This window comes from Chlamydotis macqueenii, chromosome 2, assembly GCF_036417535.1.
Source record: "Chlamydotis macqueenii isolate bChlMac1 chromosome 2, bChlMac1.mat, whole genome shotgun sequence".
Taxonomy (NCBI): domain Eukaryota; kingdom Metazoa; phylum Chordata; class Aves; order Otidiformes; family Otididae; genus Chlamydotis; species Chlamydotis macqueenii.
Window position 1 is genome coordinate 13,365,449 of NC_141557.1, and position 72,089 is coordinate 13,437,537.

The following is a 72,089-nucleotide window of genomic DNA, read 5'->3' on the forward strand; positions in this document are numbered from 1 at the left end:
GATGTCTGCTATTAAGATAAACCACTCAGTGGAGGTTTCTTGTGTTTGGTGAACTGAGAAGCTATTCCCCACGCCACCAGCTACGGATTATCTCACTGAAAAATCATAGAATAGCAACAAACTATTAATTATCTTTCCTTACTATAAACTACTGAAATCGCTCTGTAAATGTTTTTCTTTTATAAAGAGAAACATTTCTGTCACATAGTTTGTATAATTAATCATTTTTCAGTTTAAGGGACCATCTCATTTTCACTGGGAAACAGTTTATAAAAATACTTGAGAGTGAAAGATTGCTAATAAAGTTTTCAAAGTACACTCTATGTTTTTAGGTTAAACAGTCACTCAGTATTTGTGGGATGTTTGCACTGACATTCAGACTATGTCAAATTATGCAGCTAAGCTGTTTCCACAAAGGAACTGGGGGAAAAAAAACATAGACTTGTGAGTTGTCCAGTGATTCCCAATTTAGCTTCTGCAAAAGAAACTTAAATTTATATTGAAAGGTTGCTGGAAGTAGCTTCATGGCATGAAAAGTGGGAAAAAGTTGATTAAGATGCCCTGGTTATGTTCATTCCCCAAACAAATGATATTATTTTTAAACAATATAACATGAGAAACCAAGTATTCTTTCTTTCTTCATATTTCTCCTATTCACATCACAAAAGGCAAGAGTATATGGTAAACAAATTTATCATTTACACCCAGCTTCCTTAGCGGCTCTGTGACTACACTCCCGTGAGCATTCTATATTTTTTGAGAAACAGCACTCCTCATGTCTTTTCTACTATGAATCTGCAAAAAAACCAATCTCTTCCTTCAGTATAATGATGGGATTTTTTTTTAAGATCCTTGACTGAACAGGGTTCCTTTTACCTCAAAACCATCTTTCATATTGCTAACAATATCTAGTCAATTATCTTGTGACATTGAAGGACTTCACTGAAATGAGAAATTCATTTGAAAAGAATTTTTTTTTATTTGTATTTCTATTATTCTTATGCTATGTTTTCAAAACTATCTAGAATGACACTTTTGTAAGACAGGTTGTGTTTGGCTTGTAATGAAGCTGTAATTGGCATTCTTTATGCACCTGCATATTGTTGCAAGCAATCTAAACTTTCAAACTCAAGTATTAGGATTCTTTTAAAATATTTCTTACAGAAGATGATATTTTTCCAGAACATATCCTTAAATATGAAAAAATAGGATTTTTTTTTTTTTCCTTTTTGGAAAATGTTTATAAGTAAGCAAAGTTAAGCAAACTTGGCTCTCATAATAAGTATAAATCAGCTGTTCCAAGATCTCTTCTGTACAGGTTTCCTGTTACTCTTCTTTTCCCATAATGGTCTCATGGTCTCAAATTTCCTACATGTTGGATTCATAGAATTTCAAGAAAGTTATCTATCATAGGAACTTGACTCTACTTGTGGAGGTAAAACAGAATCATGCAGCAATGAAACTATATTTCCATAATACTGTAACAGTTCTGAAGGACACAGATTAATATTAAACTGAGGCAAAGCAAAAGCTTTTGCTTGCTGAATATCAGCACATAATAATTTAGTATTTTATACTAAAATCAAAGTTGAATGTCCTGGCATTCCCAAATTCTTACCATTTACTTTCAGTGAAGCATTTTGATATTTAATTTCCCATCTTAGCAGGAAACAGAAAGATTTCTCAACATTTGTAGGCATTTTAGTAGAAATGCAGATACTTGTTTGACATACAACACAATACTTATCAGTTGCCATCCACATTGGAATTCTTGTTACTGGATTTACACAATATATTCAGTCTTTTTTCTTAGTTACATTTCACACACTGCCTCATATTGGCTCAGTTCCACATAATACAAGTGCAAAGACCATTTTATGGGGAGATATGCCCAGAACAATTTAAACTTGCATATATAAATTGTGAGTGGCACTCATTGTGCCACTACAAATGTCGTCAGCAGAATTAGCACACACCCCTCGAAACCACAACCAAAATGTAACTGATCAAATCACATTTAATCTGGTGGATGTTGTGAAAACTTACACCTCGCTATTTTTTCGTCCTGTTATACTGAGAGCAAGAAGAATGTATACAGAGGCAAGAGACTTGCTTCCACTGAGTGTGACAGTGTAGTGCACAATTTTAACGGGTAATCACCTTCACTCCTTGACGACTGTTGTTTTACTACACATGGTCTTGTATAATTTCTTGCATACCATAGAGAGACTGCCAGGAATAAAAAGAAGGGAAAAAAATCCACATTAAATAATATCAAGCCTTTAAATAATGACAGTATTGTGTTTCATGTGAGATTTAACCATGATGTGATGTTACTAAGTTCCAGTCAGACAGTCAAGGCTTATGCTCTGAGAGCAATGTGTCAAAAAACACAGTAATGGAATTATTTGAAAATCTGAATTTATCCTTTTTTGTTGTGCGACTTTTACTTCACAGATTTTTACATGGGATCAAAACTTCTCACTTATTTGATTTATAACTAGCTCATACATGCTCCAACACTTTGTAAAGCAAACTGTGGCTATAATGAAGAAACACTCAGAGTGCTGGTCTATTCATTGTAAGTATACATGGGTAAAGCATAATAATAGTGAGGCTATGCTTGTTCTCAACTCACAATGGTGAGCGTTCAAGGATTGCCAGGTGAAGTATTCTTAATCATTTCGCCCCTCTCGCCCCCATATAAATGAGAATACTGAAAAGCTACAGAATTAGATAGAGGCCATGCTGGAAACTGTCAGTTCTAGCTTCTCAAAGCTTTCATTACCCATGTCATGTGTGATGACATAAGAAAAAATTCTTTGATCTTCCAAGAAGAAAAAAAAAACCCTAAATTGAATGTGAATTGTAGTATGGGAGACCTCACACGGCTTTTTAAAAAGCCAAAGTGTTCCTGAGATCACCCATTTTATCCATTGTCAAGAAAGGCCCACCTCTATCTTGGAAGCCACCTTTTCTGGCATAAATGGTGAGATATCATCTCAGACAAACCGGGTAGGTTTTCAAAGGGATGTGCAGGAGGTTCACTAACAATTGCCTGTATTTGTCAATGGGTAGTTAATAAACACACTGCTTTGAAAATTTACCTCTGCATGTCCACTCTTCTTTCAGTTGTACAATGGCAGCAGCCAGCTTTCTAAAGAAGCTCCACCCAGTCGGCCTTTCCAGCTGGGAGGGCAGGAGGACATCTGTCTCCAGAGCCAGTGTCAATCATATTCTAACAATCAGTGTTTCTCCTCAGCTGAATTTATTATTTGCACTAAGTGATCTGTTTCTCTCAGCTAGTCTTCTAAACTCCCTTTTCCAAGGTTACCGCATATGAGATACAAAAGTCTGTCTCTTGCATGACTCTTTTTGGCCTAAAAGGTTTTTTGTCATTGAGAAACATTCTTCATATATCTTTCCTGATGGCTCTTCAGTGCTTTTACCCCAGAATATCTCTGCCTGATTTGTCTCTCGCTTTAATGCTGATCTCAGCTTAATTGTTTTTTCTCTTTTCTTTTGCAATAAGACTCCTTTTCAAGAGAGGAGTCTGATGTTTATTGCATACTCTTCCAAGCAGAGAACTCATCATCCTATGTGTTTGTGAAATGCCACATCCATATGTACCGAGCATAGTAAAATAAGAAATAATTAAACCTAAAATTATATGCTAAGTAAAAGTGATAAATTGAAACATGCATTGAAAAGAAATATGATTTCTAGCTTTCAGAGTAACCTAAAAAGAAATCCAGTTGTCATGTGCTTATCTATATTAGTGAGTTGCTATACTTACTTAATTCATTCTTCTAATATGTTTATTAAAGGTATTTTGATACTATCATGTGCAGCCAAAAACATCTTAGATTCATATTTTGAATATAATTTTTCATATGATGTCTCTCTGCATCCCAATGTGAAATCATCAGAAGGACTTAAGAACAGAAGGTATGAATGCTTCAGGGGTGCTTAAGACAGAGAGCGGATTTTTACCTGTGCAGAGAGGCTAACTTGGAATTTGATGTGTAAGTTAGCAAAGAAGCTGATGACAGCTTCCAAATTAGATTCTTTGCAAAGATAAGGCACTAATTTCCATTTTAGGTATTCCAAACTTATCCCCATATGTTGACTTTTAAAAAACCCACAGCTGCTTTTGCTTGGCTCCATCTCACAAGGACTCCTAACAAGCAAGATACTGAGTGCAAGCAGGTAAAATTGCATGTAATATATGCCTTCTTGAACAGCAGCAGCTCATGTTTGCATTTACTGATGTTTGAAGAATGATTCATAATTATATTCGCACCATGCTAAAGGCCAGGAGCCTTGTTTCATTATATTTATACTTATTACTACATTGTAGTAGTGTGCAGCCTCAATCTTTAGGTTGCCTTCACGCCAATGTTCACTCTAAAGTTTGTGTACAGGTCTGTCTGAGGCTCCAGCCATCTATGTGGAAAAGGCTGATAATACACATCTAAGTAATCTGCCTAACTGGACTGCCTGTAAGCATGAAAAACTTTGCAGGACATTAGTGATCCAGAAGCAAGTGGTGATTAAGCCTCCTGGTAGAAATAAATGCGTACACTTATATTTGACTTATAATTTTTCACATATAGAGTTATCTGACTATGCCTTCTCCCTTCTGTACCTTTGCTTAGCAATTGCAACAAAATACTGGACAGTAAATATAGCAGCTAAAATCAAATACGTTGTAGTCCCTTGACCTTAATCTAATATCCATTATAAAAATAGCAAAATCAAACACTTGCATGGATCTTATGGCCAGGAAGTTGCTACCAGTATTTTGTTCCATACATCCTTTTCTTAATTTTTTCCTATTCACTCCTTCTACAACCTCTCTTACTATGTTAAATATTTCCTCTCCATTTTGAATTTTCCCAGGATTTTACAGAGTTACTATGTCTTTCATTGTTCATCATTTAGACCAGCAACAGATATTTCAGCTCATTCTATACATTATTCCTCCTCTGTGTATCATTTTCTTTTAATTCTCATTTTCCAACACAACAAGAATTGCTTTAGATGCAGATAAAATTCAGATATTGGATAAAAATCTCAAATATATTTATATCTTTGTATTCTTGTTATAAAGGGATCTATTCAAATGCTGTTATTTTCATTTCAAAAGTGCCATGTTACTTATCAGTTGGTAAGTGAGCAGATACAAGCTCAGGATATGCTCAGGAAATCGCATACGTCCTCAGCAGTCCCAGATAAGGCAGTGTTTATACTAGCAGTGCACTGCTTTTAGCATTTGAAAAATATAGTCACGGATATTTCAAGACAGTTTGAAAACAGTCTCTTCTAGAAAAGATTTAGGGTAAGATGAGGCCATGCTGAAGACCGAAGGAGTTAAAATTGTTATTTAGATGACCTAGAGAACAGCTTTTTACCCCGACCCTTTTTCTCTGAGCAAGGCTAAATAATAAGTCAAATAAATTCTGCAGATGTGTACAAAGGGTGAAGTATTGTTAGGAAGAGCCTCAATCCTTAGTGGACACTTACTAGATATCTCATAGATTGGTCCTAAGGGATAAATGAAAACAGGAATGAAATAGGCCACTATTAGGCCAAATTTAGAGACATCACATAAAATTATCTTAAGAGCTGGATTTAGGAGTGGAGCATGTGAGGGAGTAACCTGGCTGGAAAAGCAATGGCAAGAGACTGCCATTAGTACTGCTGCTTTATATTTATCTCTGCACTGCAAGCACCCTTGCAAATATTTTTTTTTAATAACAATGCATCACCTTAACTTCATCCTTCTAATACAATCACTATAGGTACTATCAATTTGAGCAAATGCATACTACAGCTTAGCACCTGGACATTCTTTATACAATCAGCTAGCAAAACTCTAGGTTGTGTGAAAGACACCAGTACAATGCTGTTCCATCCCACCTTCCCCACTGTGCTATACCTCTCCCATATTCTGAAGCAGCACCTATCCCCCTCCACCCAAGCATGCTGGATTCCTGAAAAAAACTCACATTTGCTTTTGTTTTGAATAGAAATGTGCTCAAAATTACTTTTGTAGCTTTCTCAAATGGAATCTCACCGAGTTTTAACAGTTTCCTGTTTATTTTCTCATCTCCCTTGCAATGGCTTATTCATTTAAACCATCAGCATTAATTCATCAACGTTAATGCTCAGCAGCATTAGTTTTCTGCCTTAAAACAAGAGTATTATTAATTCAATTTTTACCTGGGCCCATTGCAGAAACCATATGCTAATAGTGATTTTGAGCATAACTTCATATTAAGAGAAACATTTATTTGTAAGGCAGCTACAAGATTAGGCCTTCAGAGACTCACCGGTGTGTGAGAGTGCCAATACTAGTCTGATGCAAGTGAACATGTCACCAATCATCCAGTTAATTGTGTTTGGGTGTTGATCCTTTGTTCTGTTACAGTCCTTCACATCTAGATCACAATCCAAGACAGGAATGTCGGAGTTAACCAGCTATGTAAATTCATTCTTAATTACATCAACCATTTTTCCTCTTTCTGAACTAGTTGAAACAAATGGGGAGCAGAGACTTTATTAAGCTGTTAGCTATGCCGAGAGTACAGACTGCACCTCTGGGAATATGGATGCAACACAGAATGCCTGGTGTTCTCATGTTCATATTAATACACTGGGTCCTGTTCCAGCTCACTTATTTTGATACTGGAATTTGAGCTTTGGGAATAGACCTAATTTGTAGAGTTTTAGATTCAAACAGGAACAAACTTTGTATAACTGCATTTCTTGCACAACTGTCCATATCTCCAGAAAGTAGCTGAATTATCACTATTTCACTACTTAGGGGTAGAAACAAGCTATGAAGAAAGTATTCAAGAGTACTATATAATTCCTTTGGAACTGGGTAGTTCAAGTTTCCATTCTATCTCTCAGTCACAAGGGGATAGAAATGGGACACAGATTTGGCATCTGAGTAAGGAAACTGTATATGAGCACAGACTGAACCTCCTGCATAGAGAGTATAGCTGGTCACCGCTCTTAGTTTAAGGATTTATAAAATTATGTCTCAGCATCTGTTCTGCATCACAGCTTCTGTCATGGAGGAGGAATCTCCCACAGTGATTTAAGCAAAGGCAACACTCCATTCATAGATAGTATAGCAGACAAAATTTTGGCTCTGAAAACAAAATATTTGGTTAATTGGTTGGCTGGTTGGATTTTCTGAAAATATTCAGATTTCCTGCTTTAAATTTCTATATATCTATTAGACATTAATAGCTAAATAATAATCTCATTATCATCTGTACATACTCTGCCAAAATAAAACAATTTGCATTTTAAATGATGAAAAGAAAGTAAAATAAAATTTTCTCTTCATCTCTGCCCAAGTTTGACCTTGTTCTTTATCATAGGCCTGATAAACAGCTTTGCTTATGGTTAGAGTCTGCAGTGTATGATGTCCAACAGAGAGAAACTTATTTCAGACTGGAGAATTTTCTTTTGAAGAAGACTTATGGAGAGGTGACACTTAAAAATCAGCTTTTGTCTTTACTTTTCATGACATTTTCCTCTTTCTTTCTAAACAAAAGTAATCACTTTCATTGATTGACCAAGTGTTCACAAGTGTTGAATCATGTGTCCAATGTTTGGTTTCCCAGTCACATCGTATCAACAATCACCAGCCTTTTCCACTGACTTATTTTCTTCTATTCTTGTCTTTTCAAAATAAAATATTTATATTTTTGTGTTGTTATTGCTTAGATACTGTCGTTCCCTCCAGCTTCTTTCATGGCCCTTATCATTGTCAGATCTGAGCACCTAAATTGCTGGAAGTTGAAAAGATTAAACCAGGCAGTCTGTTAAGTCAAAAGTTCTTCTGTGGAAATGGTGACAGAAAGGAGGTTTCACTACCTTTACTCAACTTCTTTCTCCTGAGAACAAGAAAAAAGTGAATACTAAAACAGAGTAATTTTATGGGAGCAGAGAGAAACACTAATAGAATAACAGATGATACTCAGAAAGAGGCCTGAGAGGAAACCTGTGCTGAAATAAGAACCAAAATGTAAACTTTTATAGTGCAGAGTAAAACTCTGAGGAGTAACACCTCACCAAAGGACATGCTAGGACACAAAAGTGTAATGAACATCTCGCTTACAAAGTGCAATCTGACCCACTACAAGTTGGGTTATTAAAGCCAGAGTTCAATCAGACTACCATAAATGCTTCAAATGTCACTTTCTGTGATGAGCCAATTTGACACTTGCTTGAAGGCATAATCTGGAATCTGACATACTGTACCGTTTGTTAGAATTTGGGAGGAATGGGATATCAAGCAGCTTTCAAAGGAATACAAACAAATTGATTCTCGATTGATTGGGCCATATATTGCACGTTATAAGGCAATAAAAGCAGAGATGCTGTGTACAAGAATAAATTTAATATCTCAGAGGACAAAAATATATCACAAGAAAATAGCTGACTGTCAGGTAGTGGCTTTGAAATTGCCTATTTCAAGGATGATGAAGATATTAATGAATGCATAGAAGGGTTTGAGTTTAATGGAAGAAAACACCATTTCTGGGGTGATTAATGAGATATCTATCCCTGCTGAAGCACTACCCTACATTTACTTTGTCTTTTTTTATGAAATTGGCAATGAGAATTATGGAAAAATAACTCAAGAACTGCTGAGCACTCTTGTCGTAGTTCAGCCCCGATCGGACCAGACTACGCAGTCTCTCTCTCACTCCCCCCACCTTCCGAGAGAACAGGGAGAGAAAATATAAGGAAAAACGGCTCAAGGTTTGAGATAAGGACAGGGAGAAATCCTTAAAGTTACCGTCACGGGCAAAACAGACTAAACTTGGGGAAAACTATTCATTTATTACTACAAACAGCAGGATAATGAGACAGAGAACAAGATAACCTCCCTCCACCCCTCCCTCTTCCCAAGCTTAACATTATCTCTACCTTTCCCCCCGCAAGCGGCACAGGGGGGGAAGAGGAAATGGGGGTTGCAGTCAGTTCATCATATGTTGTTTTACGCCGCTGCTTCATGGTCGGGGGAAGAACTCCTCACATTCCTCCCCTGCTTTGTTGTGGGGTCCCTCCCACGGGCCACAGTCCTTCGTGGAACTGCTCCGGCGTGGGTCATCTCTTCCACGGGTGCAGTCTCTCCAGAACAGCTGTCCCAGCGGGCCCTCCACGGGCCACAGCTGCCTTCAGGCATCCACCTCCCCCGGTACGGGGTCCTTCACGGGCTCCAAGTGGATCTCTGCTCCTCCGTGGACCTCCATGGGCTGCAGGGGGACAACCTGCTCCACCATGGTCGTCACCACAGGCTGCAGGGGAATCTTGGCCAGGAGCCGCATTACTCCTCCCCCTCCTTCTGAACTGACCTTGGCGTCTGCAGCCGTTCCTCACAACAGGCTGGTAGATGTCTCTCAGGATCCTTTTTACATCTCATTCACTTCTCATCTCCTCTCCACTTCTTGCAGCCGGGCCGGACCGAGTTGGGCCCAGTCGGCCGCCTGGCGAGAGGCCAGAGGGTGAGGCCTGCAAGGCCCATGAGGCCTGCGCCTCCCCCTCTGCGCCTCTGCCCCCGCTCAGCTTCTTCACATCTTCTCTTCTCTTTTTTTTCTGTTTTCCCATTCTTAAATACGTTATCGCAGAGACGTTATCACGAGACATTCTGCTACCAATCGGCTCGGCCTTGGCCAGCAGTGGGTCCGCCCTAGGCCTGGCCAAGTCCCCTGAACAAAGGGGAGCGACTTCTAGCAGTTTCCTACAGAAGCTACCACCTTAGGCCCCCCCTTACTAACAAAACCACGACAACTCTTAACCCCCTCTTGCAGTCAGAATGAATGAGGGTACTAAAAAGCAGCACCCTAAGAAAAGACGTAAAATTATTCCACTGCAGAGTTGTATAAAGACTCCTTCTGAGTGCGAGTAATTTATATGCCCAGCTTAAATTTTTCCAGGACATTTAACAGCAAATGGAAGTTACTGCACCGTCTGGTAATGTGTGTCCACTTTGTATTTAATTAAGTTCCTTTCCTTTCTGATAGCTTTTCTCATTGAGAAAATGTCCTGTATGTAGCAGTACAAATGTTGAAAAGCTCAAATGTTTCAAATCTTGTATGGTGTCCTGAAAATACTGTTCTGTTTTGCAAAGAGATCTAAGTGCCAAGCACTCACTGTTCATTGTTTGCTCTGGTTGTGTCTCTGCCCCAGCTGATTTCTTCACAAAAAGAGTATTTGAGAATTACCATAAAGTGTCTGTTATGTGATCTATTCTTTAATAATGAATTCCTAAAAAAAAATAAGGAACATTCACTCTCTCTTTTCTAAGTCTAAATTCTGAACATGCTTGATGTGAAGTCTGCTGCTACTGAACTCATTTAAAGTGCTTAGGAGGAAGAGCTAGTATACGTGGGTAATAATCCTCAAAAGAAAAAAATAATGTAGAAATAGAGAGGGTTATGCTGCACTAAGTAGCTGAGCTGCCAGCACTTTTCTGTTCACACCTAGACATCCTGCCTTTTGGGGTATGTTGTTAAGGTCTTAAAGGTTTTCAGTATCACATTATGAATGGGAACATTAACAACTAAAAAGCTTTCAAGATACGCACTTCAATCCACAGTGCAGTGTCTTTTTGAGCCCCTTGGAAAATTGTAAATTGGAAGTAACCATTGGAAACGTCCAATGTAAATATTTAAGTTGATTATTCTTATCTTACTTGTGCATTAGTGAAAAAGCCCAAGAGGTTGCCAAGCACACAGTCCTGAGGAGTTCTTACTGAAGAACAAGACTTTCCAGTTACTGCAGTGAAAATACAAACAGGGTTTCTCCTAACAATTAACCTTAAGAATAGAAACAATGTGAGCATTCCATTAGATACAAAACAGTACGGCATGGGAAGTACTTGTCTTTTGAAAAACAAATCTTCTTCTGAAAAACTATTGATTCCATTTAAATATTTGCTATATAAAGTAGTGAAAGATTGAATTTTCATTACCAGTGACAGATATACTTTTAACTCCCCTCAAAATGAATCTGTCTTAGGTAAGTGGTGTGGTTTTAATAGTTTTTGTAATTTTTTTACCCTAACACTTTGACAAAATACCTGCTTATTAAAATTTTTATTATATGCAATATGAGATCATGCTGTGGATCCCTCATTCATGCAGGCAGAGTGCTTATTAATGTAGATAGTTCAATTTGGGACAGCACATGGGAGGAAAATTATCCAGTTTTCCCACATCACTGCTAAAAGTAGGCACCATTACCTATGATGCAGTGTCAGCAGAAGTTTGGTTGTGTCACTCACAGCATTCATGTGACAGGATTGTCTAGAAGGCTAATGCTAATGCTACAGAAGGACAATCTATGCCATGTATGGTGGTCTGCACAGAAGTCCACCATGAACCACGGCCATGGAACAAATCCCTTTACATCTAGTGGTAATATGACTCCAAGGAACACTAAAGTAGCTCACGCAGTGCCACTGCCTCACATGAAATATGGAATTTAATTCATCTAGTGTTCCACCTCTGCTATCTATAAGCCCGGTAGGGTTCCCAAATCCAGCTTCATGTCAGCATGATGGTTTTCATCACAAAATAATACTTGTGTGACTTAGTCAAAAGCCCTATCAGCCTACTACATATGCCCACTGATGACACAGATTACAGACTTGACGATGAGAAGTTGTCTCAGACTCTGGTACTCTAGATAATATTTTCTTAATTTATTTCAATGTTTTCATTACCATTACTGAAAAGCTACCTTCTTCAGCATAAAAAAAAAAACCTTCTAGCTCAAATAGAACCAAACTATTTCAAAAAACAATAAAATAGAAAAAAATCCTGATAATATTTCTGTATTTTTTCACCAAAGCTGTATTTCTGTGGCTTATTTAGCCACTCCTGGAGAATGGAAAAGGGATTATAATGGACACTATCAAAGACACCTGTTGACTTTCTATCCCGGAATATTTGATATACACATCCCCGTGATCTTTTCAGCACTATTGTAGCAACAAGGGTAGTATGTGCTGCAGCCCTCAGAAAGTGACTGATTTTATTTTTCTCTTCTCATGGGAAGAACAAATTTTAAAAAGACAGAAATTGCCAAGATTGTTTTGTATTATATTATATTGTCAGATTATTGACGTTATGAACTAAAGAGACTCTGTTTTTTAAAGAGCTGGGCTAAGAACAGTTTTCTTCTAGACTAGTTTTAGCCATCTACACCATGGCTGTCTAGTCCAGGATTCTGATTTAATAATCTTCTCATCACAGAGAGATGAGAAGACACAGAACTGTGTGTGCATCAGAGTGTGCATCATCTCCCATATCTATAACGTCTTAGTCATACGGAGTGAATCCTTCTGTGCTGAGATCTGTCTCTTAGATTTGATGGGCACCTGTAGAAGCCATTTTAAACTTTCCTTATCCTTTCTCTTTCAGTTCTTTGCACCCAAACCTACATATACCCAATGTAAGAATTTCACTCACACAGATGGTTAGATAATCCTAGCTCCACAGACACTGCCCTCTGTTTTAGTATATCTTCTTTTCCCATGCTGTTTCTAGCTAGCTTAGATTTTCAGTTTGTCTTAGGGCCGAAATCCGTCCCTGCTCATCAAGAATTCCATTTAGTTTAACAATTGAATGCTTTGAATCAATTCAATTACTGTTGCTGAAATATGTAGTTCAAGTGTGAACAACTTTTTAAAACTTAATAGGGATAAAGCAAACAGGAAGTAGAACAAATTTAATTGGTGTACTGAAAAGAAATAAACAAAAAAAATAATTGGAAAAAAAAAAAGTTAATTATTTCTACCCAGATTTAAAAAAAAAACCCAAAATGACGATACATGTTTAGGAGATAGAATATATATAGAAATGCTTCTGAATTCTAAAACATTCTACTGGAGAGAAAGCACATTATGTTTATGTGTTATATATATGTATATGCACACATGTATAGAATCATAGAATAGTTTGGGTTGCAGGAACCTTTAAAGGTCACCTAGTCCAACCGCCCTGCAAGGAGCAGGAACATCTTCAACCAGATCAGGTTGTATTTGTACATAAGTGTGTGTATATATACATCGTTGGGTGTATATACACATATATATTGTGAATGCATGTATAAGGATGAAATATACACATTAGTTTGCAGTACCAATTAATAGCAAAACGATCACTACAGTTAAAAACATAAATATGAACATGTCACCTGAAATCTACTCACTTTTCTTATGGACACCCCAGACTTGAATCTGCTGTGCTAGATAGATTGTTTGCCTTCTTCCTTCCCTAAGAATTTGCCATCTGACCTAACTGCTCCTCAAAACAACCCAACCCATTGCTGTAGTTTCCTAGTTAGCAAGTCTGAGTATTTCTCCTTCCTTTTCATCATGAGATCCAGAAATAACCTGCTCCTTTTTCATGGATCCAAAATCCCTCTGTGATAGTTTCCATTCCCTGTTCTCCATTTATGTTACAGATCCATTGACTATTTTTCTTTCTTGTACTATGAAAAAATAATCTTCCTGCAGAAACTCAGTGCATTTGAATAGTCTCCACACACTAATTTTATCTTTAATATAATTTTATTCTTCTTTCTTCTCCGGCTTGGAGCCATGTCCTAATTTTAGGCTATTGAACGTATTCCATCAAATCTGCTTCTACAAAGAAACATTCCTCTCCCACATCATTATCTTTCCATCATCTCTTTTAACTGCAGAGTAGTCCAGACCTGTGTTTTCATTTGGGCTGTGTATTTTGATTTCTGCATGTAGTTACTGATATTTTTTTCCTCACAAAAGGATATTTATTTTACGATGATTACCTGACGATATGATACATAGTTTGTAATACTTTTCCCGCTAAGTCAACACCAGAAAGAAGGCATTTAGCTCCTCATATTCCAGATGTAGAAAGATCTGTAGAAATTAGAGGAAGTTCATTCATGCACTGGAATGAAACTTAAAGGGGAAATATTTAAGCCAAATGTGAGAGAAAAATGTTTCTCAAACTTTATGCCAGAAAATGGGTGCCAAAGAAGGAGGCTACAACCATGAAAAAGAAAGTAAATTCATCCCTTTCTAATTTATGTGTCCTAGTTTGTGACTTGGGCAGAAGGTATTAGGCATTACCTCTGAGGTATCTCTTTGAGGTGCTGCACAGCACTAAGGTACACTTCCTCTGTGCCTTCCCTTCAATCTGGAAGGTAGTAATTTAGAATGAGATACAAAATAGCACCTTTGCCATTTCAAGTGCCTAAACAGACTGGGTGGAGTTTTTTTGATCTTTCTCCTGAATCTAGGTATTAGTTTAGTGCTGGAGTAAACCTGTGGCAAATTACACACACCCACAATTACACCATTTCTGACATGCCATGTAGGCTTTGTATCACGTGGGGAATGATAAGGCAAGAACTTCCACCCACCTTACCACTCCCTGCTTAGCTGCAACTACTCCCTCATGTGCAGCCAAATCCGTGTTCCAGGCATATGTATGGATAGTGGGCTATGCAATGGCATCAAACTCACAGTCAGAGTTAACAATGGCCAAATGTGCCCCAACAAGTCCGCAGAGAATTGTTGGAGTGTGAGTGAATTCACAGGTGAAGCAAAAAATGTCTCAGTGAGTCTCCAAGGAAGTAGTAGACTTATCATGACTAAATTAATTTTTTAAAATTAAGGTATTAGGGGGAAGTCACAGACTATAGTATTAGTAAGATAAAATATACAGATTCAAACAACTAAGAAATCCCTACATTTCTTACTTTCTCGTACACATAAACTTTAAAATGGAAACCTCCTTAAAAGCAAATTTGGAAGTGGAATAGTAAATCTGAGTAAAAGTAACAAAGTTTTTATATTAGAAAGTTATTAATTGTACTAAAAAATGCTGTAAGCATGCTGGGCTTGCTTGATGTTCTGCTCAGACCACAGATCATCAGATATTAGTTTATATTCCAACATCACTTCACTGCTCAGAAACTGTTTAAAAGTTGTGAAAGTTGTAAGCTAATTCAATAACAGTAAATTAGATTGTCCTAGATGATAACTCCTGTCTTCTTACTCGTGTATCTGTGTGTGGGCCTAATGATAATTTGCATAGTACAGTCTGTATTACAGCAAGATGGTGCAAACACAATCTGTTTACTTTGATTCAACTATTGCTTGTTCTGCAGCCAAAGAATAAGGTGGGCCTGATTCCTTCAGGTTCTCTTTGCTTAGCCTGCTTTTTGTACCATTGCTGTATCACACATTTGAGGTATGGAAAGTTGTATTTTAAAAGCCTAAGATTATTTCTTTAAGGACTATCTTTGTCACTCTTGCAGCTTCTCAGCAACGGTTTATTAGCTCAAGAGGGCATCACACTAATAGAAGACATCTAACCTGCGAGTGTTTCACAGCCAGTCTATGCTGTGAGAACTGCAAGCTCAAGGCTTCATGCAAGGACCTTCATGTAGACCTACCCTGAATGGTTAGGTAAATAAAACAGATGAAGGGCTATTCCCTTGTGGAAAATAAGATGGCATTTCTCACACCTGTATAGATAAAGTCTTTTCTCTCACCTTCACCTGCCCTCTGTGTTGTGAACAGAATGTGGCCTGTGCTATGCCCTGAACCACACTTAAGTATGTCTGGGCAAGTCTTAGCACAAGCTTTGTGCCAGGCAGAACACTAAAAATTAATGAGTCTTAGCAATGTGGAGGACTGCTTGAAACTATACCCTGGCCCTTAGTTTATTATTTTAGATTTACCTCTGGCAAAGGTGTGTGTGTGTGTAGGGGTGAGGGGGTTCCGTGTTCCATTTTTTTAATCATGGAGTGAAATGCAGGTCAACATGAGAAAGACTAGGAGCCCCAGGAAAACTACCAATCATTTATATCAACTTTTTCAAAAACAGAGCTGACTTGAGGCATCACCATTTTTACATGGGTATCCTGAGGTCCTTTGTTCCTTCTTTGCACATATCGAGTGAATATGCATTCCTGAAACAGCATTTGGGTGTTTTAAGGTGACTCTCAAAACTAGAAAGAGTTCCCCACAAATATTTGGCCAGTGTCAAAATTTTGCTATATACCAGATATGTATCCCCTCAAAGACCTTAAAAATATAAATTAGTTTTAAATGGCCTTCATTAAGTTTCATTAAGTTATTTAGCTTTGCCTGTGACAAGTTTATGGCTTTCTAATGAAACCTTTGTTTGGGTTTATTTTCTGTGAAGTGTCCTATGGCCAGATTCTGTGTAATATGGTCACAGCTATTTTAAAAGGTACTTCTCAGAGGACCTGGGGACAGCTTGGTCTACAGAAATAGTGGCATTCTTTCATTATCTTAATGAATCATCATTTTACCTTCTTTAGCGATCGTGAAAAGGAGAAGACAGCATCCAGCTGTGTTGGATGACAGGATGTTCAGAGAATTTCTACCTTTGGATTATATGTCCTTTTTCTTTGCTGTGGAGCAGAGCCATGCAGCATCAAAAGTCACCATTTAAAGTGTCTTTAATATTTTTAGACCAGAAAGCATAAAATACTCCCAATGTCTACTATGTCATCAGCTCTGCTTAGATTTTATATGATCAGAATTATTTCAGATGTACACAACAAACAAATTTTGAGGGACTGCTAATAATTTTGTTCCACTGTTTGAGGTGGCAAATGCCAATCTGATGCTGCTGTGCTACGTAGCTTTATATTCTACGAGTGGTTTTGATTTAGATCCTAATCACCAAGGCAGCGCTTACACATTCATTTAGACAATCCTCGCTCCTTTTTGAAAAGCATTGGTGTTCAGAAATCTTAGTACTGATATTGCAAATGTGAACCTTGCATGCCTAAACACCATCTCTCACATCTTCTACGCACTGGACTTAGTTAAGACATATTAGAGTAACTGAAAAAGGGGTAGGAGAGGATCAACAAGGGAGAGGAGCAGCCCTTTGTTGCATCACCTTTGCTTCAGGACTGTATGGTCACAGACACAGGACTCCTATGAAATTAAACAGGTTTTAGTAATAGTTTACATAGCAACAGTGATCATCCTAGTTTCAAAAATGGCATCAACTATACATTTGGTAGAAAGAAAGATCTAGAGATACAACTGCATTTTTTTATTTCTTTGACATAGATTAAAAAAAAATGGATAGACACTTCAAATATCTAAAAGTTGAGATGATGAACTTAAGTTTATTTCAAGAGGACTAAAATTTGCCCCTCCCATCAAGATTGCATGCTTCAGGCACATACATACTGAAGATGAGTGTATTAGATTTCCCCTGGGCTATACTTCCCAAAAAACAGCGGGCACCCAGGTGTATTTTAAACCAAGCCTGAGGCTATTCAAACAAGTTAAGTATGGTCTGAGCATGCCTGAGAGGCCACAGGCCCTCTGGGATGTGCAGAGATGTTTTCCTACCCTTCACCAGAGGAATTTCAGCATAACCAGTGCCTGGGTAGCATTGCAGAGGCCTCCATCCAGGTTGTGCTGCATATTCACTTTCTGAAAGCCAAGTCTGTTAATGATATCTGACACTGTAAATCTAAAATTTAAGGCACCTAGGGCTATTATTAGATGTCAAAACTCATTAAAAAATGAAGACGACTGTATTCTGGTTCAGTTAAAATAAGCAAGTGTCCAAATATTGTGTCTGTTCACTCATGAAAGGTCTTTTGAACTTAAGAGGTGCTCTCTGTGGGAAGTAGTTATACTATCTTTTATGTGTGAAAATTTCCATTGCCACCTTCATTGGGAAAAATTTGGACATAAAGACATAAAATATCTAAAAGAAAATTGTTACCAATTAAAAATGCATTGGCTTCTTCTGTACGGGACAAAGAACAAGCAAATAGGATAATAAAATGAGAACAAGGGAAAATTTACAGATCAAAATATCTAATTTTCTGTGTTAAATGGAGCAAATTACTTCAGGAGGTAATAAACAGAAAATTAAAAAGATGAGAGAGAACATTTACTTGGCTTTTCCTTATCAGCGTGCATGGTAGTGGAGATAAATGCTTACATTACCCATTGTTCTGGTCCAGTTTCCTTTTTGACTGTCCTGGAAAACTCTTAGTAAAACATTGACAATTGATGGAAGTTCAAAGAACGAGCAACTTGATATTTTTTTTTTTGTTTAAGAAATAAAAATCAGAAACCATTTTAAAATATTATTAATTTAACTTCCTCCTTGGATCTTTAGGTCATGTTCTGCATGTCTTTGCAAAGCAAACACTGAAAAAGGCAGCAGTCAAATATTCCCTATAAAAGGCAGCCAATCGTTACTTTCAGAGATAAATGTGTTCATTTACTGTATATTTCAGGAGTTTCCAGACACAACTACATAGTTCATCATCACTTCCAGGAACTTTTTTTATTAATTCAATGATGTCTTAGTTCACAATTCAATTGAAAAAAAACACTACAGTATAGAGTGGTCATATTTATAATACAGACAATTGCGCTACTTCTGATCCCAGTTGTGCCAGAACCGCACATTAATTTTATCTGTACAAAAGAGTAGAGTGTATTAAAGCCTTGACCAGGGATTTTAGAAGTCTTGCAGCTGTATCGTAACTGTGTTGTGTGAGTCGATCACTTTTCTCCACTTGTCTCAACTCCTTTCTTAGTTTAGTATAACAAAGCTGCTTAGATTATCAAAATTAAAAAGAGTGGCAAATTGACACCATGTTATAATTTCTTTATCTAGAAATCATTATAGGAAACAATTCTTTAATACCTTGTAAAGGACACATTTATAACTGCCACATACCCCAGAGAAAACAATATGTGCAGTAATATTCCTTTTTGCTTACACTCCCCAATACAGAATTAAATGCTGGCTTTTGCTGCATTATTTACATGAAGGACTCAGAAATACTTGCTATTGTTTTATAGGAAGGGGATTATTTTCGAGTCTTAAAAGCAAAGCAAAAAAAAAAAAAGGTTAAATAGTGCTCTTAAGTTTGCCTGAGAATTTGGAGGATAAAATAAGAAAAGCAGCCTGAATTTCAGGGCCTGACTAATAATCACTATTCTTCACAAATTCCTGTCTAGCTAAAATTCCCTTCTGCACTCCGACTGGCAATGCTGATACTATCTTTAAGAGTTATTACTTCTTCTTTTACCTTTCTACCATCATGCTTAGCAAGGGCAAAAGGTGAGCAGCCTAAGGAATTAAAAGTGGAAACTAAGCACACTTTTCCAACAGAGATTGCTTAATTAATGAAACAACTTGTTTGGAGAAGCTGTGAGAACTTGAACTTTGGCTGAATTGCTTTCAGAATGCACATTTTAGTCAAACACATCATACTAGGCTCAGTAAAGAAGTAGAGGGAATTTAAAGTCCTGTAGTGTGTGAGAATAAATTGTTCATTCTTAAATTAAACTGAATGTACTTTAAAATCTATATGTGACAGAGATTCTGAGAGATGAGTATTACATAGACTGGGACTAGATGACCTTTATAGGCCCCTTCCAACTCTAGCTGTTCTATGATTTCAACATATACGTGAAGATTGCCCAGGAAGAGGAATCTTATAACTGTAGAAAATGTCCATCACAACGCAAGTGCAGTTTCTATCACTGTGGAAGAAGTGACCCAGCAATACGAATGCAGATGGCTATCCAGTGACTCATTGGAAAAGCAAAGAGCAAGTGAATGCAACAGTACCTGCTACTGATGGCAAAAAGAAGGAATAAAGAACATTGTATGCTCTGAAACGACAAATTATTCACACCTATGCTACAGGTTTTGTCTCAAATATTGTTTTGGCAATTGCTTTATTGGTTCTGAAAGAATATTCATAATTTAAAAACCATTTTGTTCTATGTATTTTTTTTATGTCTAAGACAATTTTATGTGGAGGTATTCTGAATCTTTCCTGGAACTGAAGATTTGACCCTAGCTGAATATCTCCTGTGTGATTTATCCTTTCATACTGTTTCTCATTAGAACTGTAAGATTAAAGAGGCTTTCATCCGTGGACTGTATTAGAGCTCAAGAAGTGTTGATGCTGGCCTGTGTCAGTACTGGCTTTTAGATGACTCTGTTCACTGTTAGCCTGCTTTTAGTATCCCTGTGTCCACTCATATTAGGAACGAACACCAAGAAATCTTGGATCCACTCTCTGGAATTAATAAGCCTTTTTTGGCATCTGACCCATAAGGAAAGAAGAATTGGATTACACAGAATTAATTTAAAGGCATCTCTCTACTATATATATATATATGTATAATACTTAGTTAAAATTATATGCTTTCTTACCGTCAGATATATTTACATGACTCAAGATTCTAGAATGGGATGTGCTCTTCTAACTTTGCCAATATTTCTGTACCCAATGACTTGGCTATAGCTATCCGCTATTTTTGCCCAGTGCTGACAAATTTAGATTGCATGTTCTTGGAATGATAGAAGATGCAGTTAATAGTGTAAATCATATGGCTGGTCATGGTGAATTGCATTTAAAATATCTTAGGTTTTCCTGGCCTATGTTTTTTCTTGGAGCTCTCTTTGTTAATGGGAATTACTGGAAACCTCTCCAAACAAAAAGGCCTTTGCAAAAATATAACCAAACTTTTGATATCTCAAATCTACCTAGAAACAAGAGCCACAAGCCTATTGGTTTGTTTTTCTGTGGCCTGACTTAAGCCCAGACGTAAACTCTGGGTGATGGTAATGATAGATAGCTTTAGTGCTGCCTTACTTCGATTACTTCTGACTACAAGGATGAGCCCTGGGCACTCCTGATAGCCTAATCTAAATTAAGAGCAGATCAGAACTTGGCTTTGCCAGGGTTGGTAGATCAGCTAAAATATTAACAAGGGCAAGGTACAAAGGAAAAGATTCTGAATATCATACTCTCCTCAGTTACGTTCTGCAGGTATGCAAGTAGAGTATGTGTCTCTTCACAAAGGAATATTAGGAAAGGATACGTGAAGCCAGTATGTACAGGAGCTGAGTGTGTGTAGAGTCTGTGTGCAGGGAAAGAGTCAATTACTTCGTTCTACTGAGCTCCTGACTAAAGTAGAGACTGAAATTTTTAGCTGTCAGGGTAGCAAGCAGCAAAAATTCACCCAAATTTCTCAAGTCCTTGCATTTTTATGCAGTGGTGAGTGACATCAGCCTGCGCTAGAAGAGACTGGGCAATTTCAGGATCTAGCTACAAACCATAGTGTGTGGAATATATGCTTCATTATATCTTTCGGTTCTCATAATATAAACCTAAAGCGTTAATGTCATACTTTGAAAACATTCTCTTTTTTTGTCAGTCCTTAAAAGTAAGCATTGCATTGGCTTCTCCCCACAATATTCTCTGTTGAATCAAGTGTGGAAAAATTTATCCTCGTAGCAGAGTGAGCCAGATTCTTTCTGACTGTTAATTCTGTAAAGTAGCTGATTGCCTAGGTTGCTACATCTGATTCAGCTGAGGTGGAGCTAAAATGTGAATTAAAAACAAAGCTTCTGTTTTAATCTTTGCCTTGGGCTTGATCTTGAATTCCTCGAGTTCCTACTTGTCTCATTCACTCAAGTACAAGATCTGGAATAGCTTTTTGTACATTATTTGGGACAACTCTTCAACAGTAGTGAAAAATGGGAGAAGTGAAACAAAAGAGACCTCATTGTGCTGACCTATTATTGTTCTCAAATAATTCAGGGAGTCGATAGGATGTTTATCCTTTGTCTGCTCTGGTACTGTCAGTGCTGCTATTATAAATGCCTGATGAATGGACTAAATTTCCCATCCCAAATGCAGCTTGGCAAGAGTAGAGCCCTTTATCCTAGTAAAAGGCTATATCATCAGACCTGTTGTGGATGTTGATAAGGATATGTAGGGCTTATTAAATGCCAGGTATCTGTTTTAGTGAATAACCAAAAAGTTAATGCTCAAAGAAATAACTCACTGATAAAAGAATGTGTAAGGGGTTGTGAAGTGTGGATTTGTAAATGAGTAAGAGAAATGATGTGTTAAGTGATTAAAATGTGAACTCATTTGTTGTGTAATGATGCCTGTCAGTGTTCTATATTAACTAATTACTAGGTCTGTTGTTAATAAGATGGGAGGTTATGGTTTTATGATCCCCTGATGAGTAGAAGAATAGCAGTATGTGGATGACAGACAGGAAAAAAAAAAAGGAATAAAAATAAATTTAGTTCAATCCTTTATGAAAATACAGTTAAGAAACCTGTCTAATGTGAACACAAAGGAAAGAAAGTAGCAGCCCAGGAGTGGCTGGCAACAGAAGGAGCTTACTGTGCTGTTACACGGATGGTTATTATCCTATTACCATGTGGTATTTTCACAAAAAGTACTCCCTGTTTCTAGCTACTTGAGTTAAGATTAGTTTTATCTCCCCTGGGCTGAGCAAGAGTTCTACAATCTGACTGATTTTTTATTAACTTTTAATTTCAGAACTTTAACATCTAACCCTAAAGGCATTCCATGTTCAGTGAACAAGGTGATGGGGAAGGGAATCTGCAGCACAGAAAAGCCTTCCACCAGTGCAGAAGTCAAACATTGTCACTTCTTTAAAAAAAAACTATTTTCTCAACAGAGAAACTCATAGGAAAGATGTAATAGAGGTGCAGAGGTGCAGGGAACATTTCTGTGCTTAGTGTTTGAACAGCTTATATGGAAGAAATGTGGCACAAAGCATCCAGTGATTTCCAAGAACACAGGGATCAGCAGCAGAGGAAAACCAAATATGTTATTAGGGAAGTGACTGACAAGTGGCTGTTCAGTCGTAGGCCTGGACAAGAATGACATAAACATTTTTGAGCAAGACTGGTGGAGAGCCATGAAATGAGTAAGGGACTGAGGCTTTCCGAGGAGAGGATAAATGTATCTGTTCAGTCTTCAGAAGAGAAGTCTAAGGGGACATCTTACTGCTGTCTGCAAAATACTTAATGCAAGGATGCAGGGAACATATATCACACATTTCTTCGCAGTGCACAGTGATGTGACGAGGCAACAGACACAACTTGGGAAACAGAAAATTTCAGTTAGATCCAAAGAAAAAAATATTATTATGAAGGTGGTCAAACACTGAAAGAGGTTGCCCAGAGAGGCTGTGAAATCTTCATACTTGGAGGTGTTCAGGACTCAACTGGACATGGCCCTGAGCAAGTAGGTTTTAGACCTGCTTTGAACTGGAGCTTAGGTTAGATGACATCCAGAGGTCCCTTCTGACCTGAACTAACCTTTGCTTCTATGCCAAAAAAAAAACCCCACTGGATAAAAGCACATGGGAAACAATGCTGAGACTAGAAAATTGACTCTATGATTACAGTTACATATTTTGATTTTTATCTGTAGTTTAGTTTATTATCTTTTCTGTCTATCTTTCAGAATTATTCCAGTTAAATTGATCTCTGGTCAGTTATTACCTCTCATTTATGCATATGCTTCACTTAATAGGGTGAAATTAATGTGTATAGCTTGTGAAACTGAGGTCTAAACCAGCAAATTAAACTACTAATCAGAAAGTGGTTAATTTCCCTAAATCTATTGTTTTTTTAAAAAAAATCTGTGGATACTCTTACTTTATAGAGGGTACACAAGTATTTTAAGGTGATTTTCTCTTTAAGTGTTGAAATGCCATACTCTTGTATCAAAAAAACCCCACACAAATAAATAAACAATTCAAAACCAAAATCTATGCAAAGGGTCAGAATGACTCTGGAACAAATTCCCTGAGATCCATCTTTACATAAGACAAGATGGACATTGTTTTGTGAAAACAATGTACAAATAACGTAACTTCTGAAGAAATTAGTGTGATTTAGAAAAATGATGAAAAGAGAAAAGAGAAAGAGGGTAGCATAAGAGTAAATGAATGCCTCATTGCTCATTTGCAGTTTGTCTTGCAATCAGGGTCCTTCTTTTCTGCAGGAAATGGGCCACATTTCTTAATATTTCAGCCAACCATCAGTAAGTAAATATTTTAGCAACTCTCTAAACTGTGTAATAATCTCAAGTTATGGTTGTATTTATTTCATCATCTGTGAAATAAATACAAACTTCATGCATTTTATTTCCAAATGAATTCAAACAGAATTTGGATGGAAAAGATTTTCAAATAGTGAAATTCTGGTGACATTTTTTCAAATATGTAGGCTGCTCATTTCCTTGAAAGAAAAATTCTGACCCACTAGAATAGGATTGCAAGCATATAGCAGCACTTTGTTGCACCCTGGGATGGGTTACTTAAACACCATAGAGGCCACGAGATCTCTTTTCAACATTTCTGTTGCCTACATCCAGTACCTTGCTCAGGTTCTTGAATGGTTTGGGATACTAATTGCCCTAACTCTTCCCATAGACCGCATTGGGAAGGATGTTCAGGAAATAGCAGAAAGTCTTAATGCTGGTCCGGACCTAAAAAGTTGTAGATTGGTGCTAACTTTCAGACATTGTTGTCCTTTACTAGATGAATTATGTAATGTTTGCTCTGTGTTATTCAAGGATGGATTCCTGGAGTGTGATTTTAAAGGATAATTTTTTTAAAAACTCATAGATTTCAGGTTCATTTCTATTTACACTCTGTTTTTCAAGACTCTGGATTTTGTGTCCACAAATTTGTCTCTCAGCTAGAAGGCTGGACATTTCTCTCTCATTCTCTTTAATTTTTTTTTAAAATAAGGGCAGAGACATTTTCCTTAGGTAGAGGTGTAAGGAAAACATATTTTGGTCAAACATGTAAGACTCCTGATAAAACTAGTTATGTATATATATGAAAACAAATATATTTAAGAATGTGTCTACACACCTCTCTTGTGATGCTGAACCTATTTTATATCTGTAGTTTCATTTGTCATATACATTTGAAAATTAGGAAGATCAAGAGTGCTTAGTGCTGACTATTACTCTTCCAGAGAAAGTATTGCACGACATTCTTCATAGTTGTAAAGCCTGTATTGGAGACTGGCAGCTTTTAGAGAACATAATGTATTTGTTACACAACAGTGTGCTTTATATAATTTGTTCTTTATCCCAGAGAGAAAACTAGGTTAAACTTAATACAGTTTGTATGTAGATAGGTGTTGAGAGATAACCACATTTTGTAATTGGATGTTAGGCAACAGGCAATGAGTTTCATTTAGTTTGGAAGAAGAAAACTTGCCACTCAGGTAGCATTACACTTTGAGAACATTAATTTCCACTTTTAAAAATTCTTTCTACAGTAGAAGGAAGGTCAGACTCTTCTCTCACTTCCTGACTTAAGCACAAAACATCAGCAATTCAACTGGCTTGAAAAGTGGGTAAAAACACATTAACCTACCAGTCATTCTGGAGAGCTATTGGATGCAATAGCAATTACTTCTGCTGTTATGTGAGGATCACAACATCGCTTACAAATAACAGCTACATCTCACACCACCTGTCACACAGTGCAATACACAGTAATACATAGATGAGAAAAATGAAGCTCAAAATTGAAAGAACACAAGTTTTTGAGTTTTCAGAAATTTTAACAGCAAGAATCTGTTCTCTCCTTTCTATGCTGGTAGAGAACTATATCTTCTAGCAGGTTATAAAATGTAAAAAAACAATGGTCTGATTAGCAAAAATATTCAAAAGTATTATTGCAGATAGGAAATGAATTCACCACTGAAAATGTATGGAGTTGTTTTTCATTGTTCGAAATCATCCTTTCCTGAAGGACCTAAAAACTTACCATTTTTTAATACCCATCCAGATTACATCAGTCCACATTTCAGTGTAAAAACTAGGGATTAAAAAAGTCATTTCTTCTAACATTAATGGAGCAACTGCTTTCTGAAAGATCCCTTAACTGATCATCCTCAAAGGTAAAATAAGGTAATCTAAAAATAGAAAGGCAGGGGTTTTGTGGCAAAAGTTGTCATTTTATGAATCATCGAATCGTAGAATAGCAGGTTGGAAGGGACTTCAGGGATCATCTTGTCCAAATTTTCTTGGCAAAAGCACAGTCTAGAGAAGATGGCTCAGCACCCTGTCCAGTTGAATCTCAAAAGTGTCCAATGTTGGGGAATCCACCACTTCTCTAGGGAGATTATTGCTCACCTTCTGAAAAATTTTCCTGTTGTGTCCAATCGGAATGTCCCCAGGAGTAACTTTTCCCATTACCCCTCATCTTTTCCATGTGACTCCTTGTAAAAAGGAAGTCTGCATCCTCTTTCTAGCTACCCTTTAAACAGTAGAACATGGTGATGAGGTCTCCCCCAAGCCTTCTTTTGGTTAATATTTAAAGAGTGCTATATAATTGGTGTTCTGCATTGTTCTGCTGTGGTAGACCAAATAATATAGTCATGCATCTTCCTTATTTTCAGGAAACTTCAAGTCTCATCTTACTTGATACCAAGAGTTCCAGATGCAGCTTGAGTTAATAAAATGCTTGGATAAAATTATAATTGAAAAATTAATGTAATCTGATTTGATCACTGACTACAGAGTCTGAAAATCAGTAAATTAAAAGTAATGGCATATCAACATTTCACACAAGGAGGAGGCAGACAACCAGGAGATGCTGAAATTATTGTTTGACCTGCTAGAGCTGAAGCATTCAGCAACTGTCTGAGTAAGATTAAGAGAATATTAATTCTTGAAAAGGAATATTCTTTCCACTATCTGACTGAATGTCCTTTATTAACAATCCCACCATACTAGGAAAGTGCAAACTAATCTAGTTTTGATTTAAAAAAAAAAACAAAAAAACCCAAATGACTACTCTCTGTCAGTCAAATGAGTGGCTATTTGGTGACTTAAAAGAGCTAACCAAGAGCAGGCTTTTACAGACAGCTCAAAGAAGATTACGGATGGCTAAGAATCAGTAGCAAGGCTATTATATATGCTTCTGAACATGTCAGCAGTCAGAAGTACACTGACAAATCAGAACATATTTTGGCAAGGCCCTAACAATCTAAATTCACTGGAATGACTCCAAATGTAACTTGATCAGATGGTGACTAATGATATCTTAAACATCTACAACTATTTGTAGGATATAAGAATCATTTACAGGTAGTTAAGGAGTAAATTAATGACACTTCAGAAAAATGCAGGTAGAGCAATGAGGTCTTTTATATCATTAAGTATAACCATAGAGTGAAAACATTTCTAGAGCACACAGAAGAGAAAAACTGGGATTGATACTGCTTTCTACTAAAATGCAATGGACTACCTTAAATGGAAATGTGCTATCCCTGGTACTCAGGGGCAAATGTCTTTTGTACAGTAGAAACGCACATGTTTAGTGGAGGACTGAAGTGTTACTCCTGTAAAACACACTACCTTATTGTAATGCAATGCCTGAATTACACTTAGTCAAAAACAGCTGTAGTTTTGTTTTGGTCTTGTATTCCCTGAGTTTTGTGAATCATAAAAATACCTCACGCAAATCATTGGATTACCTGCTTAGCAGCTGCAGCCAATTTAACTCTCCTTATGAAGACAAATGACTCATACACATCACCACAAGGAGTCACTGACTGAATCTGTATGGTAGATGTTATATATTCAATATGATGTTATAAGGTTCAGGATAAGTTTGGGCCACTGTCCTTTTCTCCTTTCTGAAAAAAAAAAAAGACATGAGGATGACTTGCTAACACATCCCTGACAGCTTTGTAGAAAAAAACCATTGAATTATAGAGAAATAGAAATACCATTCATTCATCACTTGGAAGTTTGGGAATGAAGCTTGTCTTTTTTCACCTAGTTGCCAGGAAAAAAAATACTGGCACAATTGTCTTTTTAAAATAATGGTCACCAGAAAATGTCACCCTTTTAACCTAAGAATAAATATGGGGTAACACAATATTTTTTTAAACTCTGTCTTATGCATTAATGAGGCACAGTAGTTTAAAGTGATTCTCTGAACGTTTTGCATTGACCAAGCATGACTGAATTCCTTCCAGTGGGCTGAAAGTCCATCACTGGATGTGTTTCTGGGGCTCACTGGTCCTCTTAGCTATTCTCTTCTGTAAATTAACTGCTGAATTGTGCCTTGCCCAAAGCTGCTTGGAGGTATCTCTGTAGAGGGCAGAGTGGCTCTGTTTTAGATCCCAGTGAGTCAGAAGAGGAGAAAGGGCAGAGCTTAGCAGTGCCAAGTTCCTTCCTCCCAACATCTCCTGTACTTTCAGGTGCTCATTGAGCTGCTACTTAGATAGTTAAAGAAAATACAACCTAAATAACACATGGCAAGGACATATAAGAGTTACTGAGAAGCAACTATTCTTTGAACTTATTTCATGGCAGGTCACTATGGCTGACCCTGGGGGCTGTAGAGCTGCCTTCACCATTACTGTCCCTCTCATGTCTGGCCTCTGAGAGAGTTCGCAGAGCAAAGGAATCTGGCATGTCTGAATCTAAAGTGTGTTCTCCAAACTCCTTCCCACCCTGCACTCACCTGTGCCTTTGCAATCTGTGTCTTATGCCTGTAGTTGGCACATGCAGCAAATTCCCTTGTGCTTCATTTTGTTTGTATATTAGCAAATTTCCCTTCAGAGATAGATGTATTCCCTTTCTCATTTCTTTGTAATGCCACAGTGGAATGAAGTAAGGCCACACAGTGGAATGAGGTGACACACACCTCCTTCACAGCATGCTTGCTGAAGGGTACTTTTTGTTGGTGTGAAGGGAATTTTTTGTTCCTGTTCTTAGAATGGGACACTCTAGAGATGTGAAAACAGTAGCTGTGTTATCATACTGGTGCACTCAAGCCTATGAGACAAACCATACAGTAGGACTGGGCTATAGTATCTTGGCCATAGTTCTCAAATAATGCAGCTATATGGTACCAGGTATCATGCTGGCAAGCTTAGCATGGGAGAAGAACAAGTTCACATGTATGAGCCAGTAGTCTGGCTGTAAAATAGTGTGTAGACAGCGCCATTTTTTTTTTTTTTTAAAAGCAATGCAAAAGTTTGAATAGTATATCAGTAACAATTACCAAATAAGCAGTGCCTAACCATCATTGCTATTTCAGTCAGAAATGCACTTGGGAATTGGTTAGATTCCATCCTCCCTGTATAATCTGAATTTTAAGCTTGTAATTTTGAATTATTATCAGCTCACAAATCTTGAATGAATAAAGAAAGGGAAGGGTGGCGCTACACTTCCCCTTCTATTCTGCTATGGTTAAAAGGAGAAGGAAACCCAGTGATTTGTACACCACCCTCATTGCCTATGAAGAGGAGTCAATAAAATTTGAAGGAAGCAGATTTAGGAGACTTACTTCTATTACCTATGGAAATTTTCAGTTAAATCTTAATGTGTTCTAATTATGGTATAGGAATGAAACTTTCATGGAGACCTTTGATCCAGCCCATTTTATGGTGAGCAAAGTTCAATTGCTATCAGGTGGGCCCACATTTCTCCATTAGCATTTCATTATTCATTCAAATTCAGTCACAATGAATGTTCGCTGGACATTTCCCTGGGGTCAGTGTGAATTGCATATGCAAATATTTGGTATAATGAAGTACAGATTCAAAATAATTGCCATAAACAAGGAAGATATTTTGAACAATCTGGGCCAAAAAGTGTAAGGACAGTCATCTGCATTAACAGTTGTATGAACGAGAAAAAAAAAAAAAGATTGACAAAGAAACCAACAATATAGCTTAATATTAGATCATTTTTCACTTCATACTACCCTTGTTTTCCCTGCTCTTTATCTGCTTTTGTCATGTGTTAAAAGCATGCAAGATTTTACTGCAAGAATATCAACATTACAACAATTTTTTAAACTGTGTCCCGTCAGCAGACAAAATTTAGCCAAGAGAAAAATAATGGAGTCAGGCCACAGAGGAATAAAGTCTGTTTTAAGGCTCATTAGCTTTTTCCCCTAGGACAGAGAAAAAAAATCCAACCAAACCAAATGCTGTTAAAAATCAACAGCTACCAATATTTTATTCCTGAATCAAGACTATGGGCATCACTCTAACACTCTGGTGACATTAAAGCAGCAAAATCTAGTATTTTATATTTGCATTTGGTATTTGTCTTACAGTAGTGGTGCACGAGCTGAACTGCTCTAGCTCTGAAGTTTGAGAACACGTCACCTGTATTAGCAAAAAAAAATGAGCAGGTTAGTATTATTGAGTCAGTAAATTGTAATCACTCATCTTTTTGACAGCACTCAAGGTCTTAGGGCATGTTACAGAAGTAATGACTCCTAGTTCCTCCATACAGGTGGGAAAATAAGGAATCTGCTGTGGGGAGTGACTAGCCAAAGTCATTTAGCAAACTAATGTTGAAATTGGGATCACAAACTCCTCATGAGTGGTACTTTGAGCATTGACAGAACTCAGATGACTTACAAGGATTTCTGTTGAATAGTATGGAGGATACAGTTTATAAATTTATACCAAGCTAAAGCAAGTACTTGTTCTGGATTTATACTGTAGTAAGGTCTTTCTTTTTAATAGAATGTATCAGTAGTTCTTGTTTTCTGCTAATCCTCATCCATTAGCAAATAACTGATAAAGCTCCATAGGTCACAACTCATATCTGTTTATCATGAGGTCATATCTGTAAACTGTGAGACAATTATTCCTTAAAGCTGTAAAGGGAGAAAGAATCACATCTTCATTTGCTCTGACAATAAATTAATCAGAGAATAGAGTAGTCACTAATATTTCAATCATCAGATTGTTAAAATAAGCTGCAAGTTAAGGGTTGTGTTCTGCTGAGCCAACCTGAGCTGTCTACAACTTATCTAAACTTAATTAGTCTTCTGTGCCACTGGAAAAAGATCGGCAGCTGCTGAGAACAATCCATGAATCCTACATTACATACCTCTTTTAATGTGGAAATAAACATCCTCTGGAGGTACCTCTCTCTCTTGAAAATAGAAGACATATAGGCAGCTAATTTAGAAGATATGTAAGTACTCATGGCTAGAATTTGTGAGGAAAGTCCTACACTAGTTAAAATATTCCATCAGCTAGACTGTGTAGGTGTCACTCATACAGGTTTCCACATTGTCAGATAAATCCTACTTTTAGTAGTCTGTGACCCCACCTTAAACTAATAATTGTCTCCTGTTTTACTTTTCCACCTTGTTTGTTCTAAGCTTCCTCCTGCTTTCTGCTACCACTTGGCTGATAATGAGACTGTAATCTTTCCCAGAGCTGGGACCATGCTGCCATCGTATGCCTTCAAGAACCCTGTCCTGAAACTATGAGGATTCCAGCAGAAACACACAAAAAAAAATACAATCATATTAGCATATCGTGTTATTAATTATGAATTAATTAATAAACAGGTATAAGAAATATTCATTTTAGTGTTATCTCACCTTATTGTATTACTACTTGTACTACAATAACAAAATATTTTATAATGGTTTAACGGTGACAGATTCTGAGCCAGTATGGCAAATCTCTTACACGTGTTCTCAGTTCAGAGTACAGAAAGCAAGTGTTTAAATATCTTGCTGTATCAGTGCTTCAAAGTTATGGGCATTTCCTAGCCCAGTAAAGGCTGATAAAATAATAACATGATCTTACAGGAGTATTTTGAAAATGCCTTTGTAAGCTATATTAAATACTGATATGTCTATGCAACATTTATGCTCAAAATTGCTCCACTTACAACTGGAAATAATAATGAATAAGCTTATATTAGCAATAAAATAGTCTACTTGAATATTTGCAAACACTTACAAGAAAGGCTAGAGAAGATTTTGCTTATGAGCAGAATAATACAGGTTTTTTTCCTCTGAATGCTTAAATGGAAACAAACTCAAACCCATTAATTGGTATGAAACAGTTTGCATCAAAGATTTCCTAGTCTCTCTGGGACTAAGAAACGAACTGAAAATTGCCACTTTATTCATTGTAATTCACTGTCTCTTTACTGTCGCATTTTTAAGAATTTTTTTTAGGTCAATCCATGATGCTGAAGTAAATTAAGAGCGCTGTGAATGAATTTTGTGTGGGCAGAGCTAAGTTGGCATTTTAGTATAAAATCCACGTGACAGCCAACAGAAAATACTAATCTATATTTTTTTTTTCTTTAAAGAAATCTGAGGAGGTGACTTTTTTAGAGTTTATCTTGTTCAGCACTGCAACTCTCACATAATTGGGGACTGTACGTGTCTTAATTCCACCAGTCGATACCATGCACTGCTCCACTGCCTGCTATTACGCACAGTAACACTTTGAACTTTCACATGCCTATTTTTATTCAACAGATGGCAGAGCTTGTGAGAGGATCAAACATCTTCCTGACAAGAGAGCAGCTCATTTTGTGCAAGGAAAGTGCCAGGTATCTTTACTGAATGGTAAACAAACCGATGGCCTGCTTCTTTTCCCAGGAGGAATTAGCTGCATACAACAGCCACAAAGAGAGCAGAAAGGCATGAGCTGCTGGATCCTGCAAGCCTTAATTCAGTGTCTGGTAAGAAGACATTGAATGTACCTTGCAGGAGGGTGCAAACTTATGCTAAGATAAAAAGTTAATCCTCAAACTCTGTATGTATCATCTGGATAATAAACACTTACAGAAAGATTCTCTTAAATGTGATAGAGAATGAGAATCTTTCTGCAGTTTTCTATATAAGTCTACATATTCAGAGTGTTTGTTTAAATAGCTCCTAAAACAATTTCAGCATGGTTTTATAGTGTTATCAGAACATGAATGCTAAGTAACAAGAGTTACAGCAGTCCTCTGTATCCAAAACATCTGCTTTGAGATAGTTAAGAAGCACCATCAGGAACTGTTATTGGAACTGAACAGTTTTAACTGTACAGTATTTCTTATAGAAGCTGCCTTCCATCAGAGCATATTGTTTTCATTTCTGACAGCTTCTGTAGGACTTTTCATAACAGACAATACCCCAGCATGAACTTATTGCCAAAATTTTCAAAAGATAGCAAACCTAGCTCTGTAGTTCCTTGTTCCAGCTTTAAAGTGGAGTAGCACAAAATTCACTGATTTTTACCTCCTAAAAATGTTTCAAGTTGAATGAAATGATGCTGAAAATACAAGAATTTGAATTACTGGAACCAGCATGAGTTGGGGGAACACAGAAGCAGGGGAAAGTCCAGTAGGAAGTCATTTATAACAGCAGAGGAGACTGCCTTCTGAAGTGCCCTTGGAAACAGAAATATGTGCACTGTTGCCCAGGTGACAAAATCCAAGTACATGATGCCTACTGTGAACAAAACAACTGACATAGCCTGTTCATTGTGGAGTGGCTAGCATTAGGGATGCTAAGAGCTATGACTTTAAATGAACATGAGAAATAATGTGTATTTTTGTGGATATGTGTAAATCATCTTCTGGACTAGGCAGTTATAAAGGTATAGCTTCTTCAAGAGAGATGTTTGTAAACAAGACTCATCTTACTGTCTACAAATACATATATAAGTTCCGTTATTTCTTTTTCACATCTTCTGCAATGCCAAAGAAAATACATGAGGAATTTCTCTGCTTAGACCTTATTTTACCTTGGTGATGAAGTCTCTGAAGTTGTTCAAGTGGCATTTGTTCTCTTAACCTGATTTTTAATTTCTCTGGTTCTTTCAGACTCTTACATAGCTCCACCCTTAAAACATCATGGATGTATAGTACGGTTCTTAAAAAACACATAAAACTGACTCCTTAAGGGTGAATTGTTTTCTCTGTCTCTATCAGTTCATAGGTTATAACTTGTTCTGCAAAGCATTATTCCTAATTATATCTTCCCTTTCATATTAATCCCTTAACATCTGCCTAGTAATCAAGAGAAAATATTTCCCATTGGTATTCTCATGGAGTTGTTGGGCACTTACCCTTCTTGCTGAAATGTTCAGCCCTTGCTAGTTAGTTTGCATCTTCACTTGAGTTAGCACTCGACTCGGCTGCTAGTTATTATTTCTCCAGTTTTGTTCTCTGTGTGTCGTGCCCGTAGCTCATTGCCTAGCATGAAAGAGAAAGCTGACAACAGACACAAAAGGAGAAATCACGAAGCATCATGTCTTCTGTCCCTGTCCAGGCTTTAAGAGGTACAACCTCCACACCGCAGTCTCTCATAATCACATCTGCCCTTTTTATAGAGAGAGGTGCTTTTTGCAAAAAGTAGTAACACATCAAAACTGGTGATGGTGCATAGCTTCGATCTCCACTTATCTGAACAGAAGGTACTGGTAGAAGAGTTAATGATACTGTGTGCACCTCTTCCATACCACTCCACCAGTGTTATCTATTACAAATGAAAAGATTTCAGTGTTTTTCTCTCTCATATAAGTCCAGAATCTACTGCAATAACCACCATTGATTTTCTCTGCTTTCCAAATGCTGCTAGGCTTTAAAATGACAGGTTAGATTTAAAAAGCAAATGCAGTAAAAAGATAAAACCAGAGAATGGAAGAGATCCAAAAGGATTTGTTTGGGGGTTGTTGCTTTGGGTTTTTTTTCATAGATGATTACAGCTTCAATGGAGCACAGGTTATGTGTCTGGTTGCATACAGCTCTGAAAAATATTTTTCAGATTTTTTTTATATAGAAAGTTTTCAGTGGAGCTGGATGGAAAATTTGTGTCTCTTGTCTTTCAAGAAAAACTGCAACAAGAAGACAAGGAAAAATTCAGTTTTGCTGTAATACCTTGATATTCCACCTGGAAAGATAACATAAATACTTAAGGTCAGATCAACTCTCATTCCTAGCTAAATGAAAATCTGAAATCCTAACCTGTTGCTGTCATAGATTAGAGGTCTTGGAAATTAGGACATACAAAACTCTTGTTATGGTAAATATGGTAGGCAAAAGTTCAGGGAAGGAGTAGAGCAAGAAATAGATTTGATTGTTCCCACTACTACTCAGATCTTTGGAAGAATTTTCTTTCTCTTCTCATCTGTATTTATTCTAATGTCACAGCCCAAGGTTGTACAAATGATTCACAGTTGCTCATGCTATAATAAGGTAGAAAAATATAATTTTCTTCTATGTATTAGAATAAAATTTTATTTCACCTTTGAGAAGATAGGATTTGTCTTTTATGGGACATATAATTCAGTGAATACAGACATAAATTTGTTTAGATGCTCTATTTAACTGCACTAGTTCTTTTCCCATATTCACCAGAGGTTTACTAATCCAATCAACATTCCTGGCTAATTCCGGAAAGGTGAGGGGCTGCTCAGCTGAAGATGCACACATCTAGTTATCAATGAATAATAGCTGGATTGCTTTATTTATACATCTAAAGAAACTTGTGGTCCCTGGGACGATGCAAGAGCAAAATAATCATTCAGAACAATGTGACAGAGCACACTCCATAAGCTCTGTTTTGTAGCTTGCACTTAAGAGCAGCCTCATGTTTTTCTTGGAGCTGTTGTGCAGTAAGAACATCGCTTGTTTCCTCAAAACTGGGTGATCTAAAGCCTAAAAAATAAAATAACTGCTTGCCTTAGAAAATATTTCAATGATGGCAACAACAGATGTAATATTTTTAACCTCCGGATTTGAATTTTTTTTTTTTTTAAAAAAGAGTCCTTACCCCATTTTCAAAAGTCTTTTCTTTCTAAGACATCTTTTCTAATTGCTGATATGCAATTGTCTGAACTACAAAGACACCTAAAATCAGAAATTCCTCATTAGCACCTAGGGTGGTTGTGGAATCTCAATCACTGACATTGTTAAAAACAGTTTTACCAAACATCTGTCAGGAACAGTTGAGGTGCAGTCTTGTCTTCAGGAAGCAATGTGGCCAGGCTGACCACCTTCCAGTCCTATTTTCTATTACTATATTACTAAGACAAAGATGAAAATACTATGAAAGTCAATTTACTCTAAAAGGCTTTAAGAAGTTAATTGCAACAGCAAACAGCATCTTCCAATTTCACAGCTTGAAAGAAGACAGCCTTTACATCTGCAAGAAAGCTGAAATACCTCAATCATACATATACTCTATGGTTCCTTAAACATGGTTTGTTAAAAAATCCTCTAGCTTGTGTCAAACCACCATTAGAACAAAGTATTTCAAACCTCAAAATGCTTAGGACAGAGATCATTCGCTGTCACCATCTCCTGGGGAGAGCTATCACAGCTGAATACAGAAAAACAGAGCTTTGGGCCAAGCTGGAACTCAGCTGTATATCCACTTACCAGATAGGAGGAATAAGTATTGGTTGCACCAGTGATAAGAAAGTTGTGAAGATTCACACTATTAGGAGAGGCTGTTGAACAGGACAACAGTGTAAGTCTTGTCACAAACATCATCATGCTCACAGCAGATGAAGATGTCCTAAATTATTATTGGGCTGGAATTACTGACAGTTGGGTGTAGAATATAAAGCGAGCTTGGGGATGAGATTAAATAAGAAGTCAAACATATTTGGATTAATAGCATTCCTTTAATCATCCCTTTTTCTATAAACACACTACACACAGATACATACACATTTCCAGATGTTTTAAACAGCAAGTTCAGTGTCTGAAATTCCAAGCAAGTAGTTTTTTAAGAAATTTATTCTGCACCATCTGGAGTTAGTATAAGAGAGATCCACCATAGGTCATGTATATATCTGCACTACAGTATACCATTGTGTGTAAAATGAATCGTGTCAATATACGTCTTTGCAATGCTCCTATGAGATACAGCTCCGCTTTTTCCATTTTCAGGAAGAGGATGCAAATGCTTTCAAGAGGACCTGAGGTTAGCTCCAAAAAGGAGTTGTGCAGTTACAACACTCATCCCAGGTAAAGGAGGCACTCTGCTTCTCCATCTGAATTTGTGTTGGTGTGTAGAAAGGAATTCAGAACAGAAAGAGAACTTATACACAGCTTTGTGAGCAGAGGACCCGCACGGGGCGAGTAATCCTGGATTTCATTCTCCGGATTCTTAGTGGTCCATTTGTGTTCAATATACAAATAATCTTAGGCAAGGACAATTTATGTTAAATGCTAAAATAATCATGGACAAGGAATCCAAGATTCTTCCCTCTAAACAGGCTACAGAACCATTTCTCTCCTATCTCATTCTCTCTTTCTCCGAGTCATTTTTTTCTTTCTTATTTTGCTGCATCTTTAATAATTTTCTTAATAATTACAGAAACAGAAAGAAAGAGAGAGACAGGAGAGAGAGAGAGAAGGAAGAAGGAAGGAAGGAAGAAAGAAATGAAGGAAGAAAAGGAATATATTACAACTTCCAAACTACAATCCTTTAGCAATTAGAATTAGGCATGAGTGCATTTTGTGATACGTCCTGTAAGTCTGCGTTATTTATAGGGATCCTGGTCCTCCCAGGAAATGGGCAGAAACACTTTCAGAGCTTCACTTGAACATAGGCATCACATGGGCTCTGTGCCCATTTTAAGGCATATTTACCGGCAGCCATTTAGGACACGAAAGTAAGATAAATCAAGACATGGACAGTGGGAGCAGTAAAATAAGAAGATGCCAAGAAAACCAAGGTGCCTTCAGAGCTAAGCAGCAGCTGAATGGCAACATGCACTATTATATTTGTGAATATAGACACTGCATTTTACCTTAAGTCCCATTTTAAGGTGCCAAGTTCCTTTTTTTTCAAGTAGACAGTCACTGTTGCAAAACCAGGTGACAGTTTCTATGGTCATGTCCTGGACCAGAACTCAGAGACTTGCTTTCAGCTCCCAGCAGAGCTGCAGACTTCTCTGGATGCTTGTACATAGAGAGATAGCCATGATCATGTTATCTAACCTCTGTTATAACATGAGCAATAGGACACGAGGATGGAAAGAGAATATCAGACTGAACGTGGAGGCAATACAGTCCTTCGTCCTGAGAAATCCTAAACCGCTTTTAAGAGATGTTTATATAACTTGCACTTATAAACCACCACTGATAATGTTTTTTATACTTTTTGGCTCCATCTTTTTCCATGTTGTAAAGCTTCTCCTGAGCCTTTATTGCTGCACTTTAAACCAAGTAGTTTCTGTCTTTACAGATGCAGAGAAAAGTTTGTTTTCTACCTTTCGTTTACATTTACATTTCACATTCGAAGTCTGTTAACCTGCTTCCTTTCAATATTTTTTACTTCCACAACTCAAATCTTTCTTTAACTAAAACCACTTCTAAATAAACGGTCCAGTCATGATAAGTTACTCCAGTAGTTCTTTATTCTTCTAGTGAAAAAGTGTCTTATCTCCTATAATCAGATGTAGAAAGCTTTTAAACTCTTTCAGCTTCCAATTGTGATTCTATTACAGACAGTAATTCTGCTTTTCTCACACCCTTCTAAGGGTAAGTCTGCTGAGAAAATAAACTCTTCAGGAGGGCAGCAAAATGGACTCCTGGTATTAGAATAGGTGTCTGGGCTCCTAGTGATGCAAGCATTAACAGTGTTCCCTTTTAACCCAGGCTGGGATGAACAAACACTGTGCAGTTCTCAGCCATTTGCAACGCTGACATCAGTCACCAGCATCGTGCTGATTACAGGCAGAATTTCAGCTGGTACAAACTAGTATAACTCATATCAGACATCACACTCAACAGTTCTCACTGCCTTTATGAAAATGTGTCTTCTGACTGCCATAGGCTTTTATCAGCACCATGCTTTGCTTAATGTGTCTGAGATCTGTAATGGCACATTGAGCAATGTGATAGGCATCTCTCAAGGCTATCTGATCTTTTAAGGTCTGGACTGAATTGTTGAAGCATTCAACCTCTTTTAATTAGTGAGTCAATTCTGTCATAGCTACCTACTGAAAGACATATACCTAGCTCTCCGTTTCTCAAGCTCAACTCTGTCTTATCTGTTATTACAATAAAGACTCATCTCTGTTATAGGAGACACAATCTTCCCATTAAGAAACTTGTAAGAACAGTATCCAGCTCCTGTTCAGTGGGAGCATACACCCAAAACCTCTTTGTATAACTTCTGGAAAACTCCGTGTTGTTCTGTTGTTACAGTAAACCGTTCTGCAGTAGCGGATGCCATCTTTTGTATAAATATGTGCCTATAACTAGTTACACTTATCGTGCTTATTTTAAACATGCAATAAATCCATGGACTTCAGTGGGAAATTTGAGTGTGCAAGAAATACCATTTGGAGCCCATTAGGTAGACATAGATTTTATTGCTTCTAAAGGATGTCTGCTCTTGCATTCATACACAACGTGGGGATAGTATATGCCATGTTGTGTTAAAGGTTCTGTTCTTGCTTCGTTTTAGACAATGACTGGGCAACACTCCAAATTGTTTCTTATGAAAATGTATTAAATGTAATGGGTTTGAAAGAAAGAAATTGCATAGGGGTCAGACAAATGTAAAATAGTTCCACTGGGTATGAGAGCAGTAGGAATAAGAACTGTGTGAATTGATTTTTCCTTGGCAGCTAACACTATTCAGTACAAAATTTGTTCAGGGTTTGTTGCACAGCTTAAATATTTGAGCTTTTTTGAGATTCAGATGAAATATATGTTTGTTTTTTCTAAAGCTATCGGGACATATATGTGTCAGTTTTCATTAAGAATAATTTCCCTCAGGATCTTTGACTTAAGTTAACCTTCAGACCTCCACTGACCCCTTCCAAACCAGCTGGGTTTCTTTTAGTGTATTGTTCCATGGATAAATGTACCTGCCAAAACCCAAGCGCCTTCAGAGGATGATGTTGACTGAATGTCTGAGCAATCCTCAAATCTAAGAAATGTGCCCTGCAAACCACAGCAAGAAATTCTGCTCCTTCCTTTCCCCTGAAATGATCTATTTTCCCAGTACTAATACAACAAACACTGAAGTAAGTGTATATAGTAGGGCCATTTAAAAATTTGTGTCCTCTATATTAAACCTTCTTTCTGGAAGAACTACTTTGTGCTGTATATGTTTAAGCCTGATTTTCACCCTGAAAAGTTATGCTAGTAAATGAATAACAAAGTACAGCGCTGGCAATTCTTGAAATAAGTGAAAAGGAATCCAATTAGCTGACAAAACGTCGGAACAGTAATATGCAGCTAATGCAGCTCCTCTGGACAAAATGCTGCTTTTTCAGTGGCCAGGGGGACTTCACAAGGACTATAAGCCCTGCTAGTGCACCAGGCAGGCCATAAAACCCAAGCTCTGTTCCACTCTTTGCTGATCATATAGGCCACCCATTTTCTTAAGAGTTAATTTTGTTCCCTGTTCAAATGTAGCAAATAATTTTAGAGTTAGGTCACTGCTGGCAAGTAGAGGAGAACTGTTGAAAGTAAGGAAGTTTCCAGGGAAAAGCAGAGCCTGAAATATTATTCAAGGATCCTTCTGCCTAAAAATCATGAGGTTATTGTAACATAGTGTTCTGGTTCACACGATCCACTGATGTTAGTAAGTAAGGAATGCTGAAATGTTTTGATTTGAAGGCTGTGTTGGAAATGAATAATTCCCTTCATTTTTGCACCCATGAGTTGAGAAATATATTTTCAATATGCATTTCTCTTATAGAGTGTTTTAATGAAAGACTTATCTTATTTTCTTTCTCTTAGATTAAATCTCATTATTAGATCTTTGTAAAGAGTTTTCAAAAAGTTATTCTGCTGCAGGACCGAGGCAAGGGATCAGCTCACAGATTTGCAATAAACCATAGTAACTGGTATTTTAATGCCTAACAGTTAGCAATACCAAATCTTACAACAGATAGACTTTTTTAAACATAGCACTCACAGTGAGGTTTATCATTTACTAGTTGCAGAGTCTCCTGAAAGTGCAAAATAAATTATACAAGATTGATCTTTGTATTAGGTTACGGGAAAATAAATTCAAAGGCTGTATCCAGTGCTAGATGTTTTCCCTCTCCCCAACTCACTCCATTTGCCTTTTGGATGGCCTGGATAGGGTGCAACTCTCAGGTGAGTGAAATCTGGTCCTTATTATTATTCATAGTTTCCACACCAGAGATAAGCAAAAACTGTTCTTAGGAAGATATTATTTCTCTTAACTGTGATTTACTCTTATGTTCATCATATTGGTGACATTGCTGCTTCAGATTTTACCCCTGTTTCACAGAGAGGTGGTGGATACCCCATCCTTGGAAACATTGAAGGCCAGGTTGGACGGGGCTCCGAGCAACCTGATTGAGTTGGAGATGTCCCTGCTCCTTGCAGGGGGATGGGACAAGATGACCTTTGAAGGTCCCTTCCAACCCTAACTATTCTACAATTCTATGATTCTATGAAAGGCACTCTATATTCCTCAGTGTGGTATGGCAATAGCCAAACTAGATTTAAACAAGCACCCTCAGGAACATGAACAGGCCTGGTCATGACAGTAAAGTGCAACATCGTAATTATTACTGGGTTTAAAGGAAGATCTCTTCTTAAAAGTGTTTAAAATAAAAAGTATGTTGATGAAAGTGCCATACATACGGTCCAAAACTGACTATTCACTCAGCTCTGGTATGCTGGTTACCCATTCATATATAGGGTTACCCTGTCTGGAAAAATTCCTAAGGGAAAGAAGAAAATATACAGCATGGTCAGAAGACGGATGTCATTTCCTCACTCTGTCCATGGCTCGGGGCCACTGAGATGTTATTCTGGATACTGTTCCACCACGCTTGGGGCCAGATCTTCCTCTCACACCTTGTCCAAAAGAGATTTCAGAGAGATCTCAGATCTCTACAATTCATATTGCTTTCCTGATTTCTTCTATGTCTGTCATACAGATCCGTTTAGAAATTAAGAAGCAAGACTTCAAATAAAGCCTAATATAAGTATTGAAAAATAATGAACCTCAGTACAGTATTCTGGACTCCAGTTCCCAGTCACCACAGATTTCTGTGAAGCATTCTCTAGTAAATAGCCAGGCAGTTTCCTCTGAAGCAACATTATTAGAGTCATTGCAAAATTAGTTGGAGCTCTCTTTAGCTGAAATTTGACTCTGAACTAACAGTTAACCTCAAAAATAATCTTTCCCTTTTGGAAAAAAAAGTCAAAATGAGACCAATCAGCACTGTTCAGAGCTAGTTTATGTCTCCAACTGTTACTAATTATTGCACAGCATCTATTTTTAACTTGATATCCCCAATCTCCAGCTCTCCCCACACCTTTGCTGGTCGTTACTTTTCACATGGTAGGATTCCCTCAGTTAGCCTAATGTTGTAAAATGTATTGCCTGATATAGGTTAGCTACTAGGGCTCCCTACAGAACCAGTGGAGAAAGTCAGGTGCCTCCATAAATGTGTACATTCGATCTATATTATATACCTATCTCAGTTTCATGGAGAAGACTATATTTCTCCATCAACTATAAGGGAAATTCAGACCATTAGCCTACGCTAGACATCTGACTTTTAGCTGGCTAAAATCCATTCAGACAAATTCCACTCTTTGTGTTCACGAAGGCATTGTACAATAATGATCATAACCTAACACTATGCAGATATATTTTCACAGAAACAATCTATGACAATAAATCAAGCTTCACTCTAATACAGCTTGTTTGAAATGATCAAATATGCTTAGCATTATAATATTTATCATGTACAACTTTTTATAGATGTCCAGTGCTACAAGTGTTAATCTATTTCTGGCAATATTAGAAGGAACTGTGAGTGCTCATAATCTGAAACAATACTTATTTCATCTTGAATTTAATATGCCCAAAGCTACACCAGGGTCTTTTTGTATTATTCACTGGGCCAGTCATACACTATTAAAGGTAATCAAAGTCATGACGAAAAAAGTGTCACAGCTTTCCTAAATTCAGGAAGTCTGGCTCAGAGGGATTGGACTATGATGCTCAAAATGGTCTCCAATTGTGATTAATGGTAATTAAAGGAATAACCACTCCCTAAACAGAAAGCTCCACTTCACTCAATCTTTTTGGAGTATTGCCCTTAGTATAATCTGCAGAGGAGAGTGGGGAAGCATGCCACTTCCTTGCACGGGTGTGTGAAACCAAACGACGCTAATTCATGATGTGGCATCAGATGCCCTAGGAGTACATGTGTTACACTGGTCCCTACTCTCCCTTTAGCTTCATTCAGCTGGTTCTTCAGTGGACACCCAGACCACACTTTCAAAGAACGGAGGCATTTGCCTTAGTCATGCTAAGGAATCTCCTTCAAAGATTTCCAGAGAGGCCTCACTGGTTTAGGACCCTAATTCAATGAGACCTGAGCATCTGACTCCTTGGAGAGGACGCTCTTAGGTTTGCTGCACACTAAGCTGAGAATGCCCTAATTTTAACCAGGATTGTTTGGTAGCTTTACAAATAAATTGTTCTCAGAACCTTTTGGTGTCCAAACAAATGGAAGCTGCTAAAAATCTGTCCTCATATGCAAATCTGGTATGTTAGAAATGGCTCAGATAATGTACTCTCATATACTCAATAGGTGAGTAGAAATATACCAAATAAGTTACTTATAGATTGGATTCTAATTTAAGTGTCTCAGCAGCTTAATGCTGTCCAGAAAGGTGCTGAAAGAGAAATACAGGATGTAACAACCAGTCTTATTTCACACTATTCTGATTTAATGGGCAGTTGCAGATTGGAGGGTGAGCCATGGGACTGCATTTGCAAGTGTGTTTACAGATACAGTATTGATTTCCTTGCCCACTAAGAGCATTTCTGTACTGCCACTGCTTGCAATAAACAACCCTGCAAGAGCCTACATGGTTGTGAAGCCGTAATGCATTATTTAACAGGAGCTAATCAATATAAAACAAGTATTCCCTTTGTAACAGGAGTGCTATTGACAGAATGCTTCTCCCGTTTAATTTTTTATTATTTCACATTGATTGCTGAAGCCCTGCATAGACTTCAACAACATACACTAATCCAGGTCTGACCATAAATTTCACTTCTTATATAAAAACGGATTGCCCCATTTTAGCACAGAATTAATTTGGAAGAATATCCATCATTCTAAGAAATCAATATGAGCATAGCCATTAACTTCAATAGAAAAAAAAAAATCAGACCTTTGATCAGATATAAAAATCAGTCCACTTAACCATCTCTGAAATAAAAGATCAATACCAAAGAAATCCCTTCCTATCCCCAAATAAGTCCTTAACTTAAGAGTTCACCTGGAAAGAATGCATGGAAATTGGATTTCTCAGCCTTCTGTAAATTTAAAAAATTTGCCATCTGTAATTGCAAAAATAATATTCTTTACTCTGTGAGAATATTATGACTCGCGGTTCTACTAATGTCATGCCTGTAACATCATTCAAATAACAGTAAAAAAGTGTAAGCTAGGATTTATAAAACTGGACTGCCTTGCACATCTCTCATTTTTCTTCTTAAAAATCTCCAACTGGTTCAGTGGGAGCAAGGATGAAGAAGGCAAATTCCACTTCCACTTCTTGGATATGTGAACTGTTAGGATCTTTGTAATGAAACTCATGGGCATTAATTGTCAGCTACCACTTTGAGGCTCATATTTTCAATTGGCATTCATTAACTCCCAATATGACATTTAGGGAATCAGATTATATGACATACTAAGGCCTAAAAAAATCCTAAATTCAACTGTTATTTGAGTATGTTTCATTTCTGTCTTCACAGGAAAGATGCAGGCTTTTTCTTCTAGCCTAAAAGCTGAAACTTTACACTAACAACACGACACAACTGAACTCTAAAACTAACGTATTCTGATTATTTTGACCCTTCATGTGTCTACCTCAGTGAGGGTTTTTTAATATTGCTTCAAGTTGGATGGTGACTAATGGGTCATTCAAAACTGAAAATCTTTATGAAGAAATGCTATGTTCGACATTTTGGAAACTGATGAAAATGGTAAGTAAAATAAATGTGAAACATATAAAGGCAAGTCTCAAATATGAAGCAGGCAGCTTTTTATCTCTTACTCAGGGAAGATACTTCACTATTCTCTGAAATTTATTTTAAAAAAAAGACAGAATAAGCTGGGTGAAGATATGTTTTGCTGGTTAGGGAAGAGGTATTGTGGGATGCTGAGATGGAGACAGGAGCAGAGAATTTCATATTGTTTTTTACTTTAAAATAGCCACTAGTCCTTGGTGAATGTAGAATGCTTAATGATCTCAGGGTGTCCCTTTCAAGTCACAGTTTCAGAAACCTTTACAAGTTATAAATGTCAAAGGTGACTATCTAAACAGATTACAAATATTTCCTAATTGTTTAGAAGTATTCTGTGTTACACCATTCTATTAGCAGAAAAAAACCAACCAAACAAAAAAAACGAGATGAGGAAAGGAGCTATTTTGGAGAAACCCTAAGCTTATACCTCATAGCATCAATCACAGAGAAGAGCACGGCTTGCCAGAGGCATTTCCTTTGTAATCTAGAAGACCATCTGTACAGTGTCATGAAATAATACAGCAAGCAGAAGCTTTCATACTGGTATCTGTGCCTATGTGCATATACACACCTCCTGCAAAAGCTAAGGTGACTTCTGTCCAGCATACTGAGGGGAGAAGGCATCACTGGTTCTCACTTTATAAATTATACACTGGATATTAGTCATACAAAGTTTAAAATGTGTCCGAATCACCACCCTTGAATGCTCAGAATTCTGCCCGTATGGAGGTACAGGCTGGCCACACCTAAGTTTACAAATTCAGGACAGTGATTCTTTGACAAATTGAGGGCTGTTTAGGAGGGCCCAAGATCTGTCTCATGAAGATATTTGGGAAGTGACAAGGTGTACTGAGTTAGGACTCTGCTCCCTGTCTGGTAGACCATATAGAGACACTCTAGTTTTTATTTAATTATTGAGATTGAAAGTGCTTTGCTTAGTGAGGGAGATAGCCTCTGAGGTCTGCAGAGATACCCAGATAGCACACAAGGCAGAAGGGCCAAGTGGGCTTAGGCAGTTTGGATTCTAGGGTGGGAAATTAAGTGGTTTCACCTCAGAGTTAAATAATAGCCATAAGGCTGTGCAGCTCTTGAGGGGTGAAAAATCAACTCTCTCAACAAGGAGAAAGAAGAAATCACTTGGAACCTGTGAAACAGGAAGGTAAACCCGTAAGGAAGACTGATAGCTCCTATCAGAGACAGGCACTTTGCAAGCAGCTGTACCTGGCAAGACTGAAGGGCAGAAGATACACGGCAAGACAAACCTCAGGGCTGACAAAGCACTGAAACTCTGACAAAGAAGCATTGCAATAACTTAGAAACCTGCCGATGGCTTTAGAAAGAGAGCTGACCTACCTGAGCAGCCAGAGTTTTTATATAAATCTTGTTTCACTCACATCAATTTTGCCATTGCAAGATTCTCTCTTGTGTTATGCACTAGAATACTTTTTCCTTTCATGGTGTAAGAAATTATGTACTTATGTAAATCATTGATTTATTTATATTATTTTCTAATTCTAAGAAAATTCATAGTATTCTGTCAGGATTCTATCATTTTTTTTTCTTTTCTCTGCTTACTGTAGGAGCCATCCAGTAAGAAGGACTGTCGATACTACTATATATCTGAAAAGATAAACACTTGACAACTTGGCAACACTTAAGCATTCTTCATCCTTATTCTTTTATGCATTGTAAGGGTCTGCTCAGAACACCCACATACATGCACAAACATTGTGTCACTCACACATAATACACTCTTTTTTCCAGCCAGTTTTTCCTTTCCCAACAATTCCAGCTATAATTCACTGGCAGAGCAAAATCTTGGAATAAGCATCTCATTTATCACTGGACAAAGACAGGCCTTTACTTCTCCGCAACTCTGAAGGCCAAGGTGGAAATGGTTGCATCTCATTTGTCATGAACTTTCAGTGGATGAGTTAGTTTGTATCTGGGTGGACTGAGACAGGCTGGAGCTTACTGCAGTGTTTTTTCATATTTTAGTCAGGATGGGGGCAGAATTCAGAGTTCTGAAACTTTACTACTGAGGAAGTTTGACTTTATCCTGCCTGCAAGAGCCAGTACTGTGGTTCAGAAGAGCTCCCTGGGGTGCTCAGGCCAAGTAATTACAGTAACTTGCATAACACCTCTCATCAAGAAACTGCATTTTTTTCTGCAAGAAAAGGAGTCTTGTTCCATTCACAGTAGAGACTTAAAAAAAGAAAAACATTAGTCTTCAGTACTAAACTGCCTGTAATCCATTTTACCTTACCAGCAACAAGTAAGGGGAGCAAAACAGAAAAAAAAAAAATCCTGAAGAGTCTTATGTGCAGCTTACTGGAGGATCAGAGAAGACACTATTCTTTTTGTCTCCATATGGTAGAAGTTACTTTTCAGGAAGAGTTTACATAAGGACTGGTTAATGGCCCCTGAACAGCAGAGCTCTCTTACAAGCTATCTCACAGCTCCTCACTGCCAAATTCACAGGCTACCACCCAAGGAGAGATAGTGCCTGAGGCTTGCTCTTCTGTTGCACAATTGCTTGGTACATGCAGATGCCTGCATATGTTATGAAAGCTGTTAAGTTTGTGCAAGTTGCTCCTCTCCCTCTGCCCCATCTCAGTCCTGCTCCCCTCAGATGGGGAGAGATCCATGACACTATCCAAGTGACACTCACCAGTCCACATAAAGTCCATGAAGTCCAACAAGGACCATCGGTGGACTCCAAGGGACTAAGGCTCTCAGGATGCCAGGCTAGAGTCAACAAGAAGGACACAATGATTTAAGCTCTTATTTATAAGGTAAGAGAATCCTTAGTAAAACAAAAGTTCTATCACATGCAAATTACGACTGCTTTAAAAGGGAATTAAAAAAAAAATATTCTTTCGCTAGGATATTTCTTGGAAGGTAGAGACACGAGTTCTCCACTGGCAGAGGAGTCTTGTTCCCCCACCCCTTGGGCGAGCTCCCTAGCTGCTGGATTACTGGCTGCAGGATGGACTGCATCACCTGCTGATTTCATGAATGGTGTGCAAGTCTGGCATGCCATTTCTCTGGCTTTGCTTTTGATGGAAATGTTGTTATATAAAATGAAAATGCTTTGTTTCATAGAAGAAAAGAAAAAAATCTCATTTTGCCCAAGAAATCCCTACTTCTAACCAATTTCTTTTTCAAGAAGCAAAAACTAGGACATGTTCATTTAGATTTAGCTCAAGCCAAGTTCATTTCCACTTTTTAAGGATCATTGGCATGTAAAAGGGTAAAATATACTGTATTGTGAATTAATCCCTGTTCCATTCCTTGCTCTTTATGCTACAAGGCTTAATAAATTAACAGCATGGGAATTTTTACTGGGGTCCTTAAATTTCCAGACAATTTGTTTTAACTGTGATGAGAAAGCTTAGTCTTATGTATTTGTTCTCTATACGTAAGATACAATATATTTTTTCTATTTCACATTTTTATAAGCTACACTATCCTCCACAGAAACAAATTTTGTCTGTTCCTCTCCCATTTTAACCTTTTTTCCTCAAGCTCAGGGATACCAAGTTTCTGCCTAGTACACAAAGCCTCTGATATTTTGAAAGAATAAAAAAAAATCCTTTTCTTTTCTTAGTGAAGCGTACATTTAAGGATGAACAGACCATTTTAAAATTTCAACAACAGCACTTAGCCAAGAATGCAGAGATTGATAGTTTCTCAAAAAATTAAGATTATTTTAGGACATATTTGGTTAACAAAATATCTCAGGTTTCCCACCCAGCCTCAACAGTTGGCTTCTGCTGTACTAACCACGGCTGTTAAATTATATAGTGCACACTACACTTATGATGGACATGGTTATAATGGACAATTGGTTATAGCGGACAAAAACATATCTTCCAAACCAAACATATTAAGTTCAAGACATTCCTCTCTGGTTATAACAGACGAACTTTGGCCACAATGCCAATTTCTGGGCTTTTTTTCTGAACCCTGTAAGTGGACTGTATAGAAATGGGAGCTGGTGAGGAAAGTTACAGGAATACTATGTTTTTAAAATAGATTGTGCCTTAAACCAAAGGCTGATAAAGATGGTAAAAGAGGTTATGCCAGACTGGCACTTTCTGCCAGCCTGATTGACCACTGCATACCAGATGAGCCCAGAATTTTCTATAATTTGTTCACTCCTCCTCTAAGAGCCAACTTCAGTGGATGCAGTACTGTGGAAATGTAAAAGGACTCTGAGTCACCAGTCCTTCTCAGGGCTCTTCCTCAGATGACACAGGCTGTCCTGCCCATGCGCAAGGCCAGAAACTGCAGGGCATTCCAATTGATATAATAATTTTCAAGGTAGCCTTTGACATCCAGTTTATATCAATATTTGCCAAGGGTACAAGGGGGATTGGTGGGCCAGTTAGAAAGTATCCATTTCAAATAGAAAGATGAGCCTGTGAGCTGTCAAGAAGTGTGAAATATTTATGACCCACAACTCATGAAAGGATTGCATGTTAGGCTCAGTCAAAACTCTTGTGAGATTTTCATGACACCCATCTAACCCCAACAGCAATTACAGATAACGAACATTTAAGTGACCATTCAGGTTTAATTCTTAGATAGCATCTTTCCTATCTGAATTTCAAAAACTAAACTATCAATGGTGAGTGTAGAAGTGAGAGCTATTTTTCAGATCTCCTTTCAAAGCAAACAAACAAACTAACTGACCTTGTTTTTCACTTCTATTAAAAGTAAACAGTTTGAATTTAAACCTTTTTTTTTTTCTGAAGAAGAGTGACACAAGCAAAGCATGCTTGTCTCAAGTGTGGGCAAACCTTGCTCACCTGAGTTCCTCACTGGGGATCTTAGCAATGAAACACGTGACCCTTTTTGAAAGGCTTCAGCACATGTCTTGCCTTAGTAGCCACATCCTTGTTTTTAGAGGCCTTGTGGCAGACCTTTCCTGGCCAGCATCCGTGTCATTAGCAAAGAGTTCTGCAGAGTCCCTGCCTGTCTGGAGCTCATGAACTTCCCATTCTATCTCTTAAAACAGACTAACAAAGTAAGGCGTAATTCACACGTGTACATCCACAAGCATCCACTCACATCTATGAAACAACTCTGGTGGAAATAGAGAGGTTCTCTATTTGCATGACTAAGGTCCTGCAAGAGGGCACCCTATCAACCGATGCTAATAGAGAAGAGCTGATCCAAGATGCAAATCTGCATTTCAACAAAAAGCTTAGTTTTATTCTATATGTTTTTTTGAGGTCCAAATCTATCAAGGCACAGTCTTGGCTTCCTGATGTCTTAAAGTATAAATGAGTACCTACTACATTTGGTAACACAAAAAAAAAAGTTATCTGTGAATTTTAGTTATGCCCTGTGTGACCTCCCTGCAAAAATAGAGATAAACACACTAAGCACAAAATGCATTGAAAGTCCTTTTACTTAATACCTACAAAGAAGTCTCAATACACATCTAAAAATAAATTATGCCATTCTCAGAAATATGATGATAAAACATCTGTGATCCACAATAGGCTTGTGTGACACAGCATATGTTCGAAAAGACCAGGGAGTTCACGTAGCGGTTTTCCAAGTCAGTGGAGGCTTGTTCCAACTCACGTATCTCTTTCCTTCTTGTCGTACATTAAGGGCATCACAATGCTTTGATTGTCTGAAGGTTGTTTCATTTCAACAGCAAGATAGATGCCTCCAGTCCCTTCCATTTTGGAGGAATATTGCTAACAAAATATGATCAGTGATTGATCATCACAACAAGTCCTCTGACTGCAAAGTGTATAGGGAATATGTACTGGCAAACACACTTGCTATCTAGAATTATAATTAAAAGTGTTTGCAAGGTATATTCAAATGTATTATATTTTCCAAAATTGTAGAACATATATCTATTTAATTAGTCAATTCATTCAGAGGCTTTAGGATTCTTGTTTCTTTTGTTCTGAGTTTCAATATTTTAAGGTCTATTTTCGAGTTATAAAGTAGATGCTACCTGTACTCAGGCAGTGCTAATGCACAGAATTTGATAGACAACATGAAGTATCATCAAGAGATGCGGTTGTTGCAGTTTTCTGTGCATTTAAACAATCATCTTTGCACACAGCTTCAAGTAACCACTGAACTTTCTCTTCACTGGCTAACTAACAACACAAGAATAAAATACAGATTTGTGAAAACTGTATCATTTCCCTAGAGAGAATGTCTTAAGTAATCTGGGGTGCATGTTGATCTCTTTTGTTTATCTATCTTTTTTTCATTTCCTTGGTTAAAAATATAATACTCAAAGGGGGAAAAAAAGAAAGAAAAATGTGCATTAAGACTACATTCAGCATTTTGAATACAACAAAAGGTATCTAGGGCTGCTTTATTGTACAGTCAAGTAAACTCCAGCTGTCAGCCCTGTGATCACTTCTTCAATAAGCAAAAAGGACTCAGCTCTAACCTGGCTACATGCTGGTTCTCACCAGTATAACAACTGATATTTTCTTCTTTGTGTATTGCATTTACAATTATTCCTTAGCTTTCAAGGAAAACTTTGAAAGAAAAATGTGACTAGACTACCTAAGTGAGAGGGTTTTTTTGTTGTTGTTGTTAAATAAAAAAGCTGTATATCTGTTTTTATTAGAGCTGAAGTAAAACCTTTTGCCTGAGATGAAAACTTCTGCAGATGACTTGCAGAATCTTGTGGTTTTATTGGCATTCTCCTATTATGTGCACATTAAAGAGCCCAAAATATGCTAAATACGATCCTCTGCCTGGAGAGAGAGCAACTACTGCATATAGAGAGTCAAAGAATATGCATTGCTGAAGCTTTGATCACTTCTTTAAATGTGCCAGTAAGGGGAGAAACCCTGGCCCTGCTGAAGTGAATGGAAGTTTTGTCATTGACTTCAGCTGGAACACAGCTTCACTAGCTGTCTTCTGATAGGAATTTCTAGATATATTGTGTCACTTTGTTGGATATCCACACTTCACAGGAAGAATAAGTATAACTGAATGCTAGAATTGATTTAAAACTTTGAACAACATTTCCCTGAAAACTTTTTTTTTTCAGAATGTTCTCTTTTAAATTTTCTGAAGAAGGAAAATGGTGAAATGAAGCTTCGTTTTCAAAAAATCTGTTTCAGTCTTACTTGAAATGCCTGATATTGTGTGTTTTTTCTCCTGTCTTTGCCCTTTTTTCATTAATTTCCGTCTTCACTTTCTTTTCTTCTGAAATCTAAAAAGTAAAAAAAAAAAAAATAAAAGGAAGAGATGGGTGGGATAGGGAGGGAAAAGAAGAGGAATGACAATTATTTTGGAAGAGAGAAGACTTTTTTCCACATTCCATTTCTTGCATTCAGAGTCAAAGACAAGACAAAGGAAAATGACACAGCTTCAAAACTAAAAAATTCTGCTTTTTTCCAGAGCGGTTTGCTATGCTGTTTTCAAAAGAAATCACCATATTTTGAAAGCTAATTGCATGTCGTATGTTGTTTCTTTCATGCAATTGTCTTTTTAATTTCTAAGTCCATTCTATTAACCAATGTGTCAGAAATTTATTAAAAATGCCATTCTAGATTGCTCCATCATGTAGATAGGCAAAACACAGAAGACTATGACAACAGCAGTCTGTGCAATGCTAGGCAGTGTATGGCCTTGAGCAAAAATTGGCCCTAAATAATTTCAAAAAAGTTGTTTACTGTGGAATTATACATTTGACAAACTACATTCCAGCAAACCAAAATATCAACAACTATTCAGTGAAAAATTTCTTTTCAGCAATATGCTTATCCAGGTGGCTGAATGCTTTGTCTTCCATTCCGGCCTCAGTCAGCTAACTAGTCTGCTCTTTCAGCTTTCTCCAAGTTCATCAATGTTAAGACTTCACAAAATTGATTCAATTTGTTTTGCCGTAAATTCTTTATCAATCAATAATCTACGTGTTTATATGAAAATACTTTTTTCAGGCGTTTGAAATCTCCATGTATAGGCTCTTGGGTAAATGGTTAAACTTTTTAAATGACAAGCTCAGAGCATGAGGTGGGCTTTTATCTTCAACAGTAACATTCTGGTCACTTTATAATCCCATTTAACCATTTAAATGTAAAAATGTATCAATGGAAACATGAAATATGAGGAGCCATGGGGAAAGTGGTTTTCTGTTCAAAATCTCCTGTGTAATATAAAACAAATAAAACCAAAAAAAACCCTTACAAAATTGCATATTTGGTATATGAAGGTACTTACTTCCATCCTCAGCAACACGTTGCCAACAGAAATTTGTAAAAAGAAAACCATATGCGTACAGAGTTTTTCCAAGAGAAAAACGGTTTCAATTTTATCTAATACAAGTGTAATCCTGTCAGCTGTGTACTTGCTGTGTGTACACACTCAAGCAATGAGCAGAGCAAGCTTCAAGTTCTCACACCTCATTAGTCATGTCATACATTATCTGTATGACATAGAAAGAGATACTGTTTGATACAGTGGGACAGAAAGTTTACCAAAGATCCTACCAGAGTCCTGGCACAAAGTATTTTGATAAGTTAACTATGTTTCTGACAATGACATCAGTAAGAATGGCACAGGAAAACCATTAAAAAATTCAATATCTGTACCTGAGGATATCCTGTATTAATAATAGTTAAAGGCTTACTTTTGAAAATCCTTTCATCTGGCATATCTGTTAAACACCTGTAACCATCTATGAACACCTGCCTACCTGCAGGGGATTGAATACCATGGCTCTTCATTCTTCCCCCCTAAGCTTCCTCTAGCAGGGAACTGCAACTATATTGGCTTCTAAAACCAGTCACAGTTGCTATGTATTTCTGTGTGACTTCCTCCAGAGTGGGTAAAAAAAGCCCTAGCAGTTTCAGGTAAGATGGAGAAACATGACCAGTTTGTAAGGTGATAATAAAAATCTCATCAGAATTGATTGCAAAGCCCAGTACGTGAATTATGCTGTGTTATGGCAAGCCTTGCTGCCAACATTTACTTCTCTACCATTCCTCATCATAGCATACACTCCTCCTTTCTTTACCCTTAATGACAGGTAACTGCCTATGAAAAATCTGAATTCTTTCTCAAATTATTTACACTTAACTACACCTTTAAAATGGCAAATCCCCCAAAAAACACTGTCCCAGTTACTCATTCACTTATCATGCCGTTTGCAATTTCAAGGGCAACACTGCAGCAGGTACTCTGAGCAATGTTTTTACCCACTGAGATTTCTGTTACACCACAGACCTTTACGACTCTCCAAAGTGCTCCAAGGAACACGGCAATCTAAAGCTTTAAAGCAAATTGGATTTAACACCTATCTCTTTAGACCACTTCCCTTTTAGAATGGAATTCCTTTCATTTGGTTTGTTTTATAAATATTCAAAGAAAAGCCCTTCTATAAATAAATTGTAGGCTGAAGTTTGAAACAATGAGTGAAGTGAAAGCTGTAATAGTGTGTTGTGGTAATTCAACTGAATTGAAAAAAAATTATAAATTATTATAAAATTAACCACATTCTATTTGTACTGAAGAACACATCAGAATGGAAGCCACCACATGACGTGTGGGCAACTGTGCACAAAAATATGCTACCCTGTTCCAAAGGGTGGGAAACATTCTAGAAAAATAATATCCCTAGGCCTCAAAACTTCAGTGAACTGAACATTTTGATTTATATTTTTCTTAATTTTATATTAATATAAATACTTAACAATAGTTAAGATACATAGCACGCATTTGAGTAACTAAGCAAAATTAAGCATCCATATTGCCTATGAGCTTAAAAAACATCTCCTTAGACCATCTAAACCTTTAAGGACTGTAATGATTTAACCACAGTCAGCAATTGAGTACCATACAGCCACTCACTCCCCCTCTCCCTCCCCAGGGGATGGGGCAGAGAATCAGGAAGAAAACTTGTGAATTGAGATAAAGACAGTTTACTAGGATAGCAAAGGAAAAGATCACATGTATATTTTTATATATATATGTGTACAGTAATAGGAATAACAATAGGAATAATAACAAAAAAAAAAAGAATTATGCACAGTATGACCACCCAATGACATAATGACTGATAGAGCCCATCCTGAGCAGCAATCATGGAATGAAAAAAAAAAACCTGTAAATGATCCTGGAACGATTCTGAACAGCGAGAGAAAAGCAAGTCAGCTCACTGGCCCACCCCCACTTAAATACTGAGCGTGACATTTATGGCATGGAATACTCTCTTTGGCCAGTTTGAGTCAACTGTTCTGGCTATATCCCTCCCAGCTTCCTGCACCTGCACATTAGTGAAACCTGGGAAGCCGAACAGTGTCCTTGGTCTCTTTAGCAACAACTTGTAACGTCAGTGTGTTTATCAACATACTTCACATATGAAATCAAAAATGCGTTGGCTACAGAGAGGAAAATCAGCTCCATCCCAGTCAAAACCAGGACAAGGACCAAAACCACTTACTAAAAATATTGTCCTAAACAGAGCTTTTAATATCCATAAGTACCACAGTAAAATGTATTATACAATTCAGCCACTGAGAGATGGCCGAACAAAGATCCTACTGGTGAAGGTTTCCTTGACCTAGAGTGTACTCTAATATCCTTCTATTTAGAGTTCTTTTGTCTTTAATGCAGCTGGAAAGATTTAACAATGCAGTTAATCTTTGATATAGAAATACAATAGATCACCTATTGGTGGTACTTTTACTACAGAGGTAGGAATTGCTTATCTTTTAATCATACACAGGGTTTATTACCTTTTTGTGGACAGAAGCAAGACTAGCAAAATCTAGTTCAATGTAGACTGTTCAGCTATCAAGACCATTTCCCACTTGTCACTCCTGCTTTCTTCCCTCCAGGCAGGGAAAGAAAGCAGCCTTTCTGCAAAAAGTACACAAAACCTTCACGTTTGTGTCACTGGTGTGCTCCAAGTCCGTCCAGGAAACCACAGCCCACTTGGCAAGAATCTGCCATTTTACCAGCTGGAGTAACAATCTCTCTATTTCTGGGCTTCCTGCAAGCACATGCTGATTTTCTAGCGAAATGGTTTCTGCACAGGTACAGTTCTCAGCATAATTAATGTGTTACAAGAAATGCATCATGCCTTCTGCTTTGAAACAGCTCTGTGGTGTGGGGATTGCATACCACTGCCTCACTGGGGCTCCCAGTATCTCTAGGAGGGCTGGGACAGGGTGAACACTTAGATGGTGGGGGACTTAGGCAGAAATCCCACTATGATACAGTTCATCAGCCATGGGAAGGGCATGTTTGAACATCACCTGAAATCGCAGGAAAGAGAAGGGAGCCAGCACTGGGAGAGCTGGTGCACTGCCGCTGTACACAACGCAGTGCAGGCACTAACGTGGGACCTGGTCATTGCATGGCTGTGCTAGAAGCACACTTCATCCAGGCTATGTGCAAATCGGCATGCGTCTAGTGCTACACTGGCTGTGTTCTACCACTCCCAGTTTTTGCAGTGGAATCATAGAATCATCGAATAGTTAGGGTTGGAAGGAATGTTTAAAGGCCATCTACTCCAACTCCCCTGCAAGGAGCAGGGACATCTTCAAACAGATCAGATTTCTCAGAGCCCAGTCCAAAGTGACTTTGAATATTTCCAGGGATGGGGCATCAACCACCTCTCTGGGCAACCTGCTCCAGTGTTCCACCACTCTTGGTGTAAAAAAATTTTTCCATGTATTTAATCTGAATCTACCTCCCTCTGTTTTAAAACCATTACCCCTTATCCTATTGCAGCAGGCCCTGCTGAAGATTTTCTCCCTGACTTTCCTGTAGGGCTCCTTTAAGTACTGGAAGGATGCTGTAAGGTCTCCCCAGAGCCTTCTCTTCTCCAGGCTAAACAACCACAACTCTCTCAGCCTATCCTCATAGGAGAGGTGCTCCAGCCCTCTGATCATCTTTGTAGTTCAGCCTACAATAGACAAAAGCTGTTTGCTCTGTGCTCCCAAATGAAGATCAGAAAAGTCCTTAGAAGCAATATTTTCATAATTTTTTTTCCACCTCTGTCCTTTGCTTAGACAAATGCTTAGACCATTACTCGAACAGAAGGATACAATTTCAATGGGATTTGTTCAGTATCATCAGTGTTCAGTTATGCTATGGAGCATCTACAAAACTACCCTGCAGATCTATGAAAATCTATTTTTTTCTAAAACAATGTGATGACAATACCTGGGGTCTAGATATAGTAAATTAAACAAAACTCCTCCAATATCCATCTCTCAGAAGAAAATACTGAGCCTTCAGTTTCACAGTTGCAGCTCTGCAATTTATGCAGCCACTCTGGAAAACAGAAAGCTTTCCTTTCCTTTGTCTTTCCCTTTTCTTAGCTGTGAAATTAGTACTCACAAAACAGCAAATTCAGTCACTCCAGTTAGACTAGATTGGCAAATACAACTGTTCTGCATATGCAGCTTGTGTAATCGCCCCATGTGAGGTCTGAAACTGGGGGAAATAATGGAACCATCTCCAAAATAAGGAAGATTGGTTTAAATCCAAAACAATGCACTGGGAAATTGTTTTAGCTATAAAATCTGTGAAAGACTTACTCAGGTAAGTAGGATCAAGCTCATCTCTTCATTTTAGTATTTGTCAAAAACCCCTGAATTTGTGTAACGAATTCAATCTGTCATTATAATCAATGACCCCTCTTTTAAATATTGTTCTAGTGAAAGACCAGATTTATACAGAGTTTGTCTTCTGCTGTCCTCTCAATGTTTGGTCCACCAGCTCACTCAGTTCTTATTGTAGCAATGTCCAGGCACTGACACATCCAAAGAAACACAATAAAAGCTTCTGAATTTCTTAATATGATTACAGCACCCCACAATTTTTAAGACAGACATATAAAATATATTATTTTCAGTTAAAGGCAGGCAGAACTGATTTATATTGTTTTAATTCCAAAGAAGTTTCATGTCAGTGGAATCAGGGCTCGCTTTGAATTTGTTCTTGTGTTTAAATAATGTTCATGGTTGAAATAATGTTTATGTTATTGAGAGGAAAGTTAAATCACTGAGAATATATGACAATACTGGCTGCTTCTTCAGAGTGTTTCATGCAACTGTGACAGCTATATCAGCCCATGAAGTCAAGATGGCGAGGGGGGAGGTGGGGGAACCACAAAAATAACCCCAAAAAGCCAACAAAAAAACCACAGCAGATAAAGCCTTAGTCATGTGCTGGAAAATCTGGAAAATCTTTTTTTTTTTTTCCTCATATCCACATGTCTTGAATGAAAAGTATTTCAATCAGTATAAATTATTTATTATATTAGTTGGTACTTAGTACAGTGCACTTAAGTATCTTCTAAATTATTTCAAAGCAATTTATAAAGCTTTTAAACAAGTAAAACTGAGATTAATTTTAATTTTAATCTCAGCTATATCAGAACAGTATTTAGAAGGTTGCTGCAATCTGTCCCAGATGTGGAAGAAATCATTTTCACTACTCATTCAGGGTAAGAATGGGTATAATACCTCCCACATATTAAGAAATTGAGAGAACTAAGGTCGATGTTAGAATGCTACACCATTTCCTAATTCAAGATCCTGAAACACTCACAACAAATAGAATGAAAACTTCAATATAGAGTATTCTTTATACAATAATCCTCAGCTTTCAGCAATACTTAAAATTTTCTCCAAAGTTACTGTATTTTTTTAGAGGAAATTAACAGGAGGATGTTAAGGTGTTTGGTGTGCTGAAATCAGAGTGAGAAAGCAGGTAATTAAGAACTAATATGTAACTAATACGTAAGTCCTTCCACAATCTCCTCAGCACTTTAGACCACCACAGGAGCGCACAACACTGAAATCTCATGCAGACAGATATCTTGCTCTGTGTATAGACTTTTGCACATTGCTTAATGTTGCTCTACAAAGGTTAGACTGATTGATTTAGGCTTCTCTTATTCAGGCAGGAGCTGCATGAACTGCCCTATGATGAATGAAGACGAGCATTATAGCAGATAAATCCAAGAAATGAACCGCAGCACATGCTCTCCTCTACAAAGCTATATCAGTTTGTTTTCCTATTTTATTTTCTCATTCTTTTGCCTGAATCTTATACTGTGGCATGCAAATTAACTTCAGCAGTTTTCTGGATGTTATCTCTATCTCTGAAAAGGCTGAGGAAATAAATCTGACACCCCAAATGTACAGATTCCAGTCTTATAATTCAGCTTTCTCTGGCCTTCCCCTAAAAACTATGCACATCAATGCACAGAAACCCCAAAAAAGTACAACTTTCAGCTTTCTTCCCAAGCACAGCTTCTTCTGTCCAATATCTCGAGCTCCTTCCATCTCCTCTAAAGTGTCTTTTTGTCCAGCTTCTGCCTTCCATCCCCATTCAACTTACAGATCTATGCTTTCTCCTACCCATCAGTGGTTTTGTTTCCAAAACAAATTTTGCTCACCGTCCTCCTCGTCAAACCATAAAGAGAAATGCAAGAAACCTGATGCAGAAGTGATTCCAACACAGAGTTATTCTGTAGCCATATTCCAGACTGAGATCCAGAGCCGTAAAAAAGATTGAGATTGGGTAGGATTTAGGAAATTAAAGCCGAGCTTGTGACCCTCAAAACCTGTAAGCGACTCTTCATTAATGGTCAGAACTCCTAAACTGTCTGAAGCTCTTTTGGCACCTAAATAAATGTCTGCAAAGGCCTTTAGGGCTGTGCTTTGAAGAATATGTTTGGCTATACCTCTGCTTATTAAAAATAGGTCAACTGTCCTCAGGGATGCACTAAAAGCCAAGAAACTGGAATGAAAGAGAGAGACCACTGCCAGGCTGCAGGTTAGACACCTAAATTGAAAAAGCAAGACCAACCAGTCCTTTGCCTTCAGAATCATCTCCCAACTGAGCATGCTGACAGCCTTTGCCCCCATGATGACTCTTTTCCTGAGCACATGCACTGACCACGAGCATCCCTGCAGGGCCAAAGCCTGCGAGCCTGGGGCTCTGTCACTGCTCTTCCTTCCTCCATGGCTCCAGCGGTGAATCCTATCTGGAATCGTGTGGCTACAAACTAAAGTTAGAAATGTATGTCTGTGCAAAATATTCCCTGATTGTTTTTAAAGTACCTTTGCAGTGTTGTCCAGAGTTAGAAAACTAATAATTTAATCATATGATTTATCCAGACAGTCCACCTTGATGAAAAACTTCTCTGTGGGTGTTTTCTAAGAGGTTAGAAATAGCATCAGCACCATTTCTTACAGACTTCAGCTGGCATGTATCTCACCAGGCATTCCAATTCACTATGTGACGCTTTTGTTTCTCCACTTCCTTATCACAAATTACATTTTAATTTTTTATATTTTGACTCTGCTGAACACTTGAAGGCTGCATTGTTTTGTAGTCCCTAGGGCACCAGGCAAAACAGGCAGAGAATTTCAATTTTCTCACAACATCATACTGCGATAACGGTGTCAGTTTACCCTCATATTTTGAGGACTGTCTGCAGTCATCAGGACTGAGATCATGGGATACACTTTTGCTGCACCAGATCTACTCACTGTGTAGCTGCAAATTCCCCAAGCTCACAAAACTGTAGACTATCATCTCTTTATAGCTCAGAGACAGATTAATTACATTGTGTCTTTTGACTGAAAAAAAAATCATTTACTTGGTGAAAAGGAGAGCATAAGGGATATTAGTAGTGGACCCAGGGTATCCAGGTGAGGTAAACACAGAAGATACTTGTAAAAGAGACAGGAGATTGGAGTATTAGTGTTAGTAATAGTATTAATAGTATTACTAATAGTACTAATAGTATTAGTATTAATACAGCTGCTAGTATTGACATGAAACAAATCAATGACCTTCTGAAACTTTTCATTATTTCTGCCTTCAGCTTTATCCCCTGGTGTCTCTGCTCTGTCCTCAAACAGCCTTCACTATGTGCCTATCTGTCTTCTTACACTTCAGTTCTTGGGTGCAAGGATTTTTTTTTCCTCTTGTATTTGGGAAGTGCCCAGGCCATTTTAGACATAGCCACAACATAAATATTTTTTACCTAGACTGCTGGAATACCCACTCAGTGTGTTAGCTGCAGGGCTGCACGTTCAGTCACGTCTTGTTCTCTTCCAAGGATTGTCCCTCATTTCCTGAGTTTACTGCTAGCAGCAGGGGAGAAGCTATCAAATCAGATGTCCAGTTGCAGAAAAGCAGATATTTTTCCCCTTTGTTTTTCTAGGAAAATTAGATAATGACAGTTTTCATGAACTCACTAAAAGGGGTGATGTACACAGCATCCCCCAGCAGCAAGGCTGCATGCATTCCGCAGCGAGACGCACTGCAAACACCAGTCTAATGAACGCTGCTGGAGAGGGCTGACCAGTGAACTCGCGGTGCAGCTGTGCAGCACCGCATCGCTGGCCAAGTGACCCCAATCTCAGAGCAGTCACAGAATCCAGAAAGCTGAGTTCATAACAGTTATGTGTTCATAGTCAGGGAGAAAGAGTTTGAAAAACAAATATTTCTTCTTGTTTTAACATGTGGGATTTAAAGTACAAGACCTGGCTTTAAATTACTGACCAACTTCTCTAGCTCTCCAATGCACCAACTGCTTTGTGTTGGCATAAAAGTTGCCCCACAGAGGTCAATGAGAGTTCCAGCTGACCTCCATGAAGATCTGTTGAATAAAACACATCAAAGAATTGGATTCCCTGAGCAATCTCTTCCTCAAGTTTCCCTGCCGTAAAGGAATGGAGAATGTTACTCACTCCGTTGCATAAAGCTCTTTAAGAACTTTGATAGCAAGGCAAGAAATAAATTCAGTGGCAAATTTTGGCATCAGTGCAGAATACCTACACCTCTAATTAAAGTAATATTACTCAATTTGTAGTACTGTATATATGAATAAATTATATTCCTTGTGAACTGAAAGGTACGTTAACTTTATAAAATTAATTCATAATCAGACAAAGTTGGGTTTTTTTATTTGAAAGATATGTAGACAATTATTGGAAAGTGAAACTAACATTTCCCATATTATTAGATCTTTCACAAAATGTGTATAACTGTGAATTTTGCACACTCCATAATGAATCCCCTCATTGACTTAACTAAATAAGTTAAATTAATTTTATTTATAAAAATAATGTATACAAAATGTTAATAATAGTAATCTGAAAACATAAGAAATAATTATTAATTTTGTATTTACACCTATCTAATTATCCAGAGGTATAATAGTCACCAAGAATCCATTTCCATATATAGCAGTAAAGATGCAATTTTAGAACAATCTTTGCTAACGTAGCTACATGAACAAGTTCACCATTGTTTTATCATGTCTATCATTTTGGATTTAAAAATACCTTCCTATATAGGGCAGTGCCAACATATACAGTATGTACAGATAATGAGCCATCCAACCCTTTGACAATCATGCTAAATATAAAATTGTAAAGACACAGAGTAAAAATCAACTTTATTTCTTTGTGACCCATGTTTAGGTTGTATTATCCAGAGACCGAGGTCAAAGTTCTGCAAATGAAACCTTTATTTGATACCACAGGGAATTCTTAATTTTTCTCTGTTTTTCTTCTTCGGCATGTCAATTAAACTGATATGGCCCAGATTCACATCAAAAGTTTATAGGATTTCCCTATAGTAAATAAATAAGCACCATTATCATGACCCTTGTAGGTATTGTGGAGTGGAAGAGATTTTAAAGTAAAAGAGTTGCACAAGATGTCCAATTGTCTGTGTAGATCAGTGTATCAGGTTACTCAATAAAGAACATTTTTAAGCACATCTAAGTTAGGTAACGGAATAATTGAGTTTTGTTGCACAATCTTAATTCATCTCAGTAAAGTATAAGCATTATGAGACAATCTTTAATTAAGAGATTATGTACAACAAATTCTGTACTGCATTTTACAATGCACACAAGAGGCTTTTTCCTGGAAATTAATCAAAATTTTCTAGAGTTGTCTGAAGAAGCCCCTCTTACACATATCTATACAATACCAATACTTATAAACTAAATAAAAACAACACTTACCAGTGCTTTCCACCTGACATCCTCAAGGAGATTTGCAAAGTTGTACCAAAATACTTGTAATCTAGTTTGCAAATTAAATGAGTGGAAGCACAGCAAAGTCTTCATCTGCACTTTGAAGACTGTTCTGCATTGTTCTTTGTAATGAACAGAGAAAAATAATGGACCTCCATTTTCTTCGTTTCTTGAAACTACTTAAAATTAGGGTTTACATGGTTCACAATGAACTTTTAGATTGCTTTCTAAAGCTTTACAAAGGTATGTATTAAAAGCATATGTCTTGTTACATTTTTTAAAGATAGAAAGGGTTCTACCTGTATTTACATATTTTGATTCAAAATCTCCTTTATTCTCAGCTGGGAACAGAAAAGCCTTTATTATTCTCAGCTGGGCCCAGTCCCACAAACATTTCAACTCTGCCTTCATCAGATGCAGATCACACCAGCATTTATCCCCACTAATCACCACTCCCTCTGGCACTGACATTATCCTGGGGAGTTTCCCATTCACCTGACATCAATTACCCTAGACCCTGCTGATACTTAATTCATATCATCATACTTAATTAATCATTAACCCCTTCACTGCAGTCAGCATTCTGTAATTGGTGTTCACAGCCATCTGCAAAATATTAAGGGTGTTTGACTGTACATTCATCATGAGCTCCTCTACTAGAGCATGAGGTACGGGCTACAGACTTCAGCTATGTTTCAGAAGAGTATGACCCAAAAATATTAACACTAGGAAAAATTAGCATTCCTGATCCAGTAGCTCCATAAATCTAGCAGCTGCACATCAACCATTCAGTTCTCTTCAGAGCCATTTAATAAAATCCTGTTCTCACAAAGGCTTCAGGAGACCTGCCTAATCACTTAGCCAGGAAAAATATTCATGGAAATAAACCGAGCCCACTGAGGAGCTTCATGTTTCAAAATATTTAAATAATAAAAAAAAAAAAAGCTGATAGATTTAAAGGAAAAGTCCAATTTAAAATTTAACTGTTGTCAGCTCACTCCAGTAATAGGGCTTTTCTCCTAATTGTAATACTGGTAGAGCTTGGTGGCCAAAATATCTGAACAAATACATGAGGTGAAACCACAGCTAGTTGTACAATCCTGAGAATATTTTATATTGTTTAGATGATATTGTAAAGGGGGATACTTTTCTTTGTAGAGAGGTTAAATTCTATTGAGCTTCAAAAATCCACTTACCCAGACTAATATTCCACTTTTTCTTTTCGTTGGGAGACCTATAGGAAAAATAAGAAGTCCAGTGTGCATGAAGTCTTTGATGTAGGACTCTAGACACACAGTGAAAAACACAAGTAGGCTGAGGAATCAAACAAGTACTGGGGATGGCTCATTTCAGGAAGCAACCACCTACTCAGAATGTGGGAGAATTATCCATTATCATCAGTGGATTGGATTATTAGAGCTATATCTTGTGGTCCTTTGTTATATCTCATAACCTCTTTTCATGTTTATCTTTTAATGGTAAGTTTGAATAGAAGGTCTATGAAATTACATCTGTCTGAAGCAAAACAGCCAAATAACTGGTACAGAGGATATATCAGTGGATCTCAAGTTAGCAACAAATCTCGAGGTCCATATTCTACGGTTACTCTACTGAAAGACAAATAGCACATCGCTGATGAGATTTTTCCCAGGTCTTTATATTCTGCTTTTATTTTGTTTTGCTTTTAGCTTAACAGAAGAGAAATATTTAAAGAGCAGAGTATCTGACAAATCTCATTTCACAAACATCAAGAAAGAGGTTAATGAGGTTTCAAAATAGGGTTAAGTGGTACCACCATCACAGGAGCTGTGAATGTTTGTTGAAGATGCACATGAAAGAAGACCCATTTTAATAGTATGGAAGATTCTCACTTTCATTTCTTCTAGCAGAGATTTTTAAATTTTTATTAGAGGTGCAAGATAAAATAGAACAAAGCCACATTTACTGGTCTCGTATCTTCACTAATCAGGTTGCAGAGATCAATTAAAACAAAAATAAAAATTTAACTATTTTTTAAATATGTATTTCTCTTAGAAATATCTCTAGCAAATACATCAAAGTTATACATCAGTCCATGTCAGACTAAAGTCAGTTTTTTATTGTGGCCAGGCAGAATACAATCATATCTCTAGATCAATGCCTATTACTTCACTTTGAAAATTAAATAAAATAAAAATAATCAAGCATTCTATTCCCTCCAGTTCCACAGAACTGATGGTACCAGTCTTTAACTTCTTACAAAGACCTGTGGATCCACATGATACATGAAATTCTTAGTGGTGCAAAACCACCACTCCCTCTTACAGTCGCCACTGTTATGTTTGCTTTCACCAGGGAGCATGTCGAGCATTTCCAAGGAAAAGTATATTACTGCAAGAATCTTAGTGCGGGACTGGAAGGGGCTGGTTTATTTCTAGTAGTTGGAAAGAGTCCAAGCTCAGCCAGTTGAGAGAAAATTTCTTTAGCTAAATTATTTTTTGTTGAAATTTTCCAAAAAAAAAAATTAGCCTGAGGCAGTCAGTGATTATGGAAAATTTCAATCCAAACAGTTGAAGTATGATGAACATATCAGCATTTAAAAAAATGGGAATTTACCATGAGATTTATCAGGCAACTTTAGTAAATTCTTTCTGCTTCCCCTGTAATATTTGCCTCGTTAAAGGCATCAGGGACTGCTGTTAACCCCAGACCTGGTTGCAATGGATGGTGTCCTTCCCATTTTCTTTCAGGCTAATTGAAAAAAATGATTCAGTGCATTTTTGGAATCTAATATAATGAAAAACAGAATCTTTCTCACAAAAGAACTGTCCAAATGGTAAAAGCTGAGCAAAGCCAAGCTTCAGAGTCTAGGTGTTTTTCTTGTGCCTGGGTGTACACACACCTCATGGAGGTTTCATAGCAAGGACTGGGTGTGCAAAACAGGCAAAAGTCATGTACAGAGAAGGACTCATGAGGGAACAAGAGGAAAAGCCTTTGTGGCATAGGAGAGGATTGAAAAATAGGCTTAGAAACTGTGAGCGAGAGGACTTCTGCACCATTCCTTTTTCAGCTAGATCTGTTCTGCATTTGGGTAGGACCATCATTTTTTTTCTTAAGTGAAAAAAAAATTCTGATGTTCATTAATTGTACAGAACAAAGAACAAATTTATAAACATTTATGTATACTGCTGTGTGTTTATTTATTGCTTCTATTTCTCTGATATGATAAAAGCCTTTACATACATTTCATAGATGTATAATATTTGCATTTAGTTTATTTATTTGATACCACTACCTGCATTTGATTCCTAATAATACCTTAATCAGAGGAAGTATTTTTGAATGGCACTAGTCTCTGTAATCTAGAATTATACCAAATTAATGCCTACCACTCTGTTTCACGGATCACACCAATTCTGTGTTTGTCTTTATTGTAGGTAAGATGTCACCACCCTTACTTAAGTAAGTGCAGCGTAATTCATGATGAGTCCTCATGTACTTGTCATTAAAAATAAGGGTTACACAAGTAATAATTTGTTGAATTACAGTGCATTAATAATTTTTGATTTAGCACATTACTGTCTGACAGGAGAGATACACTGTTATTTCTAATGAGAAAGTAAAACACAACAGATAGCTGGGTGACGATGGAAGCTCTAACACCTCCCTTTAGCACTGCCTAGTGCATAGCACAGCACAGACCTGCACAGCAATTGCATCCAGCCCTGACCATGATATGGCTGTCTGCCTGAACCATTCCTCCTCCAAAAACAAGTGCCCACACTGATGAACACCAGTTTTCCCCAGCTAGCATGCTTGTCATAAGTTTAACATACTCACTTCATCCACTAGCAACTCACTGGCTATTCTGCTTCTGCAAATTTCCCCAAAAAAAAACTTCTTGACTTCTTGACCCCATTTTCCACCTGGGATTAGATTCCTTGTGGCCAGACCATAGACACTGGTACAAGTGTCTCCTATGCTCAAGAGAGTGGAAAAGCAGCTTCTGTTTCTATACAGATAAAATATGCCCTTGAAAGAAGAAAAGGTTGCTGCCAACTTTGTACCATTTGCAGGACTACTGTGATAAAGGACGTTTCTGTCCCAGGAAATGTGAAATCTAGTGATTCCTCTTTAGAAAAAAAAAAAAACATTTTTTTTTATCAGTTAGAATAGTTCTAAGAACTGCTGTGAATCCTATTGCCCCTTTCTCCATCTAAAATACTCTTATAATCGCAACCTCAATATAATCTCAATAATATGAGAGGATTAACTTTAAAATTTAAATCAGATTATAGCTTCCTTGCTTCTACACTCTTTTTGATGTGTTCAAATTAAAATCAGGAACTTTTTTTTTCTATACATATTTATACTTTTCTTGCTAAGCTACCTTGATCATGACAGTCTGAAACATCTAGAAACATTAGGATATTTTAATTGCTGTCTATGCTATTCCTATGGTTGACTGAGAAACACGCTTTTTGGGTAGGTCTCTGAAACAGACTGGAAAAATTCATCCATGTAATGAAAGCCTTTCCTGGAGGGATTGCCTGAAAGGCAGATGGGCTAATATATTCTTTTGACTGTTATTGTTGTCTGACAGTTGAGAATAAGTACAGACTAAAAAATAAATTTTAAAGTAATTTTTACTTACCAGTTGAGCAGAAAATAGCAAGCTGGTATAGAATAGAAATAGTAAATGGGAGGCATACATGGGTTTGGAACTGTAAAGATCCCCTGATAGGATTGGGCAAGCAGTTTCATTTCAAGTCCAAACAACCTGAACTCCAGCTATATAATTATGTTTAGATTGGGTTTGTTTTTTTTCTACCCATAATACTTTGTTTGGCTTCTGAACTGTTTGGAAGTTAGAATTTCTTCTGCTATTTACTTATGACATTCAGTGCTGGCAAGGCTGATGCATTTCTGAACTGTGGTATTCTCTAAATTCCCAAGGATACTTGAAAACCATCATTGTCAATAATAAAGTTTAGATATTGTGGGTAATAAGAGCAATTTCAGTAATGAGAGGCTTACAATACATCATTCTTGAGACTTTACTTTCTTTGCTTGAGAGCTAAGGGGTAGGTCAGCAAGTATGTGATGTGAAGTAGCCAGTATTCATCCTGATTATTGTGGAGGTACAGTAGAGTCACTAATAAAAATTATTTAAGGCTTTACTAGTTGGATGTGGTCTAAAAGTAGGAGTTCTCATTTGCAGGAAATGCTAGTTCGCTCGGTATTTGGTTGCAAATTCAAATCTACTGCAAAACTTTTCAAAATTCCTTATAAACTCAAGACCCTGGAGCAGTCCAGTGTTCCTGTCAGACAAATCACTGTCTTCACCACCAAAATTACCTCCTAAAAAGCAACGATACTACACTTATATGGCCTGCCATGCACTGCATATTCAGAACACTAACCATGACTGATGAATCCAAAAGAAAATAAGACTATACAGTCACACATACATGCAAAATAAGCCTCTTCTCCTCTTAGAGTAGGTGGAAGGGCTGCCTAAATGCTTCTGCAAAGTATGTTGTACTTTCCTGCAACTGCCTGAGTTTGGTTGATCTCATTTCTACTTATTTCTTGTAAAGCATTTACTAATTAGTTGGTCTTCATGTATTAACAACAATTTTCTCTCTCATACCATCCCTCATACTAGATGTCTCCTAAAGCACTCCCTTTGCTGACCCAGAATCCTTGCTCTTCTTTCAATACTTCCTTTGTACTTTGCACTTGTGACACAAAAACTTCAAACAGACCTTCTGCATGAGATGTTGACGCTTAGCAGTTTTTGCTAAGACTGATTAGGACTAGAATTATTCTTGTATGAGTGACACAGCCTTTCCCTTACTCATTACTGAACTATCAATCTAAATTTATTTCATAAGATAGATCCAGTGGTATGACATAATCTGTACAGAGGCTTGGTGCCTGATTGGTACAGTTTACCGAAAAACTTAGTAAAAGCACATCTTTTGGAAAGATTTCAAAACTTCAGCCAAGGATTCCCAAAAATTGGTCTACCATCTCCTTGGAAATAAGCCTAATATTTTTTGCTGCTAAGGAATTGCATGTTCGTAAAAGTCCACTTCCATATATTTTAACCCCGTTTTAACCATACAAAGCTGGATGTCTTAACCAAGTGTATCCTGTCAGTTTATATCAGACAAGTCACCCCACAAAAACTTCAGGTGGTTCTTGTATGAAACTGAGATGGATTCTATGGGGACCCATTTTATTTTGTCCAAAGTTCTGGTTAGGAAGATTGAGGGAACTTTTCCAGGACATTACACAACAATCCTTCATTAGAAGACTATAAAGTTTTCTGAGTAAAATGTGAGGGGAAAAAAAATACTTCTGGCTTCCATACTGTGTAATCCCATGCAATGCTGTAAAAACCTCTCCAAAATTGGCTTCCACAGAGGCCAGACCTTTTACTTTGGCCATCCTTTTTTAGTCACTAGTATAATTAAACTTGTCTCAGAGTTTCCACAGACAAATCCCATCTTTGAGGAGTTATGATTCAGCCGTAAATTTTTACTCTAGGGTGAAATTTAACAAACAAAGGCTTACCCCAAGAGCAAATTTTAATTGTATTAATTTAAATATGTGTATTATTTTTATGCTTTTAAACTATTAAGCTTTCCATGGCCCCTATGTGATTTGGGTACACTTTTAAAGGATATTACATTTAAGGCATGCCTAACTGATGGTACTAAAATCAGTTCTTGCCTAAACAGTGGTTCTCTGACTCTCCCCAGGGATGCCCAAAGCCCTGGGTACAGGACATAACTGAACCCCTAAGCTGAGGGCTTTAATAGGACTCATGCGTATTCAACTCAAACATTCATGTAGATATTCAATTCCAGCACCACTGACCAAATTCAATCTCCTCTGTAGTTGTTCAGACTCACTAGTAGCTCAGGGCTTTTCCAATCACTCGTGCCCGAGGGCGAGCATCTACACCCATGTGAGGCAGTTTCCCGATGGCAGCCAGCTCTATTCTGTCTCTGTCAAGCTGTTGCTCCCGTACCTTTGGCAAGGTCCCACTGAGTTGAATTCACGGTAAAAATTCAGAGCCAAAGCTTTGCACAAACACAAGACTCTTAAGTGTGCTATGCAGCTGTTTTCTCACGTGTCTGTACTTCATGGAAGTTGGGCGCTGCTTCCCAGCATAGATGCAAGTTACTGCAAATTTTCAGGGTATTGTATGACAATGAGGAACTCTACCTTCTTTCATTTTTCTCATCACAAACACAGGTTAAACCATTTTGCTTGACATCGACTTTACTCACCCTTACTGCTTATTATCTCTAAGATTTTTTATTATCTGTTAGGGTTTTAATATGTTCCTTAAAGTAACGAGCATATTTTTTTAATGTCATTGGTCTACTAGATAGATCTGAATATCTGTTGATGGGGGCAATTCACACTCATTGCTAAAATCAAATCAAAGTCTTTTTTTCTCTTTTTTTTTTGTAACTTTCAATGTGACAATAAATGGCTACACAAACAACAAGATCCACACTGGGCACAAGGATTAGATACACCATTTCCCTTCCACAGAAATATATACATGTACAAAACCTCATAAGTCTTTAAAAAATTCCACAATGTTAAATTACATAATTTTTTAAAGGTCAACAACAACATACTTCTGAACTTTTTCTCAAAAAAAAGAGATGTTTCAGCCAGCACAGTATGTGAAATCTGACAATTTTGCAAAAGTTTTTGGATAAGCAGCATACGTCTTTTTCAGTTAATAATTCTGCCTCTCCCAAAAAATAGTCTACTTTATTTACTATCACTTGATAAACAAACAAACAAAACCCAAGAATTTTAAGAACTCTAAATTCCCTTACACTGAATCCCTTTAAAGAATCTCCTCACTCATAAATGGTGAGTGAAAAGGGAAAACTGCGTTAGAGGTACAAGAATTTAAACATCAAGCTGAGGAAAAGTATCAGAGAACACCTAAAACTCCTTCTTCAGTTGCGTGAGCAGAGGCCCACATGGCTCAGCTGTGCACAGCCATGGTCCAGAAGAGTGGATGTCGTGTGATCCTGGATCCCTGGGGCAGAGGACAGGCTGGGGACACAGCCCAGGTTGTGGCCTCATTGTGCTGTCACTTACAGACACACAGTCACAAATCTGAAGTGTTGTTAGGTGTTTTGGGGTGTATAGGTTTGAACTGACGTGTGAGAAAGAAAAATCCTTCATCAGATCATGGCAAAAAACTAAGAAAGGAAAATATTTTCTTATTCATCTGAACTTTATTTATATTTTTATTTCTGTGCATTTTAATAAATTATATCTTCTTCCTGCAAAGTAAAATAAATACTTTTCAATTTGCGGTTCAATTGGTCAGATTTTTAAAATGAGTATTTTGCCTTTTAAGTGGTTTTGCAGTGATCCAGTCATTACTCACCTTTCTAACAGCGCATGCCCAGCCTGGCGTGTCTGCGCTGCCCTCTGAGATAGGTGGCATAAAGACTTTCGCACTCTAGTAACATGCGATCTGAATTGTGCTTCATGCAACCCGTACCAGAGGGCACGCCTACATCCTCCAGGACCAATTCAGACGGGTATTTTTACTCCTCACTCCTGCATTAAATAGAACCAGATCTAAACATCTTTGTGGATTTGACCTTTTCACACAGAGATTGTTATATGTTTAGTAAACCCCATAGCTGTTTTTGAGTTTTGGGAGCTTCCTGATAAATACCAACCTTAAGCATGTGCATATGTTGCTTATGGAAAAAACATTTCTAATTTTGTTTTTAATCCAGCTACTTACCTCTGTCTACTTTTTGAGGACTATGCATTTTGTAAATAGAGCACTGCAGTCTAATTTTCAGTTTGAAGGCTTGAATGTTAGCAAGGTATTATTATATGTTACTGGTATTAAGTAAATCCTTAGCTTAAAATGCAGGTCTGCAGAATACTCCATGCATACCACACCTTTTAAAAGCTTCAGTAATGTCTAAAGCATGTTCAGTTCCGCCAGTATCCAGATCCACATTTTACAAAGTTGCCTAACGTCTGGGAACAAAGTTTAAATATACCAAGAAAATATTATAGGCAGACCTCTAGCAATATTTTTTTGTATCCATTTTTCCAAGGAAAAAGTGATTGAATTGTATAAGCTGCCCCTCTTCCATTTTATTGTAAGAATTCCCTGGTGCTGTTAGTTCATTCAAAGCCAGAAGTATCACTTTACACTATTTTTCATTGTACTCAGGGGAAGTATATGGAAATTTTACAGCAATAAGCTACAAATGGGGAGCTGGACTACAGCCAGTCTGCATCCTTCTCATGCCCTTACAAAATTTGTCTTCAGCATTCAGTGTT